The following is a 61,068-nucleotide window of genomic DNA, read 5'->3' on the forward strand; positions in this document are numbered from 1 at the left end:
CTGCGGTAGTGCTTATTTTATCCCCAGCACCCATGGTGTTTGTGTGCAGGTGTGAGACACAGTGGAAGACACAAAGTGCACCAATCATTATTCAATTTTCACCACCAGGAAGATAGGAAAACACCCGGGTGGCCGGTGACAAGCACTGCCTTTCACATCAAAGGGCAGTGCTGTGTGATCAAAAACAGTGAGGGGGAGCCAGTTCATTAATTTTTTTTTTCTCCAAGGGCCAGCGCCTCTTCCCCAGAGAGGCAGGGGGGAATTTATTTATTTATTTATTTATTTTTTTGGTGTGTGTGTGTGCAGGTGTGAGACACAGTGAAAGACACAAAGTGCACCAATCTTTATTCAATTTCCACCACCAGGAAGATAGGAAAACACCCGGGTGGCCGGTGACAAGCACTGCCCTTCACATCAAAGGGCAGTGCTGTGTGATCAAAAACAGTGAGGGGGAGCCAGTTCATTTATTTATTTTTTTTTTTTGGCAGCTGGTCTAGGGATAATCGCCTTCAAGGAGAGTCCTTGCACATACACTCAAATTAGGCAAACACCCGGGTGGCCAGTGACAAGCACTGCCCTTCACATCAAAGGGCAGTGCTGTGTGAATCCCTATTTTTTTTTTTAACCCCCACACTACCACCTAAGTGCGGTAGTGCTTATTTTATCCCCAGCACCCATGGTGTGTGTGCGCAGGTGTGAGACACAGTGAAAGACACAAAGTGCACGAATCTTTATTCAAATTCCACCACCAGGAAGATAGGAAAACACCCGGGTGGCCAGTGACAAACACTGCCCTTCACATCAAAGGGCAGTGCTGTGTGATCAAAAACAGTGAGGGGGAGCCAGTTCATTTATTTTTATTTTTTTCTTTTTTTTAAAATTTTTTTTAAGGGGAGGGTAGGAAACCCCTGGTTATTAACTGGCATTCCTTTTGTTTTTTTTTCTTTTTTTTTTCTCAGAGAAACCGGGGGAAATTTATTTTATTATTTTTTTTTAATTTTAACCCCCACACTACCATCTAAGTGCGGTAGTGCTTATTTTTTCCCCCAGCACCCATGGTGTGTGTGTGCAGGTGTGAGACACAGTGGAAGACACAAAGTGCACCAATCTTTATTCAATTTCCACCACCAGGAAGATTGGAAAACACCCGGGTGGCCAGTGACAAACACTGCCCTTCACATCAAAGGGCAGTGCTGTGTGATCAAAAACAGTGAGGGGGAGCCAGTTCATTTATATGCACTTACAGGCAATTTATATGGCAATTAGTCATTTAATGATCTAATGGTTAGCTCTTCATGGTGGAAGCTTCAATTCATTTACCAGGAAGATATCTTTTGCTAAATGCAAACTAAACCAGCAGTTTAGTTCAAGACTCCATTTTGATGATCTCAAGGATCATGTTGGCATTTGAAGTATCCACAAACATTCAGCTCCGTCATCTTTCTAGTAGGTTCCATGGAGGCAGGTTCTCTGACCTGACAGGATCATGCTAATAGGTTTACTAATGTCCTTTAGGGAAGGAAATCTTGTCATCCTTACCTGGTCCGACATACATGTGACTCCAGACCCACAGCAATATGGCCAATTCTTAAAAACCCTCTGGGCAATTAGGGATGGGCAATAAATGCAAGAGATTCCACATCCTGTGAGTGAATAAATGATAAAAAAATATTCAATTTGTCTCTCAAACATAAATGTTGCATTGTGGGTAGATTATGAAACCATCTGACTTTCATTTCTGTCCAAATAAGTGAAAATTAATGTTGAATGATTTATGTAATGAACAGATGATTCACAACAACAGTTAATGCCAAGTAACAAGCTGGAATTTTAATCCATAGCTTCATTTTTGTGTTTTGGGTTTCGTCTCAATTTTATTTAATTATTCCTATGGCATGTGATTTAGATTGCGTGATGTTATGTAACGAACAGCATCTGGTGTGGTCTGCTGCATGGTGACTTGGATGTTGATAAAAAGTCTCAGTAATAGTAAAAATAGCCATCTCAGTGCTGACAAACTACTTTTTATAACTAAGAACTGACCCTATTCATTGACAGTACTGTATGTGTAGAGCTAGGTTTGAGGAAATAATGAAAACAAACTGCATTTACAAAAATCATAAAATGTAGTGGCAGCTCAGGCATAGATTTGGATTTCATGTAACGCTCCATAGCTGCTATCATTTTATCTGCAACAGCTTTTATCCATTGGGAATCTGGATATTTCTAAAAGGCTAAGAGGATCATGTGACACCCTTTGCTTGTTAACATTGGGATTAGTAAATATCTCACCAGTCCAGAATGCCTCTAATCAGGTCCTTTCTGTATTTTGGATTTTTCTGGATTATAGAATGACATTTGAAGGCCTAACTGCAAGTAACTGGGCAGAAAAATCTCATAGCAATAAACGTTTAACAGAACCTTACATATTGATAAAGCAATATAATGCATTGAGATCCCTGTAGAGATGGATAACTTTGAAAAAAGATTAATTTTCCAAACAATTACCAAAAATAATCAAAAGCTAAGGTTTCACAGTTTAAGACTGCAAAAGGCAAATCAAAATTAACATAAATCAATCATCAGTTAACAGACAATTAAGAATACAATTTAAGAGGAAATTTCAGATTAATTAATACAACCCTGATATGTCTCTGAACCCTTTTCTCTGTGCTTCAGACTTTTGGAAGGTGTGTGGTATTATAATAACAAAGCTGATATTACTCTCTGTTCTCCAATAAGCTCACTTCTCCTTACACGAGGTTGCAACTTCCAGTCTATTTTAAAAAGCATGCCACTCAGTTTCCATTTTCTAGATCTGGCTTTTACCAGCAAGACTCAAAAAGTGTGACGCTGGAAAAGCGCAGCAGGACAGGCAGCATCCGAGGAGCAGGAGAGTCGACGTTTCATCAGGAATAGCTTATGCCCAAAACATCGACTCTGCTGCTTCTCAGATGTTGCCTGGGCTTGCTGTGCTTTTCCAGCACTACAATATTCGACTCTGACTCTCCAGCATCCACAGTCTTTACTTTCTCTCAGTCGCTGTTTTACCAACAAGGCCTACCTCGGCAACAGCAAAATCCTTCAACCTCTAGAAATCCCACATGTTCTGTACCCTTTGTTTCAAACAAAAAATAAATTCCAACAAACAAATTGCTCCTCCACATCCACTTTGTTTGGATAACGGCCTACATTTGCAAAACTGTTTTAACAATTGATGTGATTCTGCAATTGGATAACATTTGCTGGATATTTGGACAAACTGAGAGGAATTGGACAAACATTGACAACCAATGTAGGATTGTAATAAAACAAAGAACTGCAGATGCTGGAAATCTGAAAAAAAACACAGAAATTGTTGGAGAAAATCAACGGGTCCGTTAGCATCTGTGGAGAGAAAGCAGAGGTAATGTTTCAAGTTCACATGGTGTTCTGAAGAAGAATCATTGGACTTGAAATGTTAACTCTGCTTTCTATCCACTGAGGCTGCCAAACATGTTGAGTTTCTCCAGGAATTTCAGTTTTTGATACCAATTTAGGAATGTCAGTCAAACCTGCAGTGTGACGCACTTGGATGTACTGTATTGATATTTGAATACACAGGGCCCTGTCCTTTACAGACAGGAAAAATACATACACAAATTGTGAGACAGTGAGGCCTGCCGATGCTGGAGATCAGCGTCAAAACGTGTGATGCTGGAAAAGCACAACAAGTCAGGCAGCATCCGAGGAGCAGGAGAGTTGACGTTTCAGGCATAAGCCCTTCCCCATGATACACATTGTGTCTGTTTCAGTTCCATAAATTACATGACAGCCATTTATTTTTCAAGATGATGCCCTGACTAATCAGAGTTAACTTGCCTGGTTTAAAATTTGAATAAAGCCTGGCTGTCAACTGTCAATCACCATCAATAGGCGCATTCTCCATGACAATGCTTTTATCAATTAGACTCCACTTGTCAACCATTCAATACTGTCTCTCCATGCGGTATGAATGCTTGGTTTTCCTGCTGAATTGTTGTTCTTGCAAATTGTCCTGATGAGTGTAAGACAAAAAATTTCAATAAAATATGTCCTTTTCAGTGTTACTTGGCAAATAACAAAGTGATGAGCAACTGTAACAGTTACACTTATCGACCTTTGTCTTGTAACTGAGAATTACCAGAAATTGTAACTGTAATTGCAATTTGTTAAATTGATTTGCTATGTTTTCCCCATCAAGAAACCACATTATTGCACATTTTCAGTGATGATGCTTAAACACTTTAGATCTAATAGTGTACATTTTATTTATGCCCAATTTTTTTTTTACTTACTAATACTAATACCATCATTTTTTGTCAAGTATAACTGGAATTTAAGAACTCAAACTAGTAATGTGAAATTCCTATCTCAATGCTAGAAGGAATAAAACATCATTTTTTTGGATGAAGATACTAAATTGATATAATTGAAAATGCTGGATTTTTAAAAATAAAGTACATTTGTTAAGCTGTTGCTATTGTCAGTTCACCTTCAATCATTGAGACGTCTCATAATTCACTGTAAGGACTGTCACGTTCACAATGGAGCTGGACATATTGATATTCTTATGAACGAGAGAGTCCACAAGTTCACATGGGCTGGCTACCGAAGGAGATGAAAACATGTTCCTGCTAATTGCAATATCACTGTTAGTTTATTAAGATATTCAGTGACTGTCTTGTGTAAAATGTGACATACTTGTGAGAAATGAATCCAAATATCTTGAAATTCTGATGTCTTCAATCATGAATTATATTCCACATTCTCGACTTTGAAATAAAATATTTCATTATTTGTGTGTCATAATAGGGTGTGGGGTTCAATTGAAAGTGAACAAGCATTTATTTATTGCCTTTGTAAACTGACAGCATACATAAATATGCCTGAGTAATATGGAAGAAATGAAATGGCTGTTACTCAAAGGAATTGCTGGTAAAGTGACAAGCAAAATAGTTATACAGCATGGAAACAGATTCTTCGGTCCAAATGCGTCCATGCTGACCAGATATCCTAAATTATTCCAATCCCAATTGCCTGCATTTGGTCCATAACCCCCTTAGCCCTTCCTATTCATATATCCATCCAGATGCCTTTTAAATGTTAACATTGTACCTGCTTTCACCCGAAACGTCGATCTTCTCCACCTCCTGATGCTGCCTGGCCTGCTGTGTTCTTCCAGCCTCCTGCCTATCTATTTTGGATTCCAGCATCTGCAGTTTCTTTTTGTCTCTTCACCACTTCTTTTGGCACCTCATTCTATACGTGCACCACTCTCTACATAAAAAAGTTACCCCTTAAGTCCTTTTTAAATCTTTCCCTACTCTTTTTAAACCTATGTCTTCCAGTTTTGGACTGCCCCATCCTAGGAAAAAGACCTTGGTTCGTAACCCTATCCAGATTATTGCAAGTGAGAAATAATGTAATGAATTACACCATATCATGGCAGTGTCAATTTAAGAAAAAGGCATATATTGCAAGTAAGACAGAATATACTCGAAACTCATTAGTTCAAGCAGCATTCAATAAGGAAACATGAGTCAGAACCCAAAGATATTGCAATGATCAACATTTAAGAAGAAGAAAGGAATGAAGAAAGACATGAAGTACAGGAAATGACACGGTGATCTGTGAAAATGTGAATCAAGAAATGGCAAAACGGCGGAAGTGATAAACGCATAATGAGAGGATTCAAATGAATAATAAAAAAAAACCGAAGGAGTTTTAGCTTCTATGTGGGATGCTGTGGCCCCTTTTAATGGCCAGCTACCTACCTGAAACAGGCATGCCTATATGGATTGTCAGTTTTGGGCCACAAAGGTTGAGCAGCCTAAAGGCCAACAGGCTGTCAGTCACTTCATTCATTTCCTACAGTAACCCCATTTCAAAACTTGAGCACTGCCTTACACTCAGAGAGAATTGAGGTGGGGGGGGACATGGTTGAGCAGCTGTGAGGCTGAAAGGGTGTGTGTGTGTGTGAATGAGAGGAGCACGGTGACACTGTGAGACCTAAGGTGGAGACAAAGTATTTAATCATGCCAAACATTTCAAAATCAATCTTTATATTGGCTTTTTTTGGAGCCGGAATCAGGCATCAAGGATTGGTCAGTTAGGCAATACCCATCAGATCATAAAACATGGGGACTTAAAGGAACTTGTAGCATATAATAACTGCAGCCTTGTTAGATCAGAGCTCATGACCCAGAAATTATCTGGTGACCCATAGTTTGGGAAGCCGTGTTCATGGAGATGAGGTTTCACATATTTCAAATCTGAGGAAAGAGGAGCTGCACTGCATGTGTTTTAAGGGGGTGGGGCATATACACAGCTAGGCTACCCCACTATCAAAGGAAACTTAATCCGCCCAACGGACTGCCAATTGAAAGGACTATCCGACAATGATAACATGCTTAGGGGAAGCTCCAAAACTAACTAAAGGTAAGATCCCTGTTTGTCACCGAACAGTATAGTTCCACAGCTGAGAGCTATTTTCTTCATTCATTCACAGGGTGAGGGTGTCACTGGCTAGGCTAGCATTCATTGCCCATCTCTAATTACCCAGAGGGCAGTTTAAGAGTCAACCACATTGCCGTGGGTCTGGAGTCACGTGTAGGCAGACCAGGTAAGGATGGCAGTTTCCTTCCCTAAAAGGACATTAGTGAACCAGATGGGTTTTTCCAACAATTGACAATGGATTCATTGTCATCATTAGACCTTTAATTCCAGATTTTAAAAAAAATCAAATTCTACCATCTGCCATGATGGGATTCAGATCCGGGTCCCTAGGATATTATGTGGGCCTCTGGATTAAGGTTGTCAGTTTGCTCGCTGAGTTGGCAGGTTTGTTCTCAGATGTTTTGTCACCATGCTAGGTAAAGTCAACAGTGAGCCTCTGGTGAAGCGCTGGTGTTCTGTCCCATTTGCTATTTATGTGTCTTGGTCTGTTGTGATGGGTGATATCACTTCCGGTTCTTTTTCTGTGAGGTTGGTAAATGGGGTCCAAATTGATATGTTTGTTAATGGAGTTCTGGTTTGAATGCCAGGCCCATGCATGTCTTTGTTTAGCCTGTTGCAGGATGGACGTATTGTCTCAGTTGAACTGGTGTCCCTCTTCGTCTATGTGTATGGATACTAGTGATAGTTGGTCATGTCTTTTGGTGACTAGTTGGTGCTCATATATCCTGGTGGCTAGTTTCCTGTCCGTCTGTCCAATGTAATGTTTGTTGCAGTCCTTGCAGTGTATTTTGTATATGGCGTTCGTTCTGCTTGTTGTTATGGGGTCATAGAGTCATAGAGATGTACAGCATGGAAACAGACCCTTTGGTCCAACCTGTCCATGCCGACCAGATATCCCAACCCAATCTAGTCCCACCTGCCAGCACCCGCCCATATCCGTCCAAACCCTTCCTATTCATATACCCATCCAACTGCCTCTTAAATGTTGCAATGTCCTTGAAATTCATCAGAATCTGTTTTAATGTGATGGTAGCTTTGTGGGCTACCATGATGCTTAGGGGCCAGAGTAGTCTGGTTGTCATCTCTGAGATGACTTTAATGTATGGCAGGGTGGTTAGAGTCTCTGGGCGTGTTGTGTCTTCTTGTTTAGGTCTGTGGTGTAGGAGTCGGTGGACTGCGCTTATCAGGGACCCATTGTTCCTAATACGTTGTATTTGTGTTTTCCTCGGCTTCTCATAGTTCCTGGATGCTGCAGTGTGTGGTGGCTCATTTAAATAATGTCCCGATGCAGTTCCATTTGTGGGTATTGGGATGATTGCTCCTTTAGTTGGGTATTTGGTCAGTGTATATTGCTTTCCTGTAGGCGCTGGTCTGCAGCTCTCCATTGGCTTTTCGTTCTACTGTGACATCTAGGAAAGGAAGTCGGTTGTTGTTCTCTTCCTCTTGGGTGAACTTTACACTGGTAAGAATGTTATTTATGTGTTTGTGGGTTTCTTCTAATTTATTGCATTTCATGATGACAAAGGTGCCTGGATTAATAGTCTAGCGATAATACCCTCAGCCATTGCCTCCCTAATCCTGAATACAGGAATAAAGCTTTCTTTACTGCAATTATCTAGAACAATGGTGAGATTGCATCTGGAATATTGTGTGCCATTTTGGTTCCCTTACCAAAGGAGACTTATACTTGACACTGGATTGATTCCTGGGGTGTTAGGGCTATCTAGGGAAGAGAGATTCAGCAGACTGTGCCCAAATTCGTCAGAGTTTCAAACAATGCGAGCTCATCAAAACACAAAAAATCTTAGAGGTCTCAACAGGTTGGAAGCAGAAAGGATGACTTCCTCTCTGGGAAGCTTTTTTAACCTAGGATCACAGTCTCAAAATAAAGGGCAAGTCAGACAGAACCAAGATGAGGAGAAAATTCTTCCATTGTATATTAGTGAATTTTTCAAATTCTCTATCCAACAGGGCTGTGCAAGCTCAGTCATTGGAGCTCAATTATTTAAGACCGAGATTTGGAAACATGAATGACATCTCGGATTTTGAGTTTGGAGCAGGAAAATGGGAAAAGCTAAACGATCAGCCATCATCTAGAATGACAGAGCAGGGCTTGAATGACTTAATGGCTTAGTCCTGCCCCATGTCCCTCCTCAATTCAAATCTCTCCATTAGATACTTAAAATGTATTTAGTTCACCCAAACCTTTCGCCATCCGAGCTATTATCACCTTCTGTGGTCATTCCTTGTTTTATAATGCTCCTGTGAAGTTGCTTTGGGAGGTTTCATTGCATTCAGGCGCTGTACGAATATAAGTTAGTGCTGCCTTTCCTCCTTTCCCCTCGCCAGAAACATTAACAATCCGCTGAGGAGACAAGTGGGCCAGGTGTGAGGAAATGCGGAATGCCTGTGCTGCCTTTCTGCACAGAGCGACGAGGAGCCAGCACCTCGGGCCGGTTTGTACAAGCTGCAGCTATTTGCAGCGCGACGATGTCATTTCTTCAGTTGAATTCCATTCTCCAGGATTCCAGTACTTTTGCGATCCACACGAAAAGGGAGAGGCCAGCGAGGCCTTCCTCAACCGCTGTGCACATGGGAATTACAATATGTCCCACTCATGGTTGCAAGAAGGTCGGTTATTTTTGAAACGCCGCACCCGTGTGCAAAGAGGAGGGAAGGAGAGATCAGATTCCTAAAACAGGGCAGACACACACACACTGAGGGATCTTGCTGGAGAACTTCCTTCGGGGAATTACACAACGGTGAAGAATATAGAAGAAACCAAGTAGACCATTATGAAACTCAGCGTGGTGCTCTTCATCGCCGGGCTGTTTGGAGCTCTTGGAGTTCTCCTCTTTCTAGTTGCTTTCGGCACAGATTACTGGCTGCTGGCCACTGAAACATGTCCCTCTCTCCGAAATAGCACGGATCCAATCCCCGCAGAGGTTAGTGTCAATCTCCATTACTTTGCAGACTCCTGCAACCAGAACTAGTGAAGGAGCACAGAATAAAATCGTTCATACTGTGTGTTATAATTGCAACCCAGAAACTGAAAACGCCTTTTATTTGTCAAAAATTGAAAACGCTTTACTTTCTTTCAATTGTGCACGATCTGTTCACAAAGCTGGGGAACATGCAATGATTTTTGTTCACTAAAAGTCCAAAGCGCTTCTGACCGTTTGAAAAGAAAGATCAGAGTGTAACATGCCGTAAAGCTTGAAACTTCACAATATCAGTTCCGAGGAAGAGTCACTGGACCCGAAACGTTAACTCTGATTGCTCTCCAATGTAGTTGCCAGATCTGCTGAGCTTTTCCAGCAATTTCTGGTTTTCTTTCTGAATTCCAGCCTCCGCAGTTCTTTCGTGTTTTTTTTTGATCCACAATATGCCGTTCAGCTTCTTTTAGATTCTCACAGCTGCCGTATCAAAGCTATGCACAAACGATAATGCAGGCTCATAGTGATTTTAGCAAGTCACAAGTTTAACACTTTTGAAAATCCTTATATAAAATGCATGACGTTACCAACTGCAAATTGCACTTCTTACTGCGTGTATTATTATGTTGGACAAAACAGCAGCAAATGTTGCACTATAGTTATGCAATGCACTTTAATTATATATTGGAAAAGCAAACTCGTTTCCTCAGCCACATCTATTGAGAAGCTGGAGTTATTTATCATTACAAGTGCAGGATTTTTACCTCTTCCGTCAATAGCAATCAAAATTCCATGATATCCTCTCTTGAAGTGTGTGAGTGCTTTATATTTTGAATTACGTTAAAACAGATGAAGTGAAAGGTAAATGAAGACAGGTACGAATTACCGACGTCGTAATGAAATAATTCAAGGTCTAAAAGCTTGAAATTGTCAAAACAAATACGGCATTGTAGGTGGTCTTTGGAGTGAATGTGAATTTGGAAGCTCTGTTCAAGTTCAGCAGTGCTTTCGTCAGAGGTAAATGTAAGGAAACGGAGCCGGATGGGTTACTCTTCGGAGGGTCGGTGTGCACTTGTTGGGCCGAAGGGCCTGTTTCCACACTGTAGGGAATCTAATCTAAAAAAAACAGAAATCACTGGAGATATTCAGCAGGTCTGGCAGGGTGTGTGGAGAGAGAGCCAAGTTGGCTTTTTGGAATCCAGTGACACTTCCAGGGACCTATCAGATCTGCTGAGTTTCTCCAGCAATTTCTGAATTTTTTTTCTCAGATTTCCAGCGTGCAGACTCTATTGTGACTGCTATTGGTAATAACCTGGTTGAGACTGAGATAATGGCTGTGCAGGGTGTGAAGTTTGCAAAAGACCACAGAGTGTGGAAAGACTGAAAGATGGGTCTTCCTGATAATCAACTGCAGGGGAGTATAGTTCATTCAAATTTGTATGTTGGACCAGAAATGATGGAGGTGGATGTTGGCAGAATTCGTATGGAATCTCGCCCCAAGTTGGTGGACAATGTTGCAAGTGACCATGTAGATGAGGAAGGGGACAAAAATAAGTTCATGTTGACTCTAAATGACACAGTGTTAGGAAGAGAAATAATTGTTCAAGGTGACACAGCAGTGAATCTGTGCAGGTATTGTCTTTGCTGTTTGAATTCATGTATCTCTGCACATTGGAGAACATCTGGGAAAATTTAACGAACAGTGAAATCCACAGTTGATCTTGGAGGAGCCTGGGTGGGAGAGTTCACAGCACAGGAACCAATAAGTGAATAGTTCTTAAGTATAGCTTTGCTGTAAATCTACAACAATGAGTAGAGATGGGTTCTTTCTTGATTATATGTTTTATTGACATCTGTCTCTTGATTAACTTTTTTTAAAAAGCCACAAGTATTAAGTTAGCCTGGAGCAGTGTTTTTTTAGAGCAATAAGATAGCGCTATTTTCTGGGTCTGTTGATTGTGAAGAAGCAAAAATGACCTTTAGTAGAGTGATATGCTCATCTTGTTGGATGTGGGAATTTAGGGAGAGTTTACGTGTTACTGAGGACTATGTCTGCAAGAAAAGTCTTTGGTTGCAAATCCTATCATGTTGAATGGATCATTTGGAGTGAGAAAGGCAATCAGGAATTTACAAGAGCTAGGAGGTGTGATAGATGGTAGTCACAGGAAAGGAGAAAAGCTGCAGATCCAGCCAGGTAGATGGGTTAACTCCAGAACTGTTAGGAGAGATAGCAGGTAGCGCAGGTGCCTTCTGTGGTGGTCCCCATTTCCAACAAGTATGCTGCTTTGGAAAATGTAAGAGCTGATAGACTCTCAGGGGAATGTAGCACGAACAGTCAAGTTTCTGGTATCAAGAGAGGCTCAAATGTAATGAGGGGTACATCGGATTCCAAGTGATCAATCGTGATGGGAGACTCTCAAGTCAGAGGCACAGACAGACATTTCTGTGGCCAGCAGTAAAAATTCAGAATGGTGTGTTGCCTCCCTGGTGTCAGGATCAAGGATGTACTAACTATGGAGGAGAAAGTGAGGTCTGCAGACGCTGGAGATCAAAGCTGAAACTTTATTGCTGGAACAGCACAGCAGGTCAGGCAGCATCTAGGGAACAGAAGATTCGACGTTTCGGGCACATGCCCTTCTTCAGGAATGAGCAGAGAGTGTTCAGCAGGAGAAGATAAAAGGTAGGGAGGAGGGACTTGGAGGAGGGGCGTTGGAAATGTGATAGGTGGAAAGAGGTCAAGGTGAAGGTGATAGGTCGGAGTAGGGTGGAGGCGGAGAGGTCAAGAAGAAGACTGCAGGTCAGGAAGGCGGTGCCGGGCTGGAGGGATTCGGCTGAGACAAGGTGGGGGGAGGGGGGATGAAGAAACTGGTGAAGTCCAAGTTCATCCCCTGTGGTTGGAGGGTTCCCAGTCGGAAGATAAGACGCTCCTCCTCCGACCGTCGCGTTGTTGTGGTTTGGCGGTGGATGAGTCCAATGACCTGCATATCCTCGGTGGAGTGGGAGGGGGAGTTGAAATGCTGTGCAACCTTTCCTTGCAACCGCAGGAGGTGCAACACTTGCGCCCACACCTCCCCCCTCACTTCTCTCCAAGGCCCCAAAGGAAACTTCCATATCCGCCACAGATTCACCTGCACCTCCACCCACATTATCTACTGCATCCGCTGCAGCCGGTGTGGCCTCCTCTATATTGGGGAGACAGGCCGCCTACTTGCGGAGCGATTCAGAGAGCACCTCTGGGCCACCCGGACGAACCAACCCAATCACCCTGTAGCACAGCATTTCAACTCCCCCTCCCACTCCACCGAGGATATGCAGGTCATTGGACTCATCCACCGCCAAACCACAACAACGCGACGGTCGGAGGAGGAGCGTCTTATCTTCCGACTGGGAACCCTCCAACCACAGGGGATGAACTTGGACTTCACCAGTTTCTTCATCCCCCCTCCCCCCACCTTGTCTCAGCCGAATCCCTCCAGCCCGGCACCGCCTTCCTGACCTGCAGTCTTCTTCTTGACCTCTCCGCCTCCACCCTACTCCGACCTATCACCTTCACCTTGACCTCTTTCCACCTATCACATTTCCAACGCCCCTCCTCCAAGTCCCTCCTCCCTACCTTTTATCTTCTCCTGCTGAACACTCTCTGCTCATTCCTGAAGAAGGGCATGTGCCCGAAACGTCGAATCTTCTGTTCCCTAGATGCTGCCTGACCTGCTGTGCTGTTCCAGCAATAAAGATGTACTAACTATACCTCCTATGTTCACATCTAAGTAATTTATATAAATGACGAAAGGTAGTGGACACAGCACCAATCCTTGTGCACTCCACTGGTCACAGGCCTCCAGTCTGAAAAGCAGCCCTCCACCACCACCCTCTGTCTTCTACCTTTGAGTCAGTTCTGTATCAAAATGGCTAGATCTCCTTGTATTTCATACGATCTAACCTTGCTAACCAGTCTCCTATGGGGAACCTTGTCAAATGCCTCACTGAATTCCATATAGATCATGCTCTGCCTTCATCAATCCTCTTTGTCACTTCTTCAAAAAACTCAATCAAGTTCATGAGACATGATTTCCCAGGCAATGAGCCATGCTGACTATCCCTAATTAGTCCTTGCCTTTCCAAATACATGTGAATCCTGCCCCTCAGGATTTTATAACCTCTGTAATGTCACACCTCAATCTCCAGGGAAAAAAGTCCCAGTATATCCAGCCTTGCCTTTTAACTCAAACCCTCCAGTCCAGGTAGCATCCTAGTAAATTTTTTCTGCACTCTTTTTCAATTAATAATATCCCTTTTATATTAAGAAGGCTTGTGTGCTACTGTGGTAAATGCTTTTTAACAAACTGTTGTCTTCTAGTGTTTTGTTCCTTAACACAGAATTACCACTCTCATACAAGATTGGTCAGTAGCATAGTCAATTTATTTGAAAATCTCAAACATGTTTACTGAACAGACAAACTAATAGCTTGCAGTTACAGACCAAATTATTTTCACATCCTTCAGCTAGCATGCTGCAGCTTGGACACTTCATGACTGTTAGTCATGAGATGTCTTCCTGGCACTTGGCGTATTAACATACATAGCACATAAAACATTATCACTTTCTCCCTTTCCAAGACAAAATTAAATGCACTGAGTGAAAACACATTTACTTTAGATAGTTGCAAAACCATTTGTACAGAAACAAGAACTGAAATACATGCAAGTTTAAAAGTCTAAGAGTTAATATAACCTATGGTGATTTGTCAATCATTTTTACATTCTTGTGATGATGTTACCTTCTGGAGATCTAGACTTTGCACTTAGTATTTCTTGACCAGTATGGTGTTGGTCTTTTGTTTGCTTTTAGAAAGTCAGTTGTTGTCATGTTGACCTTCTGCATCTTCATTATCTGACTGTGTTCTGCGCACACTTTGAGTTCTGAGCAGTTCCCAGAGTTGTCTTCAGTTTCTCCTCAACATTGCTCCATTTGGCATTGTGACTTTGTAGAAACTACGCACACAGTATACTTTGCATACCTCTGTGAATATTGACATTCCTTAGGGAGGATATATGACCTTGACTTTCTGTACTAGCCACAGATCAAGCAGTTCTACTCCATCTTCATTCACCCTTGGTTTTTTTGAGAAGTTTATGCTTCATTTATTAGAAATTGGAGAGGGGATAGCTGTCTGGATTGACTTAACTTGCCTTCCAAGGTGATCTCAGCTGGCAATAAGAAACCCATATCCAGAGTTACAGCTGCTGTATATAGCATAGTGATGCAAACATTCTGTTTTGTTGTACCCACTTTGTAATAAATGTACTTCATAATAAAATAATTTATGGAGCAAGTCATTCATTCAGTAACACATTTGGATCTGGGGTAATATGCTGAGGCTTAAAAGCGATTTATGCCCCATTTGGCACAAATGTCCCAAAAAGGCCCATCGTCAGGTGTGATTTCTTCAGATACACTGAATAGACTGAGTAATATACTCATTATGTTGGCCTGAAAGACCCCTGAATAGTCCTTTAACCATCTGACAGTTGGAAATTTGAAAACGTTGTTGGTGACCAAGAGAATAAATCAGCTGTGCTAACTACAACTGTTAAATAAATCAGTTGTGATTTTGGATGAAGCGACTGATGGAGCTTTGTGAGGGTATAGAGGTTCTTTGTTCAATGTGGTTGATAACTCTGGCACTCCTCAAATATCCTTAAATTCTTCTCAATGTTATTGTTGACCTGTGGTCAATCCTCAGTATCCCATGCTCAGTGTCTTGCTCGCTCTATGCCTGTATGCTCTGAGTGACAATATGTCTTGGTGAAAAACCTTGTGTGCAAGTATTTGTTTCTGCTTAAAAATTAGACTTCTGAGACACCTAGTTCATCTCTGTATGGCCAAAAACACCTGAGAGTTTGGCACATTTTGTATCATGTCAGGCCATTCTTCTATGATAACTTTCCATTATGCTTTCAGTCAAGGTTCATTAATTGTTTCCTCTTGAAGCTGGTTTCATTTGTGTTGACCAAACTTCGTCAAATTGACCATAAGCTCACCTTATACCTTGATAGCTATACAGTGTATGTATATTCTTGTAGAATTTCTATATTCCAATTTAAATTCAGTAATCTCTCCAGAGTATCAAACTATTTTGAAAACAGGTTTGCAGTAGACATCAAAGTCATATCCCTATACTTTGACTAGAAGTTATTTTAGTCTTGGTGGTGCACTTGTTTTTGATATTAACAAGGTGGTACTGAAACATAAGTACACAATGATGCAGAGTTAGCTTTAAGAATAAAACAAGGGGTTTGTAGAGGAATAAGACGGTGTTATTTTCTGGATCTGTAGATTGTGAAAGAGCAAAAATGCCCTTTAGTAGAAGGATATGCGCTTCTTGTCAGATGTGGGAGTTTAAGGAGAGTTTGCGGGTTACTGTAGATTATGTTTGCAATAAATGTTGTTGGTTACGAACCCTATCAGATCGAATGGATCGGTTGGAGAGACAGTTAGAGACAATGAGGAATTTGCAACAGCAACGGTATGTGATGGATGGCAATTATAGGAAGGGAGGAAAGTCTCAGATACAGTTACATAGATGGGTTAACTCCAGGAAAGGTAAGCGAGGTAGGCAGTAAGTGCAAGTGTCTTCTGTGGCTATCCCCTTTTCAAACAAGTACGCTGTTTTGGAAAATGTAGGGGGTGATCGAATCACAGGGAAATGTAATATGGGTACATCGGGTTCCAAGAGATTGATTGTGTTAGGGAACTCTCTAGTTCGAGGTATAGACAGACATTTCTGTGGCCAGCAGTGAAAAATCAGAATGGTGTGTTGCTTTCCTGGTGACAGGATCAAGGATGTCTCAGAGAGGGTGCAGAATGTTCTCAAGGGGGAGAGGGGCCAGCAAGAGGTCATTGTCCACAATGGAACCAATGACATTGGAAGGGAAATGGTTGAGATTCTGAAGGGAGATGAAAGAGAGTTAGGCAGGAATTTGAAAAGGAGATCCTCGAGAATAGTAATATCTGGATTACTCCCAGTGCTACGAGCTAGTGAGGGCAGGAATAGGAGGATAGAGCAGATGGATGCATGGCTGAGGAGCTGGTGTATGGGAAAAGGATTCACATTTTTGGATCATTGGAATCTCTTTTGGGGTAGAAGCGACCTTCTTGGGGTATAAGAAGGACAGATTGCACTTAAATTGGAAGGGGATTAATATACAGGCAGGGAAATTTGCTAGAGCTGCTTGGGTAGATTTAAACTGGTCAGGTGGGGGTGTGGGACCCTGGGAGATAGTGAAGAAAGAGATTAATTTGAGACTGGTACAGTTGAGAACAGAAGCGAGTCAAACAGTCAGGGCGGGAAGGGACAAGGTAGGTAAAACAAGCTGTATTCCTGATGAAGGGCTTTTGTCCGAAACGTTGATTTTACTGCTCCTCGGATACTGCCTCAACTGCTGTGCTTTTCCAGCATCACTCTAATCTAGAACAAGGGACAAGGTAGGACTAATAAATTAAACTGCATTTATTTCAATGCAATGGGTCTAACAGGGAAGGCAGATGAACTCAGGGCATGGTTTGGAACATGGGACTGGGATATCATAGCAATTACAGAAACATGATCAGGGATGGACAGGACTGGCAGCTTAATGTTCCAGGATACAAATGCTACAGGAAGGACAGAAAAGGAGGCAAGAGAGGATAAGCGATAGCATTACAGCTGTACTGAGGGAAGATATTCCTGGAAATTCATCCAGGGAAGTTATTTGAGTGGAATTGAGAAATAAGAAAGGGATGATCACCTTATTAGGATTGCATTATAGACCCCCTAATAGTCAGAGGGAAATTGACAAACAAATTTGTAAAGAGATCTCAGCTATCTAAGAATAATAGGGTGGTTGTGGTAAGGGATTTTAACTTTCCAAACATGGACTGGGACTGCCATAGTGTTAAGGGTTTAGATGGAGAGGAATTTGTTAAATGTGTACAAGAAAATTTTCTGATTCAGTATGTGGATGTACCTACTAGAGAAGGTGCAAAACTTGACATATGCTTGGGAAATAAGGCAGGGCAGGTGACTAAGGTGTTAGTGGGGGAGCATTTTGGTGCCAGCGACCATAATTCTATTAGATTTAAAATAGTGATGGAAAAGGATCGACCAGATCTAAAAGTTGAAGTTCTAAATTGGAGAAAGGCCAATTTTGTTGGTATTAGGCAAGAATTTTCAAAAGCTGATTGGGGGCAGATGTTCGCAGGTAAAGGGACATGTGGAAAATGGGAAGCCTTCAGAAATGAGATAACGAGAATCCAGAGAAAGTATATTCCTGTTAGGGTGAAAGGAAAGGCTGGTAGGTATAGGGAATGCTGGATGACTAAAGAAATTGAAGGTTTGGTTAAAAAGAAGAAAGCGTATGTAAGGTATAGACAAGTGAATCCTTAGAAGCATATAAAGGCAGTAGGAGTATTCTTAAGAGGGAAATGAGGAGGGCAAAAAGGGGACATGAGATAGCTTTGGCAAATAGAATTAAGGTGAATTCAAAGGGTTTTGTGTGGAGTCACAGAAAATGGGGGCGATACTAAATGAGAAAAATCTGCATCAATATTTACTGTAGAAAAGGACATGGAAGATATAGAATGTAGGGAAATAGATGGTGACTTCTTGTAAAATGTTCATATTACAGAGGAGGAAGTGCTGGATGTCCTGAAATGCATAAAGGTGGATAAATCCCCAGGACCTGATACTAGATCTCTTTGGGAAGCTGGAGAAGTGATTGCTGGGCCTCTTGCTGAGATATTTGTATCATCGATAGTCACAGGTGAGGTGCCAGAAGACTGGAGATTGGCTACCGTGATGCCACTGTTTAAGAAAGGTGGTAAGGATGAGCCAGGGAACTATAGACCAGTGAGCTTGATGTCAGTGGAGGGCGAGTTGTTGGAGCGAATCCTGAAGGACAGGATGTACATCTATTTGGAGAGGCAAGGACTGATAGTCAATATGGCTTTGTGCGTGGGAAATCATGTGTCACAAACTTGATTGAGTTTTTTGAAGAAGTAACAAAGAGGATTGATGAGGGAGAGTGGTAGATGTGATCTATATGGACTTCAATAAGGCTTTCAACAAGATTCCCATGGGAGACTGGTTACCAAGGTTAGATCTCATGGAATACAGGGAGTACTAGCCATTTGGATACAGAACTGGCTCAAAGGTAGAAGACAGAGGGTGGTGGTGGAGGGTTGTTTTGCAGACTGGAGGCCTGTGACCAGTGGAGTGCCACAAGGATCGATGCTGGGTGCACCACTTTTCATCATTTATATAAATGATTTTGGATGTGAGCATAAGAGGTGTAGGTAGTAAGTTTGCAGATGACACCAAAATTGGAGGTGGAGTGAACAACGAAGAAAGTTACCTCAGATTACAACAGGATCTTGATCAGATGGGCCAATGGGCTGAGAAGTGGCAAATGGAGTTTAATTCAGATAAATGCGAGGTGCTGCATTTTGGGAAAGCAAATCTTAGCAGGACTTATACACTTAATGGTAAGCTCCTAGGGAGCATTGTTGAACAAAGAGACCTTGGAGTGCATGTTCATAGCTCCTTGAAAGTGGAGTTACAGATAGCTAGGATCATAAAGAAGTTGTTTGGTATGCTTTCCTTTACTGGTCAGAGTATTGAGTACAGGAGTTAGGAGGTCATGTTGTGGCTGTACAGGACATTGGTTAGGCCACTGTTGGAATATTGTGTGCAATTCTGGTCTCCTTCCTATCGGAAAGATGTTGTGAAACTTGAAAGGGTTCAGAAAAGATTTACAAGAATGTTGCCAGGGTTGGAGGATTTGAGTTATAGGGAGAGGCCGAACAGGCTGGTGCTGTTTTCCCTGGAGCGTCGGAGGCTGAGGGGTGACCTTATAGAGGTTTACAAAATTATGAGGGGCATGGATAGGATAATTAGGCAAAGTCTTTTCCCTGGGGTAGGGGAGTCCAGGACTAGAGGGCATAGGTTTAGGGTGAGAGGGGAAAGATATAAAAGAGTCCTAACGGGCAACTTTTTCATGCAGAGGGTGGTACGTGTATGGAATGAGCTGGCAGAAGGAGTGATGGAGGCTGGGACAATTGTGATGTTTAGAAGACATTTGGATGGGTATATGAATAGGAAGGGTTTAGAGGGATATGGGCTGGGTGCTGGCAGGTGGGACTAGATTGAGCTGGGATATCTGGTTGGCATGGACAGGTTGGACCAAAGGGTCTGTTTCCATGCTGTACATCTCTATGACTCTATGACTCTAAAAGGAATTAGATAAAATAGAATAACCCAAGCTTTCTTCTTAAAGTACAAATTGAAAGAAAAACATATAATTCCATTAATCCCAAAACACACCTTGATAAATTGGGAAGAAAAAAATAGCTTTTGTATTGTATCCAAAATACACCCTTCATTCAGTACCCAAAAACAAAATTTATACTGTATCCAGAAATGTCTTTTGTGGTGTTTACACCAGAGTCGCTGACTCTAATGTTTGAGTAGTTTTAAGTCAACTTGTGATTTTAACTTATAGACTGGAACTACAGATAGCTTCTTCTGAGAGCTATGAATCATTTGAGCTTAAACATACTCAACTTTAAGTAATCTTTTTTAGGGTTTTATCTCAAAACTTATGACTGTTTTACTGTATCCTTCCTTTCTCAGGAGCACAGCTCTAGGCAGCCATCTTCATCCAAAGACTTCACAGAATTGCTCAAAATTCAAAGTGAAACAAAAAATAACCTCTCTAAGTAGTCAGTGTTTCCCTTAAGTTTGAAAAACTCACTCCTGAGCTTCTGACTGGAACTTTTTTTTATCTTGTTCATTCTTAAAATGCTACCAATGTACATAAAAATATAAATTCCAGAGCTACACCTCAAAAACTGCTTTAAAAGACACCCACATGGCTACAGAAATATTCGCAAGTTAATTATTAACTTCAAACACACAGAAAAAGCCATCAAGTCATCAAGTCCTATAGCATGGAGACAGGCCCTTTGTCCCAAAGTAATCATGCTGTTCATCTATGCAAACCCCATTTCCCTGCACTTTCGCCCATATCCTTCTAAACCTTTTCTATCCATGTATTTATCCAAATTCCTTTTAAATGTTTTTAATGTACCGACCTCAACAACTTTTGCTGGCAGCTCATTCCACATGCATATCACCCTCTGTGTAAAAAAACATTACCCCTCAGGTTCCCTTTTATTTTTCCCCTCTAACCTTAAACTGATGCCCTCTAGTCTTCAATTCCCCAATCCGGGGAAAAAGACTCTTTCCTGTTTAATAACATCCTTCCTATAGCAAGGTGACCAAAATTGAACACAATACTCCAAGTGTGGCCTTATCAACATCCTATACAACTGCAACATAACTTCCCAACTTTTATCCTTATGTCCTAACTGATGAAGGCCAGTGTGCCAAAAGCCTTCTTCAATGCTGCCTACCTGTGACTCTACTTTCAGAGAACCTTGCACCTGAACTCCAAGGTCCCTCTGTTCCACTACACTCCTTAAGGTCCTACCATTCACCATGAAACTTCTACCTTGATTTGACTTTCCAAAACGCAAGACCTATATTTACTTCATTTGCCATTTCTAGGCCCACTTCCCCAGCTGATCAAGTACCTTGCTAATCCAGAATCCAAGAACCCAAAATTGCAATAAGCTATCTTAGAAATATATGTACATCACATCATTTGAGTCACACCATATGTTGCTGGATCAGATCCTGATTGACATTTTAACCAAAACATTATGCAGTATCTGAAAGCAATATCTTCCAAATGGTGTTTGAATGCAGTGATTTCTTGAGATTTCTTTGCCAAGTGAACCGACCAATTTGTCATCAGCTTGAAAAATAATTTAGCTCCAATAAATTTGGGATTCTATTTGTCTAATTTTGGAATTTTGTGTGGGCATATCTTTAATGAAAGATTTGGATGTCTCTCAACCAAACATATTCTGATGTGCCACCTTTCTTTCACATGGACATGGCAGTATTGCACCAGTCTGTGTGCTGGATTCCATCATCTGTAATACCATTACATGCTATTTTGTCTAGCCTGCTTTTAAACTTCTCCTGTATGTGAATATCCCATTTTTGGGAAGTTTAATTTATGGAATTGCATCTTCTCTGTGTGCAATACAGTGTCATCTGTGAAGCTTCATATTGCAACAAGTCTGTCTGGATACATTTGTTCTAAGTCCAGGATGTATTCTTGACCTTTTTATTGTGATCGATATCTTAGCGATTTTTTTGAATGGTCAAATTGTTGTGTAATATGCGAATAGTCCAGTTTTGCTGGTCCATTTGTATCTACCAGGTGGAATGCTTATAGTTTCCATAAATAATTGCCATAGTTATATTTCATTACCAAATCACCAACTGAACAACTGGGTGAATGGTTCTTGTGGGACCATGGTCGTGCCCCTACCTCTGAGCCAGGAGGCCTGGGTTCAAGTCACACTTTCTCAAGAGGTATCGTGTCATAGAGTCATAGAGATGTATAGCAGGGAAACAGACTCTTCAGTCCAACTCGTCCATGCCGGTTAGCTATCTCAACCCAATCTAGTCCCACCTGCCAGCGCCTGGCCCATTTGAAAAGGCTGATTTGGAAAAATATCTGGAAGGAATGAGTGAACCATAGTGTCAATTGCACTCAATCAGTCAATATCACTATTGCAGGTTGTATTATTAACTTCCAATGAGATACAGTCTTCATAAATCTAGATGGTAGGATATCTGCACTGGTATTGGGCTTGTCTTTACCAATTTTCTTCAGGCATATGATGTTAAAAGTGGAAAAAGCTTTTAATTGTTTGACTTCACACACACGAAGTGTGACATTCGCAATGTGGAATGGATGTTTAATGTCTTGAAGGCTTATCCATTCTGAATTTTCACCCTGGTCTGTCTTGTTGTAAACCTTGTAGAAGTCAGAGATCTGCCTGTTGAGAACAGGTTTGAGGGAGCTTTTAGATAATAAAGGGAGCAGGGGTGTGGATCTCAGCCAGCATCTCTTCCTGAATCATTGTCCCTTCATTAGGCACTGAGTGTCTTTGATTGAGGGATCCCTTCTTCTCCCTCCACTACCCATCTTGTTGGAAATCTGCAAGCAAAGCTAGCAAGGTTTTGCATTTAGGCCCCCAATTCTTGCCATGGAGGAATGAGACCTATAAGTGGGTACAGTTATCACAAGAGGGCCTTCCTGCCCTGGACTCGATTGCTCGTTTGGTTGGAGTGGAAAGGTGGTGGGCTCCTCATCCCACACCCTCTTGTTTGGTGAAATTAAAGCATGCCACCATGTACGATTAATATAGTTGATATTTCTTTTACTTTCATGTTTAAAATATCAGTAAATTTCAACTGCTTTGTCATGTTTAGAAAAGATTAACATTTCAGCTCTATGGCAGGCACAGACCACGCTTTAATTTATAAACATATTTTAGATGAGATGGGGATTTGCGTATGAGAGCTCCTGCTCACTGACTAATAGATGCCAGACAAAGAGTAATCCAAAACGTCCTCCGTGGCAGAACAGGTAAACGAAGATTTTGTGTCTCCCAGGCTGAGATGGCAGAAGAAAAGCAGTAGCAAAAACTTGATCCCTGTCACCATGGCTGCCAAAATCTAACTATCAACCAGTCAAGATCAAGGACAATGAAGACATAAAGGTCCGCAAATTAAACAAAGTCATATGCATGCTTCTACAGGGTCCATCAGCCAAAGCCTGTGGTGAAAGGCCAGGGCTGTGAATCTGGGAGTCCCTCAGCAAGACTGCGCACACAGGTGAGAGATATATGTAGGTCTTCGGACGTTCGTGATGGGACAGAGATATCTTTAGGTAGTGGCATCCATCACTTGCTTTGGGATCTGCCATCACCAAGTCCTCCCTGCCGTTATAGTGGTTAACAGTCTTCCAACAGCAAGAAAGTTATTCTTTCCAGCTTTTCTAATGAAATTCATACCTCAGTGTGTGATTTTTGGCAATTAATAAAGCTGGACAGGATTTACTTTAATTGGTGTTAAAGATGTGAGAAAAAAGAATTATTTTGGAAATGTCTTTATTTTCTGGTTTTGTGCCGGTCCCACTCTAAAGCTGAAAGTTCAACAAATATTTCAGCTCTTTTGTTCATGTTTGGACCAAGATTGAAATGGTGTTGTGCTGACAGTGCCCAATCTGAGCATCAGTGAGCAGACTTCCTCGTTGATTTACAGTGGACTGTTGGGATGTTGTTTGGATTGAATTTTCCTAGACAGGATAAGCTTCAGCCATATTCCACATTGTCAGATAAATGTTGGTGTTGTAGCTGCACTGGAACAGGTTGGCTAGTGGTGCATCTAGTGTGGTGCTGGAAAATTCCTGATGAAGAGCTAATGCTTGAAATGTCGACTCTCCTGCTCCTCGGATGCTGCCTGATCGGCTGTGCTTTTCCTGCACCACATGTTTTGACTCTGATCTTCAGTACCTGCAGTCCTCACTTTCTCCGAGGGGTGCATCGAGTTCTGGAACATGTCTTTAGCATTGAAACTAGAATATTGTTATGGTCTAAAGCCTTTGTTGTATCTGTGTGCTTGCCAGCTTCTTGATATCAGATGGAATGAATCAACTGGCAGTTTTGTACTTTCATGCTGTGCCATGATTTAACTGCGACGAGGATTTTTGTGAAATCTCTGTCTTAATTGCTTAATTGTCCAACACAATGAATAAAACCTTTGCATTGTATCTTTTAATGTCAGAAATACACTTCTTAGCCACAAAACTAACTTTTTTATTATGTGTATCAAAACAGACTGCTGTGAACTATGTTCTAGCTAAGACCCAAAAATCTCACGATCAACGCTCAGGCAACTTGCTCTATTTTAGATGTAATGCAAATTGATGGGAAGCTGGGTTAAACTTTTAACGCTGCTTAATATAGATCAATGAAGTCCAAAAGATTTGTGAAATCATTGGACTTTATCCAAGGATTTAAACAGTTAGCTGTTTTCATTAGCCAATAGCAGAGCAGTACTGTCAAATATCTTCAAACAACTAATTACTCATCTCTTACATCCCCTAATGAGGTGTAGGAGAGAGACAGAGGAAATGTAAATAAAATAACCATTTAATCCCTGCAAAATCTAATGTGACTAACAGTAAAACACTTCTATAGAATGCATTTTATTAAACTTGAGCTGGTGCAAAAATAATTTGCAAGGATATTGCTGGTATTGGATGGTTTGAGTAATAGGGAGAGGCTGGATAGGCTGGGGCTTTTTTCCCTGCAGTGTGGGAGGCTGGGGGCGTGGGGGCGTGAACCTTATAGAAGTTTATAAAATCAAGGGCAGCAGGGATAGGGTGAATAGCTATTCCTAGGTGGGAAATCCAAAATTTAAGGTGAGAAGAAAAAAATTTTAAAAAGACTTGAGGGGTAACTTCTTCACTCAGAGAGTGGTGAGTGTATGGAATGAGCTGCTAGAGGAAGTGGTGGAGGCTGGTACAACTACAACTATTAAAACCCACGGGTATTTGAATAGGAAGGATTTAGAGGGATATGCGCCACATGCTGGCAAATTGGAAGAGATCAGATTGGGATGTCTGGTCAGCGAAGGTGAGTTGGACCAAGGGGTCTGTTTCCATGCTGTATGACTCTATGACTCCATAACACCATTCACAATTGAATGTAATGGGACCGCAGAGCTCAGATCTGATCTTTTGGATATGGCGTTGGTTATCTCTGTCCATAGCATGCCATCTCCATTGATTAGCATGCATGTTGTCCTGTGTTGCAGATTCATCAACTTGACATCTTGTTGTTCAGAATGCCTGGTATTGCTTCTCTTTCACACTCCTTATGGAACTGGGTTAAGTTCCCTAGCATGATTATAAGGTCAGAGTGAGAAGTAGATCAGGCCATAGAGTTATATATTGTGGTAGAAAACCGTTCTGTAATTGGTGGCTTATAGCAACCTAATTGTGAGCTATCGGATCTGTTTTGAATCCATCCCATTCAGCATGATGGCAGGGCCACACAACATGATGGTGGTGTGTTCACGACGAAGGAGGGGCTTTGTCTGTGTAAGTACTACACAATGGCGGCTTTGCTCAACCCTGTCATGGAATGATGCGTTTACAATGGGTAATTTGATATGTATGGAGTTTAGATAGTTTTTACTGCTCACATTGATGCTCTCACCACTGACTATAGGTCGAGCCTTTGAGGCTTTGTCTTGCAGAACATAGTCAGCTTGGTTACTGGAGATACAACTGAACCACTTTTGGTAACATGCCTTTGCTACCCTCACTGTTTGTTCTAAATGATCTTCATAATGGAAGAATATTGTTTCATCAGCAGAAGCACAATGGTAGGTGGTAATCAGCCACATATTTGCTTGCCATTATTTGACCTGTTGCCAATGTTAAGGACTGTCATGATAACTCCCTAAAATGTGTTGTCAACTCTGTTGAGTCCTCCAGTGGAATAGAGTCTATTCAGGGAAAGTAAAGGAGTGGCCAAGGATGAGTCTGGGCTCAGTTTTAAATGCTTGTCTGTTCACCATTCCTGGAAATGCTTTAAGATGCTTCACTGCATTAAAGATCCCACAAGCAAATAAAATGAAGTTGTTAATATTTTTTGATTTGATAAATAGATGCCATTCACATGAACAGATTGTAAACAAACTAGTATGCAAATTACTTGCATCTGTCTCCCTCAAATCTTTATAGTTGAACTAGTAGTGATTTCTGTGGGTTTGTTCCTGAAATATGGCATAATGGTGGCACTAAGATTAACAAAGCTCATGTGAAAATCCATGATAATCCCACAATTTGCATGCATTATATGTAAATGTTTTCATAGCTACTGGAAGAGTTTACAAAACATTTTAAATTGCAATGTTTTGATCACCAGTTAATATATAATAGATGTCTTCATATAAGTTATCAATTCAAACATAATTTGATTTAAAAATGTACATGAAAGGTTCCATTTCAAAAGTACAGATGTGTATTTGAGAAAAGCTTATAATGATAAAAGTGATTTTGTCAGTTTTTTTGTGATCAGTAAACTTAATTAGAACATCAACGGAAATTCAAGAGTGTAAAATTTAAAACAATAGTAATGACATTGCAAGTTTTATGCTTTCTTGTATTATGATAGTGCAAGTGATGGAATGGTGAAATGTTTCCTTTCATGTTTAGAAGGGAGATATCATTGTGCCTCCCCATAAAGCTGGAGCCACTTTTCATCATGAGGGCTTCTTCTGGAGATGCTGGTTCAATGAAGCTGTTGTCGATGACAACATCTGGAAATTCTGGTTCAGTAAGTAAGATTATCTTCTCATTTAGAAATTAAGAAAAAGTAACGATAGTTCCATCATGAAAATTTTCAAATGTTTTGAATAACTGGGGCTATGGGAAGTGCTTCAAACTAAATAGAGGAAGGGAGGGTTTGGGAGAGGGGAAATATTGATTTACAAAGGAAATAGATATGGCAGTGTTACATGGCAGCTATTTGGATAATGATACTTACAGTAGGACAAAGGTACAATGTATACAAACCTGAAAATAAAGCACAAAGTAAAATCAAAAAGAGAAAAAATGATTAAAAGGCAAATTTAATAGTTCTTTATTTGAATATGTGCAGCAAGGAGAACAAAATAAACCAATTAATGGCTGAAAGACAGGTTAACGGTTATGATCTTACAGCCATTACACAGACATCAATACAAAGAGATCAAAGCTGGAAATATTCAGGGATATGAGACCTTTCCACAGGACAATCAGGAAGGAAAGGGTTCTCTGGTAGCAAAGTTGGTATGAAAGAAATATGATAGCAAGAAATTATCATGCCTTGAAAAATGCAGAATCCGTGTGTGTGGAGGTAAGCAATATAAAAGAAAAGAAATCCCTAGTAAGGGTAGTCTTCGGCCCGCTGACAGCAGTAAAATGGGGGACAGAGAATGAACCAGGAGAAAATGAGGACATGTAACAAAGACCATATATTAATCATGAATGAATTATTTAAATTACTTAGAGTCACAGAGATGTACAGCACGGAACAGACCCTTCAGTCCAACTCGTCCATGCCAACCAGATATCCCAGCCCAATTGAGTCCCACCTGCCAACACCTGGCCCGTATCTCTCCAAACACTTTTTATTCATCTACCCATCCAGATGCCTTTCAAATGTTGCAGTTGTACCAGCCTCCACCACTTCCTCTGACAGCTCGTTCCTCTGCGTGAAAAAGTTGCCCCTTAGGTCTCTTTTATATCTTTCCCCTCTCACCCTAAACCTATGCCCTCTAATTCTGGACTTCCCTACCCCAGGGAAAAGACTTTGTCTATTTATCCTATCTATGTCATTCATGATTTTGTAAACCTCTATAAGATCACCCTTCAGCCTCCGACGCTCCAGGGAAACCGGCCCTAGCCTATTCAACCTCTCCCTATAGCTCAAATCCTCCAACCCTGGCAACATTCTTGTAAATCATTTCTGAACCCTTCCAAGTTTCACAACATCTTTCCAATAGGAAGGAGACCAGAATTGCACGTAATATTCCAACAGTGGCCTAACCAATGTCCTGTACAGCAGAAACATGACCTCCTGTACTCAATACTCTGACCAATGAAGGAAAGCATACCAAATGCTGCCTTCATTATCCTATCTACCTGTGACTCCACTTTCAAGGAGCTATGAACCTGCACTCCATGGTCTCTTTGTTCAGCAACACTCTCTAGGACCTTACTATTAAGTGTATAAATCCTGCTAAGATTTGTTTTCCCAAAATGCAGCACCTCGCACTTATCTAAATTAAACTCCATCTGCCACTTCTCAGCCCATTGGCCCATCTGATCAAGATCCCGTTGTAATCTGAGGTAACCTTCTTTGCTGTCCACTGCACCTCCAATTTTGGTATCATCTGCAAACTTACTAACTATACCTCTTATGCTCACATCCAAGTCATTTATATAAATGATGAAAAGAAGTGGACCCAGCATCGGTCCCTGTGGCACTCCACTGGTCACAGGCCTCCAGTCTGAAAAACAACCCTCCACCACCACCCTATGTCTTCTACCTGCAAGCTAGTTATGAATCCAAATAGCTAGTTCTCCCTGTATTCCGTGAGATCTAACCTTGCTAACCAGTCTCCCATGGGGAACCTTGTCGAATGCCTTATTGAAGTCTATATACATCACATCCACTGTTCTGCCCTCATCAAACCTCTTTGTTACTTCTTCAAAAACTCAATCAAATTTGTGAGACATGATTTTCCACGTCCAAAGCCATGTTGACTATTTCTAATCAGTCCTTCCCTTTCCAAATACATGTACATCCTGTCCCTCAAGATTCCTTCCAACAACTTGCCCACCACTGATGTCAGGCTCACCAGTCTATAGTTCCCTGGCTTGTCCTTACCACCCTTCTTAAACACTGGCACCACGTTAGTCAACCTCCAGTATTCTGGCACCTCACCTGTGAATATCGATAATCGAAATATCTCAGAAAGAGGCCCAGCAATCACTTCCCTAGCTTTCCACAGAGTTCTGTGGTACAGCTGATCAGGCCCTGGGGATTTATCCACTTTTATGCATTTCAAGATATCCAGCACTTCCTCCTCTGTAATATGGACATTTTTCAAGATGTCACCATCTATTTCCCTACATTCTATATCTTCCATGTCCTTTTCCACAGTAAATACTGATGCAAAATACTTGTTTAATATCTCCCCCATCTCCTGCAGCTCCACACAAAGGCCGCCTTGCTGATCTTTGAGGGGCCCTATTCTCTCCCAAGTTACCCTTTTGTCCTTGATGTATTTGTAAAAACCCTTTGGATTCTCCTTACTTCTATTTGCCAAAGCTATCTCATGTTCCCTTTTTGTCCTCCTGATTTCTCCCTTAAGAGCACTCCTACTGCCTTTTTACTCTTCTAAGGATTCACTCGATCTATCCTGTCTATACCTGACATGTGCTTCCTACTTTTTCTTAACCAAAACTTCAGTTTCCTTAGTCATCCAGCATTCCCTATACCTACCAGCCTTTCCTTTCACCGTGACAGGAATATACTTTCTCTGGATTCTTGTTATCTCATTTCTGAAGGCTTCCCATTTTCCAGTTATCCCTTTACCTGCGAACATCTGCCCCCAATCAGCTTTTGAAACTTCTTGCCTAATACTGTCAAAATTAGCCTTTCTTCAATTTAGAACTTCAACTTTTAGATCTGGTCGATCCTTTTCCATCACAATTTTAAATCTAATAGAATTATGATCGATGGCCCTAAAGTGGTCCCCCACTGACACCTCAGTCACCTGCCCTGCCTGATTTCCCAGGAGTAGGTCAAGTTTTGCACCTTCTCTAGTAGGTACATCCTCATACTGGATCAGAAAGATTTCTTGTACACACTTAACAAATTCCTCTCCATCTAAACTCTTTACACTATGGCAGTCCCAGTCTATGTTTGGAAAGTTAAAATCCCCTACCATAACCACCCTATTATTCTTACAAATAGCTGAGATTTCCTTACAAATTTGTTTGTCAATTTCCCTCTGACTATTATGGGGTCTATAATACAATCCTAATAAGGTGATCATCCCTTTCACATTTCTCAGTTCCACCCAAATAACTTCCCTGGATGCATATCCAGGAATATCCTCCCTCAGTACAGCTGTAATGCTATCCTTATCAAATACGCCACTCCCCCTCCTCTCTTGCCTCCCTTTCTATCCTTCCTGTAGCATTTGTATCCGGGAACATTAAGTTGCCAGTCCTGTCCATCCCTGAGCCATGTTTCCCCCGTAATTGCTACGATATCACAGTGCCATGTTCCTAACAATGCCCTGAGTTCATCTGCCTTTCCTGTTAGGCCCCTTATATTGAAATAACTGCAGTTTCATTTATTAGTCGTACCTTGTCCCTGCCTGCCCTGACTGTTTGACTCGCCTCTGTTCTCAACTTTACCAATCTCAGATTGATCTCTTTCCTCATTATCCCCCTGGGTCCCACATCCTCACCTTACTAGTTTAAGTCCTCCCAAACAGCTCTAACAAATTTCCCTGCCAGTATATTAATCCCCTTCCAATTTATGTACAATCCGTCCTTCTTGTACAGGTCACTTCTACCCCAAAGAAGCTAACAATGATCCAAAAAATGAATCCTTTTCCCATCCACCAACTCCTCAGCCATACATTCATCTGCTCTATCCTCCTCTTCCTGCCCTCACTAGCTCATAACACCGAGAGTAATCCAATATTACTACCCTCGAGGACCACCTTTTAAAATTCCTGCCTGACTCTCTGTAATCACCGCTTAGAATCTCAACCTTTTCTCTTGCAATGTCGTTGGTTCCAATGTGTACAATGACCTCCTTCTGGCCCCTGTCCCCTTGAAAACATTCTGCACCCTCTCTGTGACATCCTTGATCCTGGCACCAGGGAAGCAACACACCATTTTGATTTTTCACTGCTGGCCACAGAAACGTCTGTCTGTACCTCGGACTAGAGAGTCCCCTAAGACAATCAATTGCTTGGAACCTGACATACCTCTCATTACATTAGAGCCAGTCTCAATACCCAAAACTTGGCTGTTTGTGCTACGTTCCCCTGAGAATCCATCACCCCCTACATTTTCCAAAACAGCATACTTTTTTGAAATGGGGATAGCCACAGAAGACTCCTGCCTAACTCTCTTACCTTTCTTGGAGTTAACTCATCTATGTGACTGTTTCTGAGACCTTTGCCCCCTTCCTATAACTGCCATCCATCACACCCTTGCTCTTGTAAATTCCTCATTCCCTAACTCTCTGTCCAACCGATCCTTTCGATCTGATAGGATTCGCAATCAATGATACTTATTGCAGATGTAATCCTCAGTAACCCGTAAACTCTCCTTAAACTCCCGCATCCAACAAGAAGAGCATACGACTCTACTAAGGGCGATTTTTGCTTCTTTCTCTGACTCCTCCCTTGACTTCCTCGACATCTGTTTCCATTTCTGGGAAATGTGGTGGCTGCCGGTATCCACTAAAAAACCTACTGACTTCCACAGTTACCTTGACTATCCATCCTCACACCCTGCCTCTTGTAAAGACTCTATTCCATTTTCCCAGTTTCTCCATCTCATCACATTTGTTCTGATGATGCCACATACTGCAAGGGGCCTCAGAAAGGTTCACCTTTTTCCTCATTCAATATTCCCTAATACCATAGTTGACAAGGTTCTTTGTTCCATCTTACACACTTCTACCCTTACCTCTTCGCTTCCCTCTCACAACACTGATAAAGTTTCCTGGTCCTCACTCTCCACTTACCCAGAATCCACATCCACAGGACCTTTAGCTGCCTTTTTTTACCATTTTCTGCTTAATGCTTCCAACAGACACATCATCCCCTCCACTCTCTTGTCAGCAATTCACAGGGGCCATTCCCTCTGGGGCACCCTGGTCCACTCCTCCTTCACTCCCAACATGTCCCCACCCCCCTATGGCACCATCCCCTGCAATCACAGAGGGTGTAACACTTGGCCATTTGCTTCCTCCATTCTCACTATCCAATGGTCCAGAGACACCTTCAAGGTGAAACAGCGATTTACTTGTACTTCGTTCAATCAATTCTACTGTATTCACTGCTCACAATGTGGTCTCCTCCGCACTGGGGAGACGAAACACAGACTGAACAACTGCTTTGCTGAACACTTATGTTCTGCCCAGCAAAAATGAACCCAAGTTTCCAGTTACCTGCCATTTCAATACACCACCGTGTTCCCTAGCCAACATCATTGTCCTGAACCTGTGGGAGTACTCCAGTGAGACTCAGCGCAAACTGGAAGAACAGCATCTCACTTCCCCTTGGGGACCTTGCAGCCTTCAAGACTCAATATGGAGTTCAATAATTTTAGAAACTGATCACCTCCTTCCATGTCCTTTACCCACCCCCATACCACAGGCCCCTTCATATGACAACTTTAGTTTAGAAGTGAAGGAGACAAAAGCAGGTAACTATAGAGCAGTCATCTTAACAAGTTATTGGCAAATGCTAGAGTCTATTATATAGGGTGTAATAGCAGAGCATTTAGAAATACTGACCGTGGCTTTAAGTGCTGCTCCTTTGTGGGAGAAGTAATTACTGATTTAATGAATCTTATATCGATTTTGGAATGTTATAAAGAAAGATTCAATAACAATAACAATACTTTAAATGGGAGGAAAGAGAGGGGACAGGAAACAAAGTTTTGGGAGAACAACAATACGGGGAGGTCAGAGGAACAAATAGTGCACTTTCACAGCTGACTGTGAAATTACAAATACGTCTGGAGATCTTTTTCTTTGACCAAACAGTGCAGTTTCACAGCTGACCTTGGGAGACTTGTTTATAGGAACTAGGGAAAAGTGAGGACTGCAGATGCTGGAAATCAGAGTCTAGATTAGGGGGGTGCTGGAAAAGCACAGCCGGTCAGGCAGCATCCAAGGATTAGGAAAATCGACATTTCAGGCAAAAGCCCTTCATCAGGACTGAAGGCAGGGAGCCTCCAGGGTGAAGAGATAGGAACTGCACACTGCAGCTGGGAGTGATCTGTAACAATCTCAGAGCCTGATCTGCTAAGTGGTTGATTTTAAAATTTATAAAACTTATAAATTTCAATCTGTTTTTTTGTAAATCTATACTAGTTAGCAGAGAGTTTTTTTTAGGTTTTACTGAGATATGTTTCGTGATTAATTTTTTAATATAAAAGATAGATATTGAGTTATTCAAGGGCAGTGTTTTTGAGTAGTAAGACTGCGCTAATGTTGAATTTTTTAGGAAGAGTGTTTTTTTTGGGGGTATATTCTGGGTCTGTAGACTGTTTATGGTGCAGACATGGCTCTTAGTAGAGTGATGTGCTCTTCCTGTCGGATGTGGGAGATTCGGGAGAATTTCCATGTTGCTGATGATTATGTCTGCAGAAAGTGTATTTAGTTGCGAATCCTGTCGGCTTGCATGGATTAGGTGAAGCAGCAGTTGGCGGCAATAAGGGGTGTGATGGATGGCAGTTGTAGAAGATAGAAAATCATAGATACAATTAAGTACATTGGTGACCTCTAGGAAAGATAGGAGAGGTAGGCAGGTCATGCAGGAGTCTCCTGTGGCTATCCCAATCTCAAACAACCATGCTTTTTTTATACTGTAGGGAGTGACGGACTCAGGGAAATGTAGCACTGACAGCCAGGTTACTGGTAGAGAGACTGGTTTTAATGTAATGAAGAGTACATCAGGTTCCAAGTGATCGACTGTGAAAGAGGGATTCTCTAGTCAGGGGCATAGACAGATGTTTCTGCAGCTGACAACGAGCCATCAGAATGGTGTGTTGCCTCCCTATTCCAGGTTCAAGGATGTCTTGGAGAGGGTGCAGAATGTTCTCAGAGGGGAGAGTGACCAGCAGAAGGTCATTGCACACATTGATACCAATAACAGGAAGTGAAAGTGATGAGGTTGTGCAAAGAGAATATAGAAAATTAGACAGGAGGCTCAAACAGAGGTCCTTGAGGGTAGTAATCTCTGGATTACTCCTGTGCCATGTGCTAGTGAGCATAGGAACAGGAGGATAAGGCAGCTGAATGTGTGGCTGAGGAGCTGGTGCAGGGGGCTGAGATTCAAAATTTTGGATCATTGTAATTTCTTCAAGAGTAGAAGTGACCTGTATAAGAAGGACAAGTTGCACCTGAACTGGAAGGGACCCAATATCCTGGTGGTAAGGTTTGCTTGTGCTACTTGGGAGGCTTTAAATTGGGAAGGGGGTGAGCCTGAATAGATAATGATGCTGATATCGTCGACAAGAGGAGCAAGTTAAATAGTCAAGGCAGGCAACAGCAAGGCAGAGAACAAGGAAGGACTGATTAATTAAACTGCATTTATTTCAATGCAAGAGGGCTAATAGGTAAGGCAGATGAACTCAGGGCATGATTGCGACCATGGGACTGGAATATCATAGCTATTACAGAGACATAGCTCAGGGAGAGGCAGGACTGGCAACTTGATGTTCCGGGTTATAGATGCTACAGGAAGGATAGAAAGAGGGATAAGAGAGGAGGGGTCTAGTGTGTTTAGTTAAGGATAATATTACGACTGTACATCCAGTGAAGTTCCATGGGTGGAAATGAGAAATAAGAAAGTAATGATCACCTTATCTGGATTGTACTACAGGTCCCCGCAATAGTCAGCGGGAAATTCAGAAGCAAATATGTAAAAAAACCTCCAAAATCTGTAAGAATAATAGGGCTGTAATGGTAGGGGTTTTTAACTTTCCAAGCATCAACTGGGACTGCCACTGTGTTAAGGGCCTGGATGGAGTGGAATTTGTTAAATGTGTACAGTTTTCTTATTCAATACCCAAGATGGAGGACAGGAAAAACTTCCAGCTGTAATAGCTGCTCCTTTCTTTGAGATATTTTAGGTGTTGGAGGTGATTTCCTCGAATTCCAGGATCAGCAATCACTGTTTTATATGCTGTTGTATTGTTTTAGAACTTTGGAAAAAAGAGTCAAAAACAACAGCTGTTTTAAAAGGGAGAAGAACAGACAAAGGAAGCACATGGTGAGGTCAGCTCAGGAGAGAGAGAGAGAGTGAGAGAGAAAGAAACCCACATTGCTAACTGACACAGTTAGCAGTTACTGCCTTTGCTGTTGAATTCATGTATCGCTGGACATCGGAGTGCGTCTAGGAAAATTAACAAACAGTGAAATTCAGAACTGATCTTGGAGGAACTTTTTGGGAGAGGTCGGATCACAGAAATAGATAAGTGGATGTTTTAAGCGTAGTCTTAAAATAAGTCTGCACTTGTGAGTAGAGTGGGTTATTTCTTGATGTTATGTTTTACTGATTAAACTTAAAATATAAGCCATAAGTATTAATTTAACCTGGAGCAGTGTTTTGTAGAGGAATAAGGAAGTGCTTTTTTCTGGGTCTGTAAATTGAAAGAAACAAAAATGGCCCTGAGTAGAGTGACATGCTCTTCTTGTCGGATGTGGGAATTTAGGGAGAGTTTATGGGTTACTGAGGATTATATCTGCAATAAGTGCCGTTGATTGCGAATCCTATCAAATCAAATGGATCAGTTGGAGAGGCAGTTAGAGGCAATGAGGAATTTACAAGAGCGAGGGAGTGTGATGAATGGCAGTTATAGGAAGTGGGGCAAGTCTCAGATACAGTCACATAGATGGGTTAACTTCAAGAAAGGTAAGAGAGGTAGGCAGGTAGTACAGGAGTCTTCCATGGCTATCCCCATTTCAAACAAGTATGCTGATTTGGAAAGTATAGGGGGTGATGGATTCTCAGGGGAACGTAGCACAAACAGCCAAATTTCCGGTATTGAGACTGGCTCTAATGTAATGAGAGGTATGTCGGGTTCCAAGCGATCGATTGTCTTAGGGGACTCTCTAGTCCAAGGTACAGACAGACCTCGGATCAAAGATGTCTCAGAGAGGGTGCAGAACGTTCTCAAGGGGGGGAGGGACCAGGAGGAGGTCATTGTACACATTGGAACCAATGACATAGGAAGGGAAAAGGTTGAGATTCTGAAAGGAGATTACAGAGAGTTAGACAGGAATTTAAAAAGGATGTCCTCGAGAGTAATAACATCTGGATTACTCCCAGTGCTACGAGCTAGTGAGGGCAGGAATAGGAGGATAGAGCAGATCAATGCATGGCTGAGGAGCTGGTGTATGGGAGAAGGATTCACATTTTTGGATCATTGGAAGCTGTTTTGGGGTAGAAGTGATCTGTACAAGAAGGACGGATTGCACCTAAATTGGAAGGGGACTAATATACTGGCAGAGAAATTTGCTAGAGCTGCTCAGGAGGACTTAAGCTAGTAAGGGTGGGGGTGGGTGGGACCCAGGAAGATAGTGAGGAAAGATTTCAATCTGAGACTGGTACAGTTGAGAACAGAGGTGAGTCAAACAGTCAGGGCAGGCAGGGACAAGCTAGGACTGAAAAATTAAACTGCATTTATTTCACTGCAAGAGGCCTAACAGGGAAGGCAGATGAACTCAGGGCATGGTTAGGAACATGGGACTGGGATATCATAGCAATTACAGAAACATGGCTCAGGGATGGGCAGGACTGGCAGCTTAATGTTCCAGGATACAAATGTTACAGGAAGGACAGGAAGCAAGGTAAGAGAGGAGGGGGAGTGGCATTTTTGATAAGGGATAGCATTACAGCTGTACTGAGAGAGGATATTCCCAAAAAGTACATCCAGGAAAGTTATTTGGGTGGTACTGAGAAATAAGAAAGGGATGATCACCTTATTGGGATTGTATTATGGACCTCCTAATAGTCAGAGGGAAATTAAGAAACAAACTTGTAAGGAGATCTCAATTATCTGTAAGAATAATAGGGTGGTTATGGTAGGGGATTTTAACTTTCCAAACATAGTCTGGGACTGCCATAGTGTTAAAGGTTTAGATGGAAAAGAATTTGTGTGTACAAGAAAAATTTCTGATTCAGTATGAGGATGTACCTACTAGAGAAGGTGCAAAGCTTGACCTACTCTTGGGAAATAAGGCAGGGCAGGTGACTGAGGTGTCAGTGGGGGAGCACTTTGGGGCCAGCGACCATAATTCTATTTGTTTTAAAATAGTGATGGAAAAGGATAGACCAGATCTAAAAGTTGAAGTTCTAAATTGGTGAAAAGCCAATTTTGACGGTATTAGGCAAGAACTTTCAAAATCTGATTGGGCACAGATGTTCCCAGGTAAAGGGATGTCTGGAAAATAGGTAGCCTTCAGAAATGAAATAATGAGATTCCAAAGAAAGTATATTCCTGTTAGGGTGAAAGGAAAAGCTGGTAGGTATAGGGAATGCTGGATGACTAATGAAATTGAGGGTTTGGTGAAATAAAAGGAAGCATATGTCAGGTACAGACAGGATAGATCGAATGAATCCTGAGAGTATAAAGGTAGTAGGAGTATACTTAAGAGAGAAATCAGGAGGGCAAAAGGGGACATGAGATAGCTTTGACAAATAGAGTTAAGGTGAATCCAAAGGGTTTTTACAAATACTTTAAGGACAAAAAGGTAGCTAGGGAGAGAATAGGGCCCCTCAAAGATCAGCAAGGCGGCCTTTGTGTGGAACTGCAGAAGATGGGGGAGATACTAAACGAGCGTTTTGCGTCAGTATTTACTGTGGAAAAGGACATGGGAGATATAGAATGTAGGGAAATAGATGGTGACATCTTGCAAAATGTCCATATTACAGACGAGGAAGTGCTGGATGTCTTAAAGCAATAAAGTGGATGAATCCCCAAGACGTGATCAGGTGTACCATAGACCTCTGTGGGAGGCTAGGGAAGTGATCGCTGGGCCTTTTACTGAGGTATTTGTATCATCGATAGTCACAGGTGAGGTGCCGGAAGACTGGAGGTTGGCTAACGTGGTGCCACTGTTTAAGAAAGGTGGTAAGGACAAGCCAGGGAACTGTAGACCAAGTTGTTGGAGGAAATCCTGAAGGACAGGATATACGTGTATTTGGAAATGCAAGGACTGATTAGGGATAGTCAACATGGCTTTATATATGGGAAATCATGTCTCACAAACTTGGTTGAGTTCTTTGAAGAAATAACAAAGAGGACTGATGAGGGCAGAGCGGTAGACATGATCTATTTGGACTTCAGTAAGGTATTCAACAAGGTTCCCCATGGGAGACTGATTAGCAAGGTTAGATCTCATGGAATTCAGGGAGAACTAACCATTTGGATACAGAACTGGCTCAAAGGTAGAAGACAGAGAGTGGTGGTGGAGGGCTGTTTTTCAGATTGGAGGCCTGTGACCAATGGAGTTCCACAAGGATTGGTGCTCTACTTTTCATCATTTATATAAATGATTTGGATGTGAGCATAAGAGGTATAGTTAGTAAGTTTACAGATGACACCAAACTTGGAGGTGTAGTGGACAGCGAAGAAGATTATCTCAGATTACAACAGGATCTTGTTCAGATGTGCCAATGGGCTGAGAAGTGGCAGATGGGGTTTAATTTAGATAAATGCAAGGTGTATTTTGGGAAAGCAAATCTTAGCAGGACTTATACTCTTAATGGTAAGGTCCTAGGGAGTGTTGCTGAACAAAGAGACTTTGGAGTGCAGGTTCATAGCTCCTTGAAAATTGAGTCGCAGGTAGATAGGATAGTGAAGAAGGTGTTTGGTATGCTTTCCTTTATGGGTCAGAGTATTGAGTACAGCAGTTGGGAGGTCATGTTGTGGCTGTACAGCACATTGGTTAGGCCACTGTTGGAGTATTGCGTGCAATTCTGGTGTCCTTCCTATTGGAAAGATGTTGTGAAACTTGAAAGGGTTCAGAAAAGATTTACAAGGATATGGCCAGGGTTGGAGGATTTGAGTTATAGGAGAGGTTGAATAGGCTGGGGCTGTTTTCCCTGGAGTGTTGGATGCTGAGAAGAGACCTTATGGAGGTTTACAAAATCATGAGGTGCATGGATAGAATAAATAGACAAAGTCTTTTCTCTGGGGTGGGGGAAGTCCAGAATTAGAGTGCATAGGTTTAGGGTGAGAGGGGAAAGATTATAAAATAGACCTAAGGGGCAACTTTTTCACTCGGAGGGTGGTGCGTGTATGGAATGAGCTGCCAAAGGACGTGGTGGAGGCTGGTACAATTGCAACCTTAAAAAGGTATCTGGATAGGTATATGAATAGGAAGGGTTTGGAGGGATATGGGCCAGGTGCTGGCAGGTGAGACTAGATTGGGTTGGGATATCTGGTCGGCATGGACAAGTTGGACCAAAGGGTCTGTTTCTGTGCTGTACATCTCTATGACTCTATGACTCTGTGTATATACCAACAGGAGAAATAGTGCAGGGCAGGTGCAGGAAAACTTCGGGTTCATGATCATAGTTCTGTTATTTTAAAATACTTATGTAAAAGGATAGACCTGCTGTAAAAGTTGAAGTTCTAATTTGGAGTAAGGCTAATTTTGACATTATTAGGCAGGAATTTTCAATAATTGACTGGGGAGAGTATTCGCAGGTAAAGGCACAGTTGGAAAGTGAGAGGTCTTCAAAAATGAGACAGCGGGACTTCAGAGACAGTATGTTCCTGTTAATCCATTTAACTGTACTTTAGAATTCAGTTCCCAAGTATTGCCATAACATTGAATTGCACATGGAATTTACAAAATTAACTGCATATCGATATCAACAATGATGCTTTAACCTAAGCTAACATGCCACTTTTGGCGTCCTCTGATGTCCAAACTCATGGTTTAACAGAAGAGAATAAATATGACTGGGTCTTCTGGAAAAACAAGTTCCACTGCTCAGCATTTCATCCACTCATTGATGCTCTGTGTATCAACTAGAACACTTCCTTCCATCTCAATCCTGAAATGTCATGGCATAGTGGTACCTCAATTTACATTGTTTGTTAAGTAGGGCGCTGCTTTGCTCCCTATCATTAGATACTTACTCATCCTATTCTGGCACAAAACAAGAGGAAGAGGGAGAAGTATGCTATAATTAGGTTCTTCTGACAAGTCTTCAGTTTAGCTTTCTGAAGAATAGCTACCTGGGCTTTTGTGGTCTTCAGTGCCAATGAAAGAGTGAAAAGGCTAATAAACAAAGCAACCACCTGATAAAGGAGCAGTGCTCAGAAAGCTAGTGCTTCCAAATAAACCTGTTGGACTATAACCTGGTGTTGTTGATTTTTAACTTTGTACACCCCAGTCCAACACAGGCACTTCCAAATTATAATGGGTACGGTGACATGTACAATAATCATTTGCCACATTACAAGGGAGCGCTTATATCGGGAAACGTGGTTACAATTGTCAATCAAGGAGTGTCCACATAGGAAAATTGTTGTTGTGAAATATGGCTTGCTGCATAATTGACATTCATGCTTATCATTTAAAATACTGTGACAGTTTTTAGGGGGAATCAGTTCTTAACATCATTAAAAATAGTACTAATATAAAATTATAATATTGATCTACTATTTGCTGAATCTGGGAAAATAGTTTGACTTTTATGTCTCGAGATATAATACTTATTTTGCAAACAAGTGTGCAAACCTCTGAATATATTTCATGTATGCTAAGTATAATTAAATCAATATATTAAATCAATATAATTTAATGAAGAAAGCTTTTTGTTTATCAGCTATATGGTATATAATTTTACAAGTGTTTAACCTGTTCATATGAGGCAGGTTTTAAATAATTATAGCCTCTGTTAAAGTAACACTGTGGAAATTTGATAAATGTGTTGAGTTCATATGTTATTATCTGATAGCATAATTTGATAGCTATCAATCGTAACCTGTTTATCAACAGCAGTTGCTGAGCGTTTTGGAGGATTTTTATAATTAACAAATGCATTTCACACTATTTACTTTTTTATTACATAGCTAACCAACCTCCTTTGAAATATTGTATGCACGCCTATCTCCTTCCGTTCCCTCTGACAACAGAGACATACAACTCCACTGCCTATGAGACTGCTATCAGTAAGTAAATAGATCACCTTACATGGAATCATAGGAATTTCTTGATTAATTGGCAGGTATTGGCAATGATCATAAGTGAATCAGGTTTTCGGCAGTTATAAACCATAAGAATAATGCACTTGTTTGCTTCTGTCACTAAAAGTACAATGAGATTACAAACTTCATATCATTCTAGGATGTTATTTCTCATGAATTTGTCATTGATTTGTCAACAGAAGCCCTCAGATCTTTGTGTTTTGGTTTCACATTTCAAGTTATTTACAAATAACCAGCAAGTGTATATTAGAAACTGTGATAATCAAAATAAGTTTTACAGCATTCAGTTAAGATTGTAAATGAATATTTTCTGACAAATATTTACATATTTTGATGAAAACTTTGTATTTGTCTGTTTGCATTTGTTAACATAAATTATTAGAAAAATGCCACAGACCAGTTATTTAATTCAAATGTGAAGAATAATCTAAATTGAAAGTATTTTTACAAAAATGTAGAAGTACAGACGTTCATATTACTTTGCAAGGTTAGATTCTGCATATTTCAATATATCTTTACCAGCCACAGTTCAAGTTGGTTGTTTTAAACACTCATTGTTGCCAAAGTAATCATACCTATTTAAGCTGTAGCAACCTTTGTAACTGCCTATAATTTCATCCATTAAGTATAAAAAAAGTCATCTGAATTATAAATCAGATAAAAGTCAGTAATATATTCACAACTTGTGAATTACTTCTTTTACTTAATAGAAAAACATGCTTCTCTTTTGGGTAATGGTCCCTTTTGACATGTTCCTGAATTGTGGTATTGTTTGGTGTTGTAAGTCCATAGCGTTTCTAGCTGAGAAAATGACTGACATGCTCAAAGTCTTTTTTCAACACCACTGTAACAGGTATGCATACATGAAAAACAGCCTGGAGTGACTGTAAATATCCCCCTTCCTTTCATTAAGGAAATCATAGAATCCCTACAGTGTGGAGCAGCCATTTGACTCATCGAGTCCACACGACCCTCCAAAGAGCATTCCACCCAGACCCACCCTATCACAGTAACTCTGCATTCCCCATGGTTAATCCACCTAGGCTGCACATCTCTGGATACCATGGGCAATTTAGCATGGCCAATACACCTAATCTGCACATCTTTGGACTGTGGAAGACAACAGGAGCACCTGGAGGAAACCCATGCAGACATAGGGAGAATATGCAAACTCCACACGCGGTTGCCTGAGGCTGGAATCAAACCCAGGTCCCAGGCACTGTGAGGCAGCAGCGCTAACCATTGAAACACTGCCACCAATGATATTTTAGTTTCTATACTTGGTGAATTCAGCATGTCAAGCATCATCAGCAAGAATCTATGCAGCACTCCTTGACACTGCAAGGCTGCATTATAGCAGCTCATAATTCTATACACTTTCTGATCACAGACACTCTTTCTAAAAATGCACAGTTACTTTATTCAATCAAGGAATGTGGGCATCACTGACATGACTATCATTTATTGCCCATTGCTACTTGCTCAGAGGGCAGTTAAGAGTTAATCACATTGGAGTCACATATGGATCAGACCAGGTTAAGATAGCAGATTTCCTTCTCAAAATGGCATGAGTGAACCAGATGAGTTTTTATGAAAAACAACAAGGGTTATACCAATGCCATTAGGATAAGCTTATAAATTTTGATTTTTTTTAACTGAATTCAAATTTCTATGTGCCCTAGTTCAAGATATCAGGGTTACAGGGATAGAGTAAGGGTCTGGGTGGAATGCTGTTTGGAGGATTGGTGCAGACTTGGTGGACAGAATGACCTCTTTCTGTGCTGTAGGGATTCTATGATTCCATAAGGATTTTTCCACTGGAGGAAATATCTTAATATCTCCCCTGGCAAGCTCTCTTAGAACATTGTATGTTTCAGTAAGATCATCCCCTATTCTTTAAAACTCTAAGGAATAAAAACCTAATTTGTTTTGCTGCTTTTATTAAATCAATTCCTTCATCTTAGTAATCAACCTAGTGAATCTCTTTTGAACTGTCCCCAATGCCAGTACATCCTTTCTTAAATACAAGCACCAAAGCTGTGCACAGTACTCCAGGTACAGTCTCACCAACTCTCTATACAATTGTAATAAGATTTCCTTACTTCTAAACTCCAATTCCCCAGCAATAAAGACAAAAACTCCATTTGCTTTCTTAATTACTTGCGGCACCTGAATGCTAACATTTTGAGTTTTATGCTCTGTGTTGTAATTTATTGATGTCTCTCTGCATTTAAATAATAATCTGCCTTTTAATTTTTCTTACTAGAGTGCATTACCTCACACTTTCCTACATTAAATTCCATTTGCCAAGTTTTTGCCCATTCACTCAACCTAAGTACAACCCCTTGGAGATTCCTTATGTCCTCATTGCAACATACTCTCCCACCTATGTTTGTATTACCAACAGATTTGAATACTTTATACTCTGAACCCTTCTCCAATCATTAATATAGTAAGTCTTTGAGATCCCAGAACTGATCACAGTAGCACTCCAATACTAACATGTTTCCAACCTGAAAAAGACCAATCCTGAATCTCTATCTTCTGTGTGTAAACTAATTCTCGATCCATGCGAAAACATTATCCCCAATACAAGAGCATCCTCAGAAGCACTGAGGAACATTGCTATAACAGGAGCAGCGCATACATGTCCACTGGTCCACTTGGTAACAGGACAGGTAGATAAAATGCTTAGGAAGGCATGTGGGATATATTTGCAAAGCGCTGCAGGTCTGGCAGCATCTGTGGAGAGAAATCAGAGATACTATTTCAGGTTTAAAGAGAGCAGACCAGTTGGCCTTTCAAAGGAGTGAATAATTATTAACCTAGGTGAACGAATAGCTGCTAATGGGGATACAACAATGGGTTGTGTGTAATAGCAGACCATGTGAGAACAAGGACTGGTGTGTGTGGGGGTTGGGGTAAGGAGGTTGGAGAAAGTGCCTCCAGCTCTAAAGTTGTTGAAACTGATATTAGGTCTAGAAGGTTGTAGTGTTCCCAAAATGAGGTGCTCTTCCATCTTGCACTAAGCTTCACTGGAGCAGTGCAAAAAGCCTGAGACAGAGATATTGGCCAGGGAACACAGTGGTGTGTTGAAGTGAAGTGAAATTCTGCCATGTTTTGATGGCTACCCGTATAGGATCCTTAACTGTGAGATCTCTTAGTAATCCTACCTCATTATTGATTACTAGATCTAAAATAACATGTTCCTAGGTAGTTTCTGAATGTACTGCTATAAAAAATCCCTAATGTTCTCTACCAATTCACCTTCATGTCACTCTTGTCCATATGATTTATTTTGTCAATAAGCAAATAAAATCAACCATGACAATTGCAGTGCTCTTCTTACACACTTCCATTATTTCCTGATTTATATATTGTCCTGCAGTTTGGCATCTTTTCAGGATCATTAGATGACTCCCACCATGACTTTGTTTCCTTGCTATTTCTTATTTCCGTCAAACATCCACATCATGATCCATCACAACAATATCACTTCACTTCATGATTACTCCTTTATTAACAAAGCTACACAACCTTATTTCCTTTTTTTGCCTATACTTCAGTAACATTGCATATCCTTGAATATTGAATTCCAGTCTTGGTTACCTTGTATTCATGTCTCTGTAAAAGCTATAAAGTCATTTTCATTTATTTCTGTTATTGCCATCAATTGATCCATCTCATTACAAATACTGTAAGCATTCAGATGAAGAATTTTAAGATTTGACTTGTTCCCATTATTACTTTGGTTTGAATTTCTATTGAACATCTCTGCATGTGTGTTCTGCACCTTGCTTATTCACACTTTGATTATTATTTGCCTCTTCATTACTTTGCACCACTGATAATTTTGTTTTGATTTTTTTAACCTTCCCTTTAATTTAACTTTTCGCTCCCAATTAATTCATTTTAAACCCTATCTACAATCTTATGTGATTTGCCATCGAATTCCACTGAAGATATATGTATTTCAGATTATAACATTTATGACAAAATAGTGTTGTTTGTAAATTATCACAACTACTTTTAATTTAGTTACTTATTAACTCAAAGGCAATCAAATATTGAAACAAATTAAACTTTATTATATGTAGCAATTAATATAAAACCACTCAAGTAATACAACTTAACCCTCATAATCCATCTTGGCTATTCCTCAGTTAATAGTGGAATTTAGCTATAATTCCAACAAACAGGTCTGTTTCTAATGTTTAGGGTTCAATTCTTGTACAGTGTCGTTCTTCAAAGTTCTGCTACTGAAGAATCCTAGATTTGAATTCTGATCATATTTTCTGCCCTTCAAGTTTACGGTGTGACACTGTTGATGGTCCTTTAGATTTTTTTATCCACAATATTGACTCCACCTCTGGAAACATCAAGTCTGCAGCTTGCCTTCTTATCAGAAGTGGCTTCCCTGTTCCTTGCTACATTTGGCATTGATTGCCTGTCGGACAACACAACATTCCTGCAGTTAATTCCTTAAATTCTTCTGCAGGATAATAGCGTATCCTTGTGGCATAAGGCAGCCAGCTGTCAAGCAGTTGTTCAAACAGTTTTATTTATGTAGCTTCAATTCCTTCTTATTGCAGAGGTGACTAATTGCTTCCAAATGCTGTACAACAATTTGTCCTTGTCCATTAAGTTTATTTTACAGAGAGTTCTTTCAATTCATGAAGTTATTAAAGTTATGAATTTTACAGTATCACAGTTCCTCCTATTTGTTCATTATTGTCAATATGATTAACAAAACACTGTTTATAATTGGAGTTTTCCCCCACCACATCAGTTCATATCCAATTTGAGTTGGTACGCCACACAGTTTAATAATGCATCATTACACCGTATAGATAAACACAAAACAATAGTCAATAAAGAATTACAGAATAATGATCAGTAAATAAATTACAAAACAAAAACAGAGAAATAAATATGCACAAAACAAAAATGGATTAATAAACATTTCTAGATAGACAATAGACTATTACTGTGAGATAACCCTATACTATATTTGTTTATCAATCTGATTCTAAACTTAATTGTTGTTGTTTGTATTTTCAGTTTACCGTGGTTTCTGGTCAGTATTCATGATGCTGGGTATCATTGCTGTCATAGTAGGAGGCTTTGTCATCATCTGTGCAGTCCCATTTCCTAATCATAAGCTCTACAAAGCAGGAGGTGGACTGTTTCTATCTGCTGGTAAGTGGAATATTCTTTGTGAATGCTTTGCAATACACAACATTTAACATTTGGAACCGAATGAATTATGAGCCAATGACATGAATGTCTATTTAGTTGATTCCTTCAAAATTAGCTGGTTCACGAGTTAATTTAACAGTAAGTTGAACTATGTGAGTTCTTTCAATTTTAATGACCAATAATTAAATCATGCTGCAGATAGAAAAATGTTCTATAATAATTTTACATTCATATAATCTTATTTTCTAATTATATGCACACTTTGAATAATGGGTGCTTTCATTGTGGTATGTTTAGAATGGCGAATGGTGTGGCATGGTGGCTCAGTGGTTAGTATTGGTGCCTCACAGCGCCAGGGACTTGGGTTTGATTCCAGCCTCAGGTGTCTGTGTGGAGTTTGCACATTCTCCCTGATTCTGTGTGGATTTCTCTGGGTGCTCTGGTTTCCTCCCACAGTCCAAAGATGTGCAGGCTATGTGGATTGGCTGTGCTAAGTTTTCCATAGTATCTACAATCCGACATTGCACCTGATGATTTTTAAATATTCAATATAAAACTAGCAGATTCATGTGGTGTAATGGTAGTGTTCCTACCTCAGAACCAGGAACCTCAGGTTCAAGTCTCATCTGCTCTAGGGGTATCTAATAACTTCTCAGAGTAGGTGATTCAAAAAATATCTACAATGTAAAACTTGTCCCTGAACCAAATATAATTATTTGTTGTATAGAAACCCATCTGATTTACCAAAGTTCTTTAGGAACATAATGATGGTATGCCAGGGGAGAATGAGCTATTAATAGGCACCATAAATGGGTGAAAATGGGTTGGCTATACTGAAAACAGCCCATGCCATGATGGGGCCTGAGGTGTGGGGGTGGATAAAGGACACTGAGGAAAGTGTTCAGGTTTTTAAATTATTGAATGTGATATTAAGTCGTGAAGGCTGCAAGATCCCCAAATGGAAAATGAGATGCCATTTTACTAGCCAGAGCACTGTAGCAGGCTGGAGCCAGAACTGGAGGTCAGGGAGCATGGTGGTCTATTGAAGTGAAAGGCAACAGGAAGCCCCAACACCAGCAGGATCCCCGATCCTCACTATCCACCCCACCAGAATCTGCATCCAAAGGATTATTCGCTGCTATTTTCAGCACCTCCAGTGTTTTGCAGATACATGTTCCCTCCTCTCCTTTCTCAGCTTTTAGCAGGGACTGTACCATCTGGGGATACACTAGCTCATTCCTCCTCTTCCATTCCCAACACATCCCCATACCCCCACAGCAGCTTTCCATGCAAGCATAGAATGTGTGCTATTTACTCATTTGTCTGCCCCCTCCTCATCATTCAAGGCTCCAGCCACACCTTTCAGATGAAGCAGCAATTTTCTTGCGCTTCACTTAAGCCAGGCTACTGGATCCCTACTCTCCTCTACACTGGGGAGACGAAACGCAGACTGAGCGACTGCTTTACAGATCACCTACGTTCTGTCCGCAGTCGCCTGCCACTTCAGTAATGGAGTTTCCTGGCCAACACTTCCATCTCAAGCTGACTGCAGTACCTCAGTGAGGCTCTCCTGCAACAGGGAGATGTTTCCATGGGTCAGAGACTAACAAGCAGGAGGACCCACCATCCTCACTGAACCTGCAGCGAGCAGAGCTGCTTTTACGAAATGATCTTTCTACATGGCAGAGTGCTGGTATGCTACTGACAGAGTGGTAGTGGGCAAAGGAACTTAAATGGCACTTAATCGATCACTTAAGGGCCTCAAAGACCCATTTTCCCTGTTCCTAATTGTGTTAACTGCATAGCACCAAAAGGCAATGTGCACTTGCCCTACTTTCCCATATAATTCTGTACTCAATTCTACAGACCATTCCTGGGAGCAAGATTAAATTACATCCTCGGTGTGGGAAAGAGTTTTTAATTGAGCAAACAAGATTCCATTCCTTCAAGAACATTAGTGAGCTAATTTGATGCAATAACATTCCAGCAGCTTTTATAGTTGATCTTTCTACCAGAGCTGTAAATGTATTTGCATAATTTGTCATGGTGAGATTTGAACTCATTACTATTAGATTTATACACCAGCGCTATAAGCTCAATACCAAGATCAAATATTCTTGGAGGGCAACAATGAACAGCTACTGAGTGACGGCTACACAAGAATAATTGAGAGTGACAGAACTAAATGTTAATATCTCTGAGGGGGCATTTAAACGTCACTCACATCATCCTCACTAAGATTGGAAACTTGCCATAACTCACATCTTTTTGCTATTTGAGATCTCTAAGAATGAGCTTGCCAAAGCTTGAGTAGGCAAGAGAAAATTGTTCCAAACCTTTCCAACAGTTGAGATAGTTTATTGTTTGACAGGAGGCTTGGGCTTCCTGGCTGAGATGGGTGGGCGGTCAGGAAAATGTAGGGTAGTGGTCTAGGCATTTCAGGCTGAGTTGTTGCGGCGTTGACAATTGAGCGGGTGTGCAAGAAAACCTCTACCGGCATGACACTGAGGGAACCCTGCAATTCCCACGCTTCCTAACTCAGGAAGCGAAAACAAAGGAAGTGCAAAGTGTAATCAAATCAAAACATTTTCCTTCTGCAACTAGCTGCTCCTGATTCTATTTAATTATGAGCCTTTCTGAGCATTGAAAAATGTAGCCAGTAATTGTTAAACTTAAATCAGGTTCCTAACTGGATTGTGAGAGTCTAATATCAATATCATAATAAACCGTCCCACTTCTCAAAGCACAGAATATCACGTAACCTTCAACTGTAAAAATGGTGTGAGAATCATATGTGGTGGTCTAAGCTCGCGTTTTGTAATTTTACATTTTTACTTTTCCCTGTGGCCAGGATAGTGGTTAACATAGTTGAGTGTGGTGCTGGAAAAGCTCAGCAGGTCAGACAGCATCTGAGGAGCAGGAGAATTGACGTTTCATGCATAAGCCCTTCACCAGGATATTAGTGGTTGACATATACCCCCTAGTGGCCACTGATTCACATCTTTGACAAAGGAACTGATTGAATGTAATTTTTTTAAGGGTTTAATATTACCCTTTACAGGTCATAATACTTCACTGCTTGTACAAATAATATTGCAAAGAATTTCTCCATTGATAGTTAAAGGACAAAATTCTACCTGATATCTTCCTTTTATCAAATATGGTTGAACTAAACTGATTGAAAGACATTACAGATAATAGTAAATAAGATCAGTTATTGTTAAATGACTCTTAATTTCATGTCTCTCTTTCTTCAATATTCTAATTCTCCCTTGGCCACCTACTCTCCTTCATAAATTTGAGCTCACTATATTACTGCTAATGAAATCTTAATTTAGTTAGCGTGCTGGTGTGGCAATACCTCAATTTCAGAATTTTCTTCGTTGCTTTCAAATCTCTCCTTTGCCTCACTCCTTTTGACATCTGTCACTACCCTCCAGTCCTAAAACTCTCCAAACTACCTCTGCTCCTCCACTTCTAACCCCATGCAGATTCCTGAATACTATCAGATACCGGATGTACGTTTGCTCGCTGAGCTGGAAAGGCTCATTTCCAGACGTTTCGTCACCCTACTAGGTAACATCTTCGGTGGGCCTCAGGTGAAGCACTGCTGATAGTTCCTGCTTTCTATTTATATGTTTGGGTTTCTTTGGATTGGTGATGTCATTTGCTGTGGTGATGTCATTTCCCATGGTGAAGTCACTTCCTGTTCTTTTTCTCAGGGGGTGGTAGATGGGGTCTAACTTGATGTGTTTGTTGATAGAGTTCCAGTTGGAATGCCTTGGTTCTAGGAATTCTCGTGCATGTCTTTGTTTGGCTTGTCCTAGGATGGATGTGTTGCCCGTTCAAAGTGGTGTCCTTCTTCATCCGTATGTGAGGATACTAGTGAGAGGGGTCATGTCTTTTTGTGGCTAGTTGGTGTTCATGTATCCGGTGGCTAGTTTTCTGCCTGTTTGTCCAATATAGTGTTTGTTACAGTCCTTGCACGGTATTTGGTAAATGACATTAGTTTTGCTTGTTGTCTGTATAGGGCCTTTCAAGTTCATTAGCTGCTGTTTTAGTGTGTTGTTGGGTTTGTGGGCTACCATGATGCCTAGGGATGCCTGAGTAGTCTGGCAGTCATTTCCGAGATGTCTTTGGTGTAGGGGAGAGTGACTAGGGTTTCTGGAAGTGTTTTGTCTGCTTGTTTGGGTTTGTTGCTGAGAAATTGGCAGATTGTATTCATTGGGTATCCATTCTTTTTGAATAATGGTACAGGTGATTTTCCTCTGCTCTGTGTAGTTCCTCTGTGCTGCAGTGTGTGTTGGCTCGTTGAAATAATGTTCTGATGCAGCTTCATTTGTGGGTGTTGGGATGATTGCTTCTACAGCAGTGCTTCGCCTGAGGCCCTCTGAAGATGTTACCTAGGAGGGTAATGAAATGGCTGGAAATGAGCCTTCCAGCTCAGCGAGCAAACCTACATCCAGAACCTCAACCTGAGCTACAAATCTTCTCAATACTCGCTATCATCAGATCCCCATTGGTGGTCATGCCTGTATGTCAACTCATGGAAGTCCTCCATGTAAACATCCTCACTGCTCCATCTTCCTTCCCTTCTTTGAGATGCTCATTAACAACAACTGTACGATAAAGCTTTTAGTCATCTGTTATCAGATTTTTATATGGTCCATATCAAGTTCTGGGTAGACAAGCTAAAGAAGGGTTACATCCAAAATATTGACTTAGAGTCATAGAAATGTACAGCACGGAAACAGACCCTTCGGTCTAACCTGTCCATACTGACCAGATTTCCTAAATTAATCTAGTACCATTTGCCAGCATTTGGCTCATATCTCTCTAAACTCTTCTTATTCATATACCCATCCAGATGCCATTAACATGTTGTAATTGTATCAGCCTCCACCACTTCCTCTGGCAGGTCATTCCAGACACACACTACCCTCTGCATGAAAACGTTGTCCCTTAGGTCGCTTTAAATCATTCCCCTCTCATCTTAAACTTATGCCCTCTATTTTAGATTACCCCACCCCAGGAAAAGATCTTGTGTATTTATCCTATCCATGCCCCTCATGATTTTATAAACCTCTATAATGTCACATCTCAGCCTCCGATACTCCAGGGAAAGCAGTCCCAGCCTATTCAGCCTCCAATCCTCCAACCTTGGCAAATCCTTGTAAATCTTTCCTGAACCCTTTCAAGTTGCACAAAGTCCTTCCTATAGCAGGGAGACCAGAATTGCATGCAGTATTCCAAAAGTGGCCTAACCAATGTCCTGTACAGCAGTAACATGACCTCCCAACTCCTGTACTCAATACTCTGTCCAATGTAGGAAAGCATACCAAACACCTTCTTCATTATCTTATCTACCTGTGACTCCACTTTCAAGGAAATGTGGACCTGCACTCCAGGGTCTCTTTCTTCAGCAACGCTCCCCAGGACCTTCCCATTCAGTGTATAAGTCCTGTTCTGATTTGCATTTCCAAAATGCAGCACCGCACATTTATCTAAATTAAACTCCATCTGCCACTCCTCAGGCAATTGGCCCATCTAATCAAGATCCCTTTGTAATCTGAGGTAACCTTCTTCACTGTCTACTACACCTCCAATTTTGGTGTCATCTGCACACTTACTAACTATACCTCTTATGCTCACATCCAAATCATTTATATAAATGACAAAAAGCAATCCTTGCAGCACACCACTGGTCACAGGCCTCCAGTCTGAAAAGCAACTCTGTCTTCCAGCATCGAGACAGTTCTGTGTCAAAATGGCTAGATCTCCCTGTATTCCATGAGATCCAACCTTGTTAACAAATCTACCATGAGAAACCTTGTCGAACACCTTACTGATGTCCATATAGATCACGACCACTGCTTTGCCCTCCTCAATCCTCTTTGTTACTTCTTCAAAAATCTCAGTCAAGTTTGTGAGACATGATTTCCCACGCACAAAGCTCTGCTGACGATCCCTTATCAATCATTGCCCCTCCAAATACATGTCAATCCTATCCCTTTGGATTCCCTCCATAACTTGCCCACCACCGATGTGAGGCTCACTCGTCTATAGTTCCCTGGCGTTTCCTTACCACCTTTCTTAAATAGTGGTACCATGTTAGCCAACCTCCACATTGACTTCTCCACTTCTTAGAACATAGAATAATGCAGTGCATTACAGGCCCTTTGGCCCTTGATATTGCGCCGACAAATCTGAAGCCCATAAAGCCTACACTATTACATTCTCATCCATATGCCTATTCAATGACCATTTAAGTGCCCTTAAAGTTAGTGAGTCTACTATTGTTGCAGGCAGTGTGTTCCACGCCCCGACTACTCTCTGAGCAAAGAAACTATCTCTGACATCTGTCCTATATCTATCACCCCTCAATTTAAAGCAAGTCCCCTTGTGCTAGCCATCACCATCCGAGGAAAAAGGCTGTCACTGTCCACCTTATCTAACCCTCTGATTATCTTATATGTCTCAATTAAGTCACCTCTGAACCTTCTCTCTCATGAAAACAGCCTCAAGTCCCTCAGCCTTTCCTTGTAAGACTTTCCTCCATAGCAGGCAACATCCTAGTAAATCTCCTCTGAACCCTTTCCAAAGTTTCCACATCCTGCCTATAATGTGGTGACCAGAACTGTACGCAATACTCCAAATGTGGCTGCACCAGAATTTTGTACAGCTGCAGCATGATTGCATGGTTCCAAAACTCAGTCCCTCTACCAATAAAATCCAACACACCGTATGCCTTCTAAACAACCCTATCAACCTGGGTGGCAACTTTCAAGGATCTATGAATGTGGACACCAAGATCTGTCTGCTCATCTACGCTACCAAGAATCCTACCATTAGCCCAGTACTCTGCGTTCCTGTGGACCCAAAACAGATCCTTGCAGAACCCCACCAGTAACTGAACTCCAGAATGAATATTTCCCATCAATCAATTCTTTCAGCAAGCCAATTTCTGATCCAAATTGCTAAATCACCCTCAATCCCATGCCTCCATATTTTGTGCAATAACCTACCATGGAGAACGTTATCAGATGCCTTACTGAAATCCATATACAGGATCAACTGCTTTACCCTCATCCACCTGTTTGGTCACCTTCTCAAACAACTCAATAAGGTTTGTGAGGCACGACCTACCCTTCATAAAACTGTGTTGACTATCCCTAATCAACTTATTCCTTTCTAGATGATTATAAATCTTGTCTCTTATAACCTTTTCCAACACTTTACCCATAATCAAAGTAAGGCTCAGAGGCCTGTAATTCCCAGGGTTGTCTCTAATCCCCTTCTTGAACGAGCGAACAACATTTGCTATCCTCGGTCTTCTGGCACTATTCCTGTAGACAATAACGACGTAAAGATCAAAGCCAAAGGCTCTGCAAATTCCTCCCTGGCTTCCCAGAGAATCCTAGGATAAATCTCATCCAGCCCAGGGGATTTATCTATTTTTACACTTTCCAGAATTGCTAACACCGCCTCCTTATGCACATCTAGTCTAGTAGCCTATATCTCAATTTTCTCCTCAACCACATTGTCTTTTTCTAGTGTGAATACTGATGAAAAGTATTCATTTAGCACTTCCCCATCTCCTCTGACTCTACGCACAACTTCCCACTACTATGCTTGATTGGTCCTAATCTTACTCTAGTCATTCTTTTATTCCTGATATACCTATAGAAAGCCTTACCGTTTTCTTTGATCCGATCCGCCAAAGACTTCTCATGTCCCCTCCTGGCTCTTCTAGCTCTTCTTAGCTCTCTCTTTAGGCCTTTTCTGGCTAACGTGTAACTCTCAAGTGCTCTAAGTGAGCCTTCACATCTCATCCTAACATAAACCGCCTTCTTCCTCTTGACAAGAGATTGACCTTCCTTAGTAAACCACGGTTCCTGCGCTCGACAGCTTTCTCCCTGCCTGATAGTTACATACTTATCAAGGACCCGCAGTAGCTAGTCTCCACCACTTCCTCTGGCAGCTCATTCCATAAACGTACCACCCTCTGTGTGAAAAAGTTGCCTCTTATGTCCCTTTTATATCTTTCCCCACTCACCCTAAACATATGCCATCTAGTTCTGGACTCCCCAAAGGGAAAAGACTTTGCCTATTTATCCTATCCATGCCCCTCATAATTTTGTAAACCTCTATAAGGTCACCGCTCAGCCTCCAATGCTCCAGGGAAAACAGCCCCAGCCCATTCAGCCTCTCCCTATAGCTCAAATCCTCCAACCCTGGCAACATCCTTGCAAATCTTTTCTGAACCCTTTCAAATTTCACATCTTTCCAATAGGAAGGACACCAGAATTGCACACAATATTCCAACAGTGGCCTAACCAATGTCCTGTATAACCGCAAGATGATCTCCCAACTCCTGCACTCAATACTCTGACAGATAAAGGAACGCATACCAAACACCTTCTTCACTATCCTATCTACCTGCGACTCCACTTTCAAAGAGCTATGAACCTGCACTCCAAGGCCCCTTTGTTCAGCAACACTCCCTAGGACATTACCATTAAGTGTATAAGTCCTGCTCTGGTTTGCTTTCCCAAAATGCAGCACCTCGCATTTATCTGAATTAAACTCCATCTGCCACTTCTCAGCCCATTGGTCCAGCTGATCAAGATTCTGTTGTAATCTGAGGTAACCTTCTTCGCTGTCCACTACGCCTCCAATTTTGGTGTCATCAGCAAACTTACTAACTGTACCTCTAATGCTCATACCCAAATCATTTATATAAATGACGAAGAGTAGAGGATCCAGCACCGATCCTCGTGGCACTCCATTGGTCACAGGCCTCCAGTCTCCACCACCACCCTATGTCTTTTGCCTTTGAGCCAGTTCTGTATCCTATTGGCTAGTTCTCCCTGTGTTCGGTGAGATCTAAACTTGCTAACCAGTCTCCCATGGGGAACCTTGTCGAACGCCTTACTGAAGTCCATATAGATCACATCTACCACTCTGCCCTCATCAATCCTCTTTGTTACTTCTTCAAAAAACTCAATCAAGTTTGTGAGACATGATTTCCCATGTACAAAGCCATGTTGACTATCCCTAATCAATCCTTGCTTTTCCAAATACATGTACATCCTGTCCTTCAGGATTCCGTCCAACAACTTGCCCACCACCGACATCATGCTGACTGGTCTATAGTTCCCTGGCTTGTCCTTACCGTCCTTCTTAAACAGTGGCACCACGTTAGCCAACCTCCAGTCTTCCGGCACCTCACCTGTGACTATCGGTGATACAAATATCTCAGCAAGAGGCCTAGTAATCACTTCTCTAGCTTCCCACAGAGTTCTCGAGTACACCTGATCAGGTCCTGGGGATTTATCCACTTTTATGCACTTCAAGATACCCAGCACTTCCTCCTCTGTAATATGGATATTTTTCAAGATGTCACCATCTATTTCCCTACATTCTGTATCTTCCATGTCCTTTTCCACTGTAAATACTGATGCAAAATACTCGTTTAGTATCTCCCCCATTTTCTGCGGCTCCACACTGAGATGGGGTTACAGGAATCCATTGGAAGCTAGCACCTACGGACTGTTTGCTAAAAGGACAGTATATCTAAGAAAAAAGAGGTGGCACTGTGGCTCTGTGGTTAGCACTGCTGCCTCACAGTACCGGGGTCCCAGGTTTGATTCCAGCCTTGGACTGTCTGTGTGGAGTTTGTACATTCTCCCCATGTCTGCGTGGGTTTCCTTCGGGTGCTCTGGCTTCCTCCCATAGTCCAAAGATATGCAGGCCAGATGAATTGGCCATGCTAAATTGTCCATAGTGTTAGTTGCATTAGAGGGGAAGATAGGTCTGAGTGGGTTACTCTTCGGAGGGTCGGTGTGGACTGTTTCCATGCTGTAGGGAATCTAATCTCATACAAAGGCCGTGTTGCTGATCTTTGAGGGGCCCTATTCTCTCCCTAGTTACCCTTTTGTCCTTAATGTATTTGTAAAAACCCTTTGGATTCTCCTTAACGCTATTTGCCAAAGCTATCTCATGTCCCCTTTTTGCCCTCCAGATTTCCCTCTTAAGTATACTCCTACTGCCTTTATACTCTTCTAAGGATTCACTTGCTGAAAGATGTGTTGCTGGAAAAGCGCAGCAGTTCAGGCAGCATCCAAGGAGCTGGAGAATCGACGTTTCGGGCATAAGCCCTTCTTCAGCAATGAGGAGCGTGTGCCAAACAGGCTAAGATAACAGGTAGGGAGGTAGAAGGGCTTTTGCCCGAAACATCGATTCTCCTGAACTCCCTACCTTTTATCTTAGCCTGCTTGGCACACCCTCCTCATTCCTGAAGAAGGGTTTATGCCCGAAACGTCGATTCTCCTGCTCCTTGGATGCTGCTTGACCTGCGGTACTTTTCCAGCAACACATTTTTCAGCTCTGATCTCCAGCATCTGCAGTCCTCACTTTCTCCTAAGGATTCACTTGATCTATCCTGTCTATACCTGACATATGCTTCCTACTTTTTCTTAACCAAGCCCTCAATCTCTTTAGACATCCAGCATTCCCTATACCTACCAGCCTTTCCTTTCACCGTGACAGGAATATACTTTCTCTGGATTCTTGTTATCTCATTTCTCAAGGCTTCCCATTTTCCAGCTGTCCTTTTACCTGTGAACATCTGCCCCCAATCAGCTTGACAACTTTCTTCCCTAATACCGTCAAAATTAGCCTTCCTCCAATTTAGAACTTCAACTTTTAAATCTTTCAACTTTTCCATCATTATTTTAAATCTAATAGAATTATGGTCGCTGGCCCCAAAGTGCCGCCCCCACTGACACCTCAGTCACCTGCCCTGCCTTATTTCCCAAGAGTAGGTTGAGCTTTGCACCTTCTCTTGTAGGTACATCCACATACTGAATCAGAAAATGTTCTTGTACACACTTAACAAATTCCTCTCCATCTAAACCCTTAACACTATGGCAGTCCCAGTCCATGTTTGGAAAGTTAAAATCCCCTACCATAACTACCCTATTATTCTTACAGATAGCTGAGATCTCCTTACAAATTTTTTTGTAATTATTCTAATAATTCTGGTTGGACCTTCTATTCCCAACTGGTAGCCTGGCTGGTCACTGTGCAGGAACTGAGTTTAGAAATACTAATGAGGTCTTGCCATTTGATTCACACCTCTGAGATTTCACAGATAACACCTCTCCCACTACTACCACGTTCCTCCACTCCCTCTCAGTCTGTCCCGTAAATATTAGGTATTTTTGCAATATGTAAGAATGATAATGCCACATTATCCATTTTCTACAGTTACGCTGCATTCACTGCCTACTTCCACAATAAAGTAGTTCAGTCTGGACTAGAGTGTAACATTCGCAACTAGTTTTAATTAAAATCTTCAGCTGTTCTGCATGGAGTAAGGTAGATCAATCAACTGGTTTGATCGAGTGCTGTTAAGATGAACACATAGCAAAAAGCACTTAAAAATAAAATATTTGAAATTAAAGGTGCTTTAAAATGTTGTTTTAATTCTTTTTTTCTTTTTTACCTTTCCAGGAATTTTATTTACAGTACTCGTTATTATGTATGTCATCTGGATCGAAACTGTTATTGATATTCAAGAATACATTCAGAAGCAAAGAATTCAGCTCTGTCTTGATTTTACACTAATCATTCAATATGGATGGTCCTTCATAGTTGCAGCCATTGGGATATTTTTCTCATTGTTCTCAGGCTTGCTGTTCCTCCTTGCAGGCCACACCATTCACATTCATTATGATTAAGAGACAGCCTTTGGTTTGCTTTGAATAATTAGAAACCAATTATTTCAGTACAAACAGTTTGCTAAATATGCACATTGGCAATGAAAGTTTACTTCTCTGTATTTCCAAACAGCATGTTTGGTTATTCTGTTCATATACTGTATAGCTTTTGTCTTGCCAACTATTTGGAAGTATGCTGGAAAGTAAAATTTATAATAGCCTCAAACCAAAAGTTTTAAAGTCTTGCAATTAATTTGTACTAAATATCCCATCCATCTAATGCTTAAAAAGACAGTATTGTTATGCTTAACGATTTACAATGCATTTACACTACTCTAAGGAATTAAAATTTTCTTGATTTCTTCTAAGACAATATTAAAGAATAGCATAATATAGTAAATACAATGTTTTAAAGAATTCATGAATTTTAGGAGTGGAGTTCAGATAATTTTAGTGGGTTTCAATGTCTAATGATTCCAGGAATATTGTTGATACGCATGTTGAACCAGTTACCCATTGGAAATAGTAAATACATGTTGCCAGTAATTATACATGCATCAGCTATGAAAGCACCAATTAAACTCATTGACTGATGTCAGGTTAATCTAAATGGGCTGGATTTCTTATTTTGATCATGTAATTCTTTTGTACAGGTGTTACCTACAAGTACATGGAATCTGTGGAATAAACCATTTGCTAAACTCAGCTAGATGACTGAGTAGTGGACTTTTTGTCTTATTGGTGGACAAAGTTAAAATATTTTGTCCACCCGAGTCCAACACTGGCACCTCCACATCATGTCTTATTGGTGTAACAGGAAGAACAAATTTAAGATCTGAATAAGCAATGGTCACGTTTTTAAGCTAAGAAAATTTCCTACACCAAGCAGGAAAAGAAAATCAAAGAGCAAATCGTACATTTAACTTTATCATACAAACATGTACATCATTAGACAGCACCAAACAATTTTGAAAATAATGTTTGGTTTGCACGATAAATGTTGTTGCAAGACAAGTTAACCTTACCCTTTAAGTATATTGCTAAGTATTTTGATTGCTAGAACTTAGGGCAGCACGGTGGCTCAGTGGCTAGCACTGCTGCCTCACAGCACCAACATTGGGCGACTGTGTGGAGTTTGCACTTTCTCCCTGTGTTTGTGTGGGTTTCCTCTGGTTTCTCCCACAATCCAAAGATGTGCAGGTTAGGTGAATTGGACATGCTAAATTGCCCATAGTGTTCAGGTATGTGTAAGTTAGGTACTTTGGTCAGGGGTAAATATAGAGTAATAGGATAGGGGGATGGATTACTCTTTGGAGGTTTGGTGTGGACTTGGACTGAAGGGCCACACTCTGCTGGGATTCTGTGAACTGGTTGTTTTCCAGTAGGAGGGTCATATCAAAGATGGAGCAAGTAAGAGATAAGGAGTACCATTCTGCATATAAACCAACATTTTTCTAGCTACCATTATTTCTGAGGAAGGGTCACTGTACCCGAAATGTTAACTCATTTCTTGTCACAGATGGTGCGAGACCTGCTGAGCTTTTCCAGTAACTTCTGTTTTTGTTCAACATTCTACAGTGGTTAGCTCTGCTGCCTCATTGCTCCTGGGACCCAGGTTTGATTCCAGCCTTGGTTGACTGAGTGGAGTCTGTGTGGGTTTCTACTCTGGTTTCCTCCCACAGTCCAAAATATGTGGGTTAGGTGGATTGACCATGCTGAATTGCCGCGTATTGTCCAGGATCTTACAAATTATGTGGATTAGCCATGGTAAATGTGGGATTACAGAGATAGGATGGGGGGATGTGGGTCTGGGTGGGATGCTCTTCTGAAGGTGAGTGGCCTATTTCTTCACTGTAGGGATTCTGTGTTTCAAGTGGCAAGTTTTCCCATCCCATCACTGAAAATAAAATCACCATAAAAATGGTCCATTGCAATGAGTTGGAACCAAATGATAGGCACATTGAGGAAGAGTTCAGTAGGTTCAAGAAAGGAATCCCTATTAAGGGGTGATGGGATACAGAAAGGCTATGGGGGATGGAATGCACAGGTTAGTGGGGCAACAGAGCGGATTGGAAGGAAAACATGGAGGAGAAGGCAAGGTATCTGTCTGGAGAGGATGTCTCTGATTGGAGAAGAGAGCCTGTGGAAGAGACACCTCTTCATTTTTCTGGCTCAAGAACCACACAGTCTTACCTGCCATGCTTATCAGCCAGGTTTACCAGCTGTTGCTGACCTCCTCCCACCAGCACATAATTACAGTCAGGTCAGTGGCAAATTAAGAGGCTATTAATTGGCTATTTTGTGGGCAAGCAAGTGTGTGGCATGAAAAAAGCCCATTAAATTTTACATCCCTCTGGTTACAGCCTGCCTGCAGGGACTGTAAAATTCTGCCTGAAGTTTATTTCTTTATGCCTGTAATTTATGAGTTTCACAAGTGAAACCTATTATTTCTTGGCACCTAGTGGTGATATCTTCTGTAGGATCATTCTGGTAGTTACCATTTGGTGATGGTGACCAATTTAATTCGGCAGCTTAGATTATTTTTAAGTGTTGGTGGAAGAATCAGTGAAAATAATGCTTCAGGTTGCCACAGTGAGAACTCATGGAGTTAAGGGAAATAATGCAGATCTCAGTGCTGTGATCCATTAAGAAGGTAGCCTTCTTTGAACACTGTTGGTACCACTTACATTTGCACGTTTAGAGCAGTTTCTTCACATTTGACTGTAAGCTGTCTCAAGAACTGTTTTTCAAGTTCTTTGAATTTTAACATTTAAACTGGAGCATTTTGATGCTGGTTCACACAGTGATAAGTCCTTGCATCACTGAAGTTTACAGTGAAAACAGTATTTCAGTTATTGTTACATTTATGCTGAATGACAATACAACCAGCCATTGGACCAACACATTGAATTTGTTTAAAATAGAGAATGATTTCTGGAACTATTACAATTCGGAATATAATTGACCAATCCAAGACAATTACAGGGTAAAGGTAATAGGTCATTTGTGCCTTTATGCATCAAGTTAATCACCAAGTTTTGAGCATGAACAAATGTTTTTGAATTGTGCAGTTGCCACAGTAGTCACTGTGCGAGTGGCTTCTAATGTGGTGTGTGACACAGTATATTAAAATGAATCCCATGGAGAGAATAAAACAGTGGATATGAATAAAGCATTGCTGGTTCACCCTTAGTTAATCTGAACAGATTTTCTCCAATCCA

At 41.1% G+C, this 61,068-nt stretch overlaps 1 protein-coding gene across 1 annotated transcript; it reads left to right on the plus strand.

Annotated features, from left to right (window-relative positions):
- The first annotated feature begins 8,922 nt into the window (after positions 1–8,922).
- Positions 8,923–58,553, plus strand: tmem182a (transmembrane protein 182a). Its single transcript, XM_043691739.2, has 5 exons — positions 8,923–9,422; positions 26,604–26,724; positions 40,791–40,889; positions 45,987–46,124; positions 57,642–58,553. Exons 1-5 carry the CDS (start codon positions 9,273–9,275, stop codon positions 57,866–57,868), a joined length of 735 nt encoding a protein of 244 aa, XP_043547674.2. The 5' UTR covers positions 8,923–9,272; the 3' UTR covers positions 57,869–58,553.
- The last annotated feature ends 2,515 nt before the right edge of the window (positions 58,554–61,068 follow it).

This window comes from Chiloscyllium plagiosum, unplaced genomic scaffold (assembly GCF_037043375.1).
Source record: "Chiloscyllium plagiosum isolate Xiang-an unplaced genomic scaffold, Cpla_swu_hap1 HiC_scaffold_6, whole genome shotgun sequence".
Classification (NCBI taxonomy): domain Eukaryota; kingdom Metazoa; phylum Chordata; class Chondrichthyes; order Orectolobiformes; family Hemiscylliidae; genus Chiloscyllium; species Chiloscyllium plagiosum.

Coding starts and splice junctions, on each gene's coding strand:
- tmem182a (XM_043691739.2), top strand. CDS start 9,273: ATGAAACTCAGCGTGGTGCTCTTCATCGCCGGGCTGTTTGGAGCTCTT. Junction 26,725..40,790: donor CATCTGGAAATTCTGGTTCA/GTAAGTAAGATT, acceptor TTTATTACATAG/CTAACCAACCTCCTTTGAAA. Junction 40,890..45,986: donor TGCCTATGAGACTGCTATCA/GTAAGTAAATAG, acceptor TTGTATTTTCAG/TTTACCGTGGTTTCTGGTCA.